The 63706-nt window shown below is 40.1% G+C and overlaps 2 protein-coding genes across 2 annotated transcripts; one reads left to right on the top strand and one right to left on the bottom strand.

Moving 5' to 3' along the window:
• Positions 1-3617: 3617 nt before the first annotated feature.
• ATP5PF (ATP synthase peripheral stalk subunit F6) lies at positions 3618-6844 on the top strand. Its single transcript, XM_053454280.1, has 4 exons — positions 3618-3728; positions 4594-4771; positions 6162-6286; positions 6672-6844. The coding sequence occupies exons 2-4, from the start codon at positions 4602-4604 to the stop codon at positions 6698-6700; spliced, it is 324 nt and encodes a 107-aa protein (XP_053310255.1). The 5' UTR covers positions 3618-3728; positions 4594-4601; the 3' UTR covers positions 6701-6844.
• Positions 6845-12229: 5385 nt separating this feature from the next.
• JAM2 (junctional adhesion molecule 2) lies at positions 12230-55624 on the bottom strand. Its single transcript, XM_053457004.1, has 10 exons — positions 55482-55624; positions 28426-28491; positions 26374-26490; positions 24814-24963; positions 21748-21947; positions 18960-19062; positions 17912-18019; positions 14185-14200; positions 13400-13439; positions 12230-12391 (listed from the first exon to the last, which is right to left on the bottom strand). Exons 1-10 carry the CDS (start codon positions 55540-55542, stop codon positions 12359-12361), a joined length of 894 nt encoding a protein of 297 aa, XP_053312979.1. The 5' UTR covers positions 55543-55624; the 3' UTR covers positions 12230-12358.
• Positions 55625-63706: the final 8082 nt, after the last annotated feature.

Below are 63706 nucleotides of genomic sequence, written 5' to 3' on the forward strand. Positions count from 1 at the left end.
GAACCTCTGTTTCTAATCTTCCGAGATTATTTTCTTTCGGGAATTCAAAAAGGGTTCAAACTCTTTGCCTTGAAATTATAAACCTGTGAGCTTAATTTCTGTGGCAATATACTAACCATTTTGTGGAAATCTATTCATAAACAGGACTATGCAGGACTATACACGTGGTCACGCGTTTAGACTGGAAGAAAGGAGATTTAGTCTAAGGCAAAGGAAAGGGTTTTTTACAGTTAGGACAATAAGGACATGGAATTCTCTGCCTGTAGAGATAGTTTTATCGGAGTCTGTACAGACATTTAAACAACAATTGGATAAATACTTGCAAAAACATAATGTTTAAATTATGGGGAAACAGCCTCTTGATCCAAGGAGAAATATGACTACCATTTTGGGGTCAAGAAGGAATCTCCCCCCTAGTTTGTGCAAAATTGGAAAGAGTCACAACTGGGTTTTTTTTGCCGCCTTTTGGATCAACAGCAAGAAATAAACAGATATGGGAAAGGCTGAACTTGATGGACTCATGTCTTTTTTCAGCCTATGTAACTATGATACATGTTATAAAGAACGCAAAGAGAAAAGGAGGACGGGTCGCCCTATATGCAAGAAATGGCTTAGAGGTTAATCTGATAGAAGGGAAAGTAGAAAACCAAGAGAGACAGTTTGGGTAACTCAACTATCTGCTGATTAAAGAAATGATGCTGACGATGTCAATGAAAGGTGAGGTTGTCATTATGGGGACTTTAATCTCCCTGATGTAGAGAGGAAAAAACATACAACTGGGTCATCCAGGACTAGAGACATCCTAAATTATCTATAGGGAAAGTGGAAGAGTCAACAAGGAAGGAGGCTGCGTTGAATTCAGTGTTCACAAATGAACACCATTTCGGATGCCACTTTGAGAGTGTTTGGACTTCAGTAATTATCAATCTGTGGCTTGCTGTGTTGTGGTTGCTTGATGGGTTGTGTTGTCACAATAAATGTAAGATTTTTTTCTAAAATAGTAAGATGTGTAAATAAGTATTTGTTGGTCTGGATATCTTTAAATGGGGTCCAGGAGAAGTGAATATAAAAGACAGAACCGTGTGGTACTCTGCAGATCTACACGATCTTGAAAGAGAAGAAGGTCGTGTTTAGGAACTATAACTATATAGCAGAACGAGGAAGACGGAAGCAAATATGAAGATAAGCTTAAGGAGGCAAAAACGCATTATTAGATGTACCAAAGTATACACAGAGGAGAAACTTTCTAGTTTAATCCCTTCATGGCTGTTATAACATTCCTGCAGTGCTCGCGTCATAATTTACTGTAAAAAATATTGTGAAAAAATGAGTTTTTTTGACTTTTACTTGAAAATCTTTTACTCATCTATAAAAGCTAATGAAAAAAAAACTGCTAAATCTACTATTTGTCCTGAGTTTAGAAATACCCAATGTTTTTATGTTGTTTTTCTGCACATTATGGGGCAATAAACACAAGTAGCTTTTTTCTATTTAAAAACCATATTTTTACAAATCCGGTAACTTTGCCCCCATGTTCCATTTCGGGTATCTTTGAAGCTGGCCAATGCAATTTACCCCATCAAACCATATATTGTTGAAAAATATTTCAAATATTGGTATTTTAACCCTTTCCAGGCACTAATTCTACTACCAAAGTCAAAGTTTATTTTGTGCCCCCCCCCCACACACACATTGTACTTCTGGTATGAATTTACCGCTCCTGGAATATGCCACAGTTGTACCAACCATGCATAGGTTGGAAGACGGTCAGTTTAATTTACCCCATCAAAATCATATATTTTTGAAAACTAGACACCCCAGGGTATTTCAGATAACGGTATTTTAACTCTTTTCATACACACATTCTACCACCACGCTTTAACAAAATGTGTCGTATTTTTTGTGTTTTTCCCTATGCACATCGTGTATACAACTCCCGGTGCCGGCACTCAGCGGAAGTGCCGGCACCGGAAGTTGTATACGCGTATTGCGTAGATGTCTTCCGCCTGCCGTGCAAGACACCCGGGAGTCTGCCCTGGTAAGTCGGGGGGGTTAGAATGCATCGTGCGCACGTTCACCGGCAACGGCGCATCGCCGCTGCCGGTGAACGTCCGTGTGATGCGCTTAGACAACCTCCCGTGCCGGTACTCCCCCCATGGGAAGTGCTGGCACGGGAGGCTGTCTGAGCGTATCAGAGAGTAGGATACAGGTCCCCTGCACCGCTGCGGGGGATCTGTATCCTAACCCCGCTGCCTGCCCGGCGCACGGGACTGCATGTCCCGGGCGTCGGGCGCTAGACCCCGAATATAGGCCGCACTTTTTTCCCCCACTTTAAGTCTTTAAAGTGGGGGAAAAAAGTGCGGCCTATATTCGGGCCAATACGGTATATATATATATATATATATATATATATATATATATACACACTCACTGGCCACTTTATTAGGTTGGACCCCATTTTGCCTTCATTCTTCACGGCATACTTTCTACAAGGTGCTGGAAACATTCCTCAGAGTGGAAAATGTCCCTACATCATTACACCACCACCACCACCACAAGCCTGAACCTTTAAAACAAGGCAGGATTGATCTATGTTTTCATGTTTATCCCAAAGTCTGACCCTGCCATCTGAATGTTGCAGCTGGAACGGAGACTCATCTGACCAGGCATCGTTGTTCCAACCTTTCATTGTCCAATTTTGGTAGCCTGTGCGAATTGTAGCCTCGGTTTCCTGTTCCTAGCTGACAGGAGTGGCACCCGGGGTGTGGTCTTCTGCTGCTGTAACCCATTTGCTTCAAGGTTCGACATATTGTGCGTTCAGAGATGGTATTCTGCATACCTTGGTTGTAACAAGTGGTTATTTGAGTTACCGTTGCCTTTCTGTCATCTCGAACCAGTCTGCTTATTCTCCTCTGACAAGGCATTTTCTTCCACACAACTGCTGCTCACTGGATAGTTTCTTTTTTGGATCGTTCTCTGTAAACGTCTCGCACCAACAGCCATGCCGCGTTCAAAGTCACTTAAATCCCCTTTCTTCCCCATTCTAATGCACCATTTGAACTTCAGCAAGTTGTCTTGACCATGTCTACATGCCCAAATGCATAGAGCTGCTGCCATGTGATTGATGATTAGCTATTTGTGTTAACAAGCAATTGAACAGATGTACTTAATAAAGTGGCCAGTGAGCGTGTGTTTATATGTATATTTAGCTAGTTATTTATGCAGCAGAGTAAGACATTTAGAAGAATGTATTTTATTTCCACCATTTCATTCACAAACACAATGTCTGCTGTTTCTATACACATTCTAGTAACTTCTCTGGATGCAGAACCCTGTGATACCCTTCATACCCTCAAAAGAGGGACTGTCCATCCTGAAGGACAATTGGGAGGTATGTAATTCTACACTATAAATGACCAATGGAAGGTGCAGAAGAAAGACTATTAAATGTATATTAAACACAATCTAGCCGATCCTCCTCTGTATCCAGTAGATGGGAGGTTTAAGAAGCAGACAATTAGTTAGTATAACCTACACATCCTTCCTCACACCTCAGGGAGCATTAAAGACAGAAGGATGCGACGTCTGCTTTATTTCGCTCGTCGCGTGCCGTAAGCCAGTGAGGGGCGGGGCTCTCCCGGCATCCTCCTCGTGTGTCGTCATCACAGCGAGACTGCAATCTGTGACACCAGAGCAAGGTGACCGCTTCGCTGTGTCCCGGGAAAGAGGTGAGCCCGCAGCTGAGCCGGTGCCGGAGCACGGGGAGTGCAAGGACCGATAGCGGTGGTCCAGTAGCGGGGAAACCGGGCAGGGTTATAGGGAGCTTCTACAATGAAGCGCTCAGGCCCGGCCGCCGTATAACGCGGGGAGATGACAGCTAGTCCGTCTTCGTCTCTGTGCAGCACCTTGAGGGGTCGTTTTTGGCGACTGCGGGCATATTTGTTTATCTGGCTGGTTTTGGGAAACGGATCACCCCATTACCAAGTTTTTAACTCATGTGTTACCAAAGAGTCAAATGTTCTTTATAAAACCGGCAGTTTTCTAAAATGTTTTTATTTATCCCAGGAGGGTTTGCAATTTCGGTTTAAACCCCTCGCTGTAAATGGGGAAATGTGTTTGTTCTTGGAGAGATGTACTCGGTCCTGTATGGTAGTCTTACACTATATAGTGTGTATACATGTATGTATATATGTATATATATATATATATGTGTGTGTATATATATATATATATATATATATATATATATATCAATTCTATACATAACTGAGTTCACCTCTCTGAGTAAGTGCACTACCCTATTTACAATAAAGGGCCAATATATATATACCTTTTAGTATTAGATGCTGAAGGTGGGATGGATGTAACTTTTTCCTGGCAAATATATGGACAATGCTGTTGCCTGAATAGGAGATCTTGTGACAGGAGTATGCGTTGTCCCTCACTAACTGTGACAGATGAAAGGCAATTGCTATATATGTATATGTGTGCATATATATATATATATATATATATATATATATATATATATATATATATATATAATGCGTGTGTGAAGGGCATTTAGAAAAGTCTTTTTTTTTTCCCCCCTAGATATAACCATGGTTGTCCAGCGTTTGTTCCGTTTGTCCTCTGTCCTCCGGTCTGCAGTCTCTGTCCATCTCCGTAGGAATATTGGGTTGACAGCGATTGCATTCAACAAAACCAAGGAGTTGGATCCCGTCCAAAAGATATTTGTGGAAAAGATAAGAGAATACAACACAAAGAGCCAGTAAGTAATTTCTCGGGCTAGACAGCAGTTATAGAAACATAGATGTTATAACCCCCTCGCTGTATGAGCCTCTCCCGCTACTGAAGGGAGGCTGGCCACACTTTCACCGGTCTGCAAGTTTTTCTCCTTATGTTGATATCTGCAGGAAAAAAACACATTTTCTGTACTGAATTCACAAATTGTATATAAAAGCAGGCCAGTCAAGAATAATGGGAGTCATAATTCATTAGCGGTTGAAAAAAACCTACTCCTGTCCTGATTTCATAGAAAGGTAATTTGATGGCAGTTATGAACCATTCTGCCCATCTAGTCTGCCCATTTATGCTGTAAGGAGTCATTCAAGGACTCAAACTTTACTCGGTCCTCTGTCTGGTCTTGGACTTAGGGTCACATCATGCCTACTCCATGCATGAAGTATAGGCCTCTACCGCTTCTGCTTGAAAGCTATTCTGTTTATCTACTACCTCTTTGGTAAAGTAAAACTTTCTTACGTGATCTAAGCTAACCTCATCAAAAGCTCTGTCTTTCACGAGGATTTCTCGATTACATTAATTTTATTGCATTGTTTGTTGTGTCCTAGTTGCTTCAGGATGAGTTAGAAGAACATAACTTGAAAATGCCAGCAATTTGAGTAATTGTTCCATGTTGCTCACGTTTGCTTAATTAATATAGTCCCTAACTAAATAGACAATCAAGTAGTGTTCCGGAGCTCTAAAAATAGTCTGGAAATCCCATATCCGAAATACCCCTATCATCAATTTATCAAACGTAAATAAAAAGCTCACCCAGTTAAGTAAATATAAAAATATATACTTAAAAATGCAGATCCTGTATATTAATATACAAACAGAAATAATTGTCCCAAAGTGTCTTTTAATAAGAAGAATCAAAAGAGAAGCTGTTTAATCACAATAAATGTTATTAAATGCCCGTGCTTGGAGATGTCGGAGAGGTACAGATCATCTCTAGAACAGGATGAATGGGCCTTTTATGATCTTGGTGCACCTTTGTGACGCCTGTGATTAATACATAATGAAGTATTAATGCGTTTCGTACGACATAAAACACCAGGACAGACTTGTACACGCGTGAGGATTTTCCACAGTAACTCACATGCAATTCAAAGAGTTATACTCCCCCCGCCAAAAGCAGATTTTAATGAGATACGCCACCTTCACTACCTACTGGTTACATAGTTATGATTAGGGTCAGATTGAAAGGTAAGATTCTTCACTTTATAGGAGGGGCAAGAGCAGTAATGAAACCTAGAAGAATTCTTCTGGATGCCTCTACCCATCCACATGTTTTTTTTAATTTTATTATATCTATGTCTGCCTCTCACAATATCACCTTGACGTTACCTAATTTATTCCGATGTTTGTTATTAAAGGAAAGCTGGTGGCCCTGTTGATGCCGGTACCGAGTATCAGAAAGATCTTAATGAAGACATTAGCAAACTTCAAAGGTTATACGGTGGAGGAGACCTGACTCAGTTCCCAAAATTTAAATTTGAAGGTAAGCGAGTCCATAGACTGATCATCAACCTTAAAAGGTGCTCTGAAAAGCTGGTTTCGTGTGGAATGTCCTTTCTTAGGTTTCCATGTGTGTCGAGGTCTATGTGTTCTATGACACAAAGCCCCACTGTGGATATTATTTGTTTTTTTCGTGTACATTTCAGTGCCAGCGGACCTCCCAGTGGAGAACCGTGATCTTTTAATATTTTTGCGGTTTTGTTGTGTCGTTATGTTGAAATAAAATATTTATAGTTAAAGTCTAAATGCCAGTTTATTTGTAAAAGTGCTTTGATTCTGGGAATTAATATGTTGATAAAGGCAAATTTACAGTGTTTAGATATGTTGAGATACAGACCAGTCACTGTATGTTATGCTTTTGCTTTCAGAACCTAAATTTGAAGACGCTCAAAAATAAGTTTCTATCTTGGCCAAGCGAGGAAATGTCACCAGGTTCCTGTGTTTATGTTGCGTTCCATTCACTGGTAACTTAATAAAGCATTTTGATCTACTTTACCAATGCGGTCACTTCATCTGTACAATAAAGTTCCTTCAGAAATGATTACATTTTAATCTGTGTTTATTGCAAAACTGTTCATGAAACGCTGCTATTTAAAAACTGTGTGCTTTATTTCTCGCGTTTTCTTTCTCCTTCTATTTTCATTGTAGCAACTGGTTAGGATATCTTCTTGTCTACGTTGCTCAAAAATAACCATCAGTTGGTTGAATTTGCTCCGGTGGGACTTCTTGTCCTGCTTTGTGGTATTGCATGGGCTGCTGGGTGCCAGCAGGGGGCATACTTTGGCAACACAAGGAAACAAATATCACTACAGCCTCGTAGGACTAAAATATGGTTAATAGAGATGAGTGTTCCATCTCTGCTAACCTCCAGCCTTGTGCCTCCTATTGGGTTCGGAGTTGAGTTGCCTCCTTATAAGAATACTTTACATATTTAGTATCACTTCCCCCATCCTCCTGACATGAGAATATAAGTACAACTCACGACTCTACACGCTATTTTATTAGGTATAATAGGAAGACTGTAAAAAGTTATTGTAGTTGGTTAAAGGCAAGAAAAAAGGATGCCTAAGTGCAAATGTTGTTCTCAAAGTTGATTCTTTTATCCAAAAGGGAAGCGTGTTCCTGATGGGCATGTGGTTATTAATGGTGCCTCATGGTGTGTGTGGTCTTCACCTCATTTATAGGGTCCAAACAAGGGTTGTATGTTGCAGTCTTAAAAAGTTTAAAACTAGTGCAATGCCGCAGCTCTATGGTAAGCAATACAACCAAGTCAGGATTAGATAGGGCTCGTCAAGTTTGGCGTACTTTGCTGTAGCGGCAGGTTCAGCGATATATGGTCAAATAATGTTACTGACTTTCTGAAATAAATTCTCAGGACGAGGGTGAAATATGAGCCTTTTATTTATTAGTATAAAATGTCTTAAATTTACTGAATGTTAATATTACGCAAGCACATGCAGCGCACACAGACACACGTGTATAATGTATAGTTTTAGACATTTGCTTGTAGTTTATGTATAAGGCACATTAAGGGAGGTTTGCCGTATTTAGGATTTTACATGATTGCATGGCAATGTATTGTTATATATGTAATATAAAGAGGTCTGCCCAGGCCCCATTATAGCGAAATACATAGGGGTTTGTAAATTTGTATACTTGTGGTAGATATAAATTACAAATGTATTTGATCTGCTTTCTTACATATAACTGTTTGTTTAGTTGCCGTCTGCTTTGGTTAAAATGCAGCAAACGTTGCATGTCAGAATCATAACAAGTATCCCGGAGCGCCAGGAAAGCCACAGTTTGTCAAAGTTGATTCTTGAAGACGGGTTATTTTTGTCCGTGAGGCTTTCCAAAAACTCTATATGATATTTAACGCAGTGTAATATGTTTCATTTTTCGAAGAGAAAGAAATAGAAGTCGGAGAACTCTGACCATCATTAAGTGCGCAGCTATCTCCAGCCCAGCGTGCTGCATTTAGACATTAGGATGCCATGTGTACTATAATCTTCACTTTGATGGGATTTAAACTTGAATTTTTACACCAACCAAAGCAGGGAGTAAATGCGATGCCAGAGCTTCGAGCTGTCAGATAGGAATAGTAAGCTATGTGTAGCATCAGCATTGTATAGTCTGCACTATGCTCGGCCTCTGCATATCTTCACCACGGGATAAATGCTAATCTCTGCTTTAGATTTACAGCTTCAACGCCTTGCACGGCCGTTCCATACCTAGGAAAGTGCATGGAGGGTGAAATTTGTGATACAAGAATACATAAACGAGTGTGTTTCAGGAAGAAGGGTGAGAGCCAGATATGCAATCCATTGCTGTTCTGCGATGAGTGCTACAGACGCAGAGCAGCGATATGGCTTGTATATAATAAAGATGTTCCATGCTGCACCACTAACAAAGAATGCATATGCAAAGTACTTAGTATTTTAATACAAAGTATTCACCTCCTAAAGTGCTGCATGTTGAAGCAGCCCCTGGCAGGAATGGCCTCCCATTGAGTTCCCTCCATGCACTTGCATAGGGGGGAAAATGATAATTTAATCGGCCACTCAGCTATTATATGTGTTAGTGTATGTGATGGCTAGAGGGTTAAGTAAATATGAATCCATGACAGCAAAGTTGCAGAGAGCCTCCCAGTAAAGTTGGGCCTTATCTATAAGTAGGTCATATGTCTTTTTTGATGATCCTTCATCCCTTGTGGCAGCACAACGCAACTTAAATGGTATTCTGTACCTGTAGCAAGAGTCCCTCCTCGCCCCTTCGGCCGTTTCTAAATATGGTTTTGATTGGGGCGTTGGGGGGGGGGATTACGGACTGGACCATTTGCAAATTCCCGTTTGTAGCACACGTGATTTAGTATAAGCGTTGGCTTTTGATATAAGGTATTATTGTTAGGGGGCAGTACTGTCCCTTTGTATTCAATATGTATCTGCTGATCCATTACTGAGGTTGTTCAGGAGATTTTATACGGTATCGGTCAACATTATGTAGCAACAGACAAATCAAGTTAGCTAGAGATAAAAGTCCCTTAGGCCCTAGGATCTTGGACCGGGGAAATAGTGTCAAACCTAAATTTAAACAGATTCCAGGAGCGGTCCTATCTTAAATCAATCGGTATTACTTTTTATCAAGAAATACAGGGAAATATTGAATTCTGAGTGCAAGAACTTTTAGCTAAATATGAATTCCCAAACCAGACTAGTAAAATTGTTACTAACAAGAAATAACCTTATATTTCTTTGAATATATATATATATATATATATATATATATATATATATATATATATATATATAAAACCCTATAAACGAAAACTTGTAAACGCATACCAACACAACACTGATTTTTCAAATATGTTTTATTATCCTACATACAAATGTTAAATACTATACATAGATCAAAAGTGCTATTTCTTAACTACTCAATGTACATTATTTTACAAGCGTGCACATTTTTAAAGGAATCATATTTAAAGCGAACCTGTCACCCAAAAGGTGATTTTTAGGGTTAAGGCTGCCCTTAGAGCATGTCCTATTATCTAGAGACCTATTTCAAGGATACATCACTGCTTTAGCACAGTTAAGTCGGGTATACACCTGCCTGTAGTTATGTATGCACATAGAAAGAAAAAAAAACACTATCTATCTTGTGTTAAAAGGATTATTATTCTAAAATAATTTGGTTTTGACATCATCAAGATGAAATTCTATTCAAATGAATTACTGTGAATGGCATCGGCTGGTAAGACAAGAATACACTTGTCAGGAAATCGATAGGACAGCGTTTGAAAGACAGGTTCGCTCTAAAAGATGCCATAATAGGGGAAGAGTGCAAGGATGTCTCATGCCACACTTGAGAGCAACACTAAAGCTTCTGCGAGACCGCTACTACAAAAACAGCTACTTGGCTCCAGCTTTTTCAATACGTATCGACAGCATTGCATCAAACCGGTCATTCGCAATGCTATGGATATAATGATGTAAACAAAAAAACAATTACATAATAAACGTTAAAAAATACATTCTCTGATATGGAAATTAAGGCACAATGACACAAATCAGGCACTGCGGATGTCAATGAGAAATTATGAGCTGCCTTAAAACAATAGTTTATTTTACTTGATTTACTTTGACAGTGTCGTAGTAAAATCTGGACTGCGTATCCCAGCCTACTGGCCGGCTGAGCCGGACTGCAACTCCAAAGAACCTCTACCAAATATTCATGAACTACAAAAAAATAATCAAACTATAAATACCATGACCCTCCCAATAAAAATATAACATTAAATTTAATTCTAAAGTGGAATTTGAAAGAACATTTCTAATCGATGTCTACACTGTATGACCAAATGTTATGTGGATATCCAACCATCGCAGCCATATAGTTTGTTGGACATCACATACTAAAGCCATGGGCATTAAAATGGAGTTCCCCCCTCCTGCTTGGCTATAACAGCTTTCACTGTTCTGGCTTTCCTGATTTTGGAGTGTTGAGGTCAGACACTGGTGTTAGATGACAAGGATTGGCTTGCAGTCTGGGATCCAATTCATCCCAAGGGTGTTCAATCTGGTCAAGGACAGGGTTCTGTGCGGGCCACTCGAGGTTCTCCACACTGAACTCGTCAAACTGTCTCTATGGACGGTCATGCTGGAACAGGAATGGGCCTTCTCCACATTGGTGCCACAAAGCTTGAAGCACACAGTTATCTACAATGTCTTCGTTTTGGCAAACTGACTTGTGGCAAACCTGGCCAATGTTTGTCTATGGAGATGGCCACTGACACACCTGAACTCAATAATTAGGAGGGGAGTCCACATACTTTTGGTCGTATAGCTTACCTCCTCTTGTTATTGACCATCGCTTTTTTTAAAACCTCTAATCCAAAACATAAATCAAAATTACTTCATAAAAGATGTGACATACAGTATTAAGGAAAAACTAAGTTCCAAGGACCACACCACAATCGAATAGTTGGCCACAGGGGCTTGTTAAATATCCACCTGCATTCAAGGACTACATGTGTAAATGTGGTGCAGCTTGCGAGACATATACACTAAAATACAAAAATATAACTTCTAACGCTTCTGCTTCTGTTGACTAGATGCCATGATGCTTACCAACGAATGGATGAGAATTGACAAGGGGGAATGGATCAAATGCTGCTGCCATGTGAATATTTTTATAGCGTTGATTACTTTACTAAAGTAAACTGTATATGAAGTGTTGTTTTTTTCTAGACAAGCATTGCTATTAAGATGTATGAGTGTTAACAAAATGGCTTCCTTGAAGTAACACTCTTCTTGGTGCTTGGTCTAGCTGAGGTTTAAAATGGTAGATCCTAACCCGGCCTTACCCGGTGATTGGCAGACATGGTACACCACATTGTATGTATGGATGAACCCAACAATAGGGGCCATGGTATGACAATTATCCTGTATGGCCATATTTTCTCATTTGAAGCCTTCTTCCCTTCCATCACTAACAAGGTTTCCATATGGCTAACCCCCCCCCTACACACTTTTGTGTCCATAACCATATACACCTCTATAAGTCTAATTGGACAAAGGCAGGCATATTGGTTTAGGAATTCGTAGAACTAGGAAATGTGTTTCAATGATTATAGCAAATAAAACATTCAACGGATTTCAAACATGCAAAGACTGATACTGAAAGCTGTACAAGGCCACTTAAGGTTGCGTTATGGATAACCGAGATAATCCACATTATTCAGAAGAGTTTCCCCTCAATGGCCGACATTAACCAGCACTGGAACGCTGTGTGTAGAAAACCTCTTGGCCTTTTCTTGGGCTCTTCCAGTAGACTGACCCAAGTCTTTGAATGCGAGTCAGATTCCTGACTCTATACAGAGCAGATATTTGGTGTTAAGAACACTGGGTTTTTTTTTTTCTTTGAACTAATTGATATTTTCTTCACGATATCATTGGTTTAATCTCATGTAAAAATAGACATCTGTTTTCAAGTCTGTTATTCATGAAAGCGAAATGCATAGGAAGTGGTTAAAATGGCCACCTCGCCTGTGTGTTCATATGACAAAAGACTTTGTGTGCTTGAAGTCCTGTAGAAGAAGAAACAAATGCTGTCATCACTTTCATAATACTATACAAAACAGTGTTTACAATAGAAGGATTTCACCTGTCTGTATAACCCATGGGGACATTATGACCCACCGGGCAAGCTTTTGCCTGCGTTCAGCTAAATGGAGGATCTTCATAGTAAACATTAAGTTCCTCTTAATACAGGGGGGTGGTTTGTGCCTAGATACACTAACATAACAAATGGTTTCTCCAGTGAATTGAATTGTACCGTTCCTGGTACTATTCTATGGGGATGCAGTAGAATTGTGCAGTAGAATTTTTGTTTTTGGACAATAAATTTTGTTTCTAGCCCTTTTAGTTTGGACAAAATAAGGAAACAAAGTTCATTGCCACTCACCCTCAGTCACTCTCCCCCAGCTTCTCCCAGCTATCTGCTCCGTTAACCAGGAGATAGAAAGGTGCGGAAACACTTATTTTTCTCTGCATTATTTTGGCCTGGTGGAGTACTTCCACAAAAGGGCAGAGCCACGGCACGGCCCACAGGGACAGCCTCTACCCCATTCCTTCAGTCGGGGGAAAGGGTGTGTGCAGAGGAGGCCAGGTTAATGGAGCCGATAGCGGGGAGAAGGGGACCAAGAAAGAAGAACAAGGAGTAGCAAGAGAAGAAGCTGAGCTGCGGAAACATAGACTGGGACACGGATGTGGTTGGCGGAAAAGGTAGGGAGACATTGAGAGAGAGCGTGAGAGAGTATGAGAGCGAGAGCGTGAGAGAGTATGAGAGCGAGAGCGTGAGAGAGTATGAGAGCGAGAGCGTGAGAGAGTATGAGAGAGCGTGAGAGACTATGAGAAAGAACTATGAATTAACAAAATTTGGTAAATTTAGTTAAAAGTCAGGTTTGTACGAATCTGAAAGCACTTTTAGTTACAAGAATAACATGGGGGAGAGATCCAAACCCTCAAGAACAAGCAAGCAACTACGTTTAAATACATAGAAAAAATATAACAATTTTAATGAATTCCACACTTACACTTTCACTTTTGGATGTATACTTATCGGATCTTTCTTTCCTGAGGATAAAAGAGAAAAACATTTTCTTAATACTATATTCCAGTACAATAGAAGAATATGCACGCACTTATAAATATATGCACATTTATGCTTAAAAGTGCCAATAAACTTAAAAATAATTTGGGCTTCTTAGTTTTTCAATGTCCCAAATTATTTGAGAAGGCGATTTGCATATTAGAAGTTAGAAGCTCTATTCTTAGGGTGCCTGGCATTGCCTGCTTGCAGAAATTGTCAGTCAGGAAATACATCTTCAACAGGAAACAAAAAAAAACAACAATTTTGGATTGTTTCAGAGAAAAAGTTTACATGTATTGGGTGTCATTCACTAGTGCTGCCAGCAGAGGGAGCCCCATTTTCATGGGTTTACAAATAAAAAGACTTTCAACGACTATGTGCACCCAATCAAGCCTTGCAAAGGGAAGTAAAAGCATATAAAACCAGAAAAATAAATATATAGCCAGAAAAATAAATATATAGCCTGCCTAAATTGCACGCTACTGCTCTGGATGATCATGGTTGTGCTAGGCGACAATGACTGGTGGTAATTATAGCTCCATTTGTCTGTCTTAAAGGAGGGGGGGGTCTGTCAGTGTCACAGTTCTTCTATTATCTTATAACTTGTGACTCTTGTTTGAAAATATCAGTCACTATATAACGTGAACATAACTTAATGAAGTTAGTTCTTCTTTGCCCCTTTAATGCAAGTTTGGGTTGTATTATTAGAGTGAATAAATGGTTACTTACTCTGATGGCTTTCCTCCTACAGAAGAAAAGAAAACAAAAACACAGGAATTATTACAAATTGGTGAACACGCTGGACACTTCAACACATTGAACACTTTACACTGTAGATACCAATGGCTACCAACTCGCCCAGCTCAATCCATCACAGATCCTCCTAAACCTAAACTGCTGTTGGGTTTTGTGAGCCAATGTCTATATCTAGACTGACAGGCTCTGGGCTACATCAGGTTAATTCTGGATTGTGTTATTGAGATTATAATTACCACCCAATCTAACAAGATCCGTAGGTAAAATGCAGTTTTATGTCCTAATGACACGGCGTGCCAGGTAGTGTTTAATGTAAATTTGAAATAATGTATAGATTATGGTAAAAGTTTAGTAGTTTCCAGGTATTTAGATTATTATTTTTAAAGATTGTGAAAATATTACCTTTGAAAAGCCTATGAATAACAATAAAAAAGGCAGTCCTGTTTATACAGAAAAAACACTTTTTTGAAACGAAGGCAGGCGTGAAGAGGTGTTTTCGGTTGGATTTCATAGATGTTTGCACGTCTGAACAAATAAATGATATTTTTACTAAATGTTTTTCTATTGCTTTGCAGCGTTCATTAGGTGGAAAGAGAATTGTTATCTGGCTTCCGCCATCCCATTGGTGACATAATAAAAACATTTGGTTAGACCAATAAGGGAAGAGGAAGGGGGCATCATAGATTATGTTGATGTAATATGTAACGATACATATTAGATTAAAAATGTTCTATTTGTTCTGCTGGTGATGTTTGGCTTGAAATCCCAATTGCACAAAGCAGCTGGTTTATACTGTGGTGTAAATTAAAAAGTTTCACAAAAGAAAGAGTAATGTTTTAAAATAAAAATAACATTTATCAATCTTTAAGATTACATATTCTTAAACAACATTAAACATATTTATTATTAATTATATATATTAAATATATATATATATTAAATATATAAATAAATTATATATATAATTACAAATAATAAAAAAATAAGTAATATTATTAATCCTATAATTGTAACCTGTAACAATACTGTATGCATAATATAGCAAATACTATATATACATTGGGTTCATATAAAAAGCAACAACTACCACTATTTATAAAAACGTGCTTTTTTGAAACACTTGTCCAAACTTACTATTAATAAGAGGGACAATCAGCCTTAAAAAGTGAGCGTTGAAAGATTTTGAAAGATTTTAACTACTGAATAACACAATAGAACAATCCTTCCATTCCATGTGGCCATTGTCTGCTTAGTGTTATCTACGTACAGATGGTGTTTCAGACAAAACAATTGAAAAAAGGGGCCAGGATAATGTGTGCCGCATACGGTGTCCACCAGCCCCCTATTTATAAGGTTTATGACGTCTAATAACGTGTTAATTTGGGACTGGGGGGTATTAAGTGGTAGTAAACGTCGGGCAATCACCAAAACAACCAATGCCATGCCCCTGCTAATTGCTCTTTATAAATAACACTAGACACGTATCCAGAACTTTAAAAGAAAACAGGATAATTTACTATCCTATTCACTAAAGTCCAAGTTGGGACTCAACTCAACTCAAAACTCCACTCGGGTCAGCTCGACAGCAGCAGGGTGTAAGCACGGGAAGGATGCGCAAGCACTCACTAAGCAACTTCTTAACTGACCCAATGAATTCACTTATCTTATAGCGTCAGACGCATGAGTATGACAGCTCTGCCATCACCTGTTGAGGAACCAGACGTCCAACGAGGCTGTGTGAAGTCCTAAAATGTGTTCCTTGCTAGTTCCTGATAGAATCTTAATTTTATTTCTGGTTTCTTTGGGACAACCCAGTGCTTTTAGGGTTTAAGATTATTAGCGCCCTTCCCCGGAGTCCAGCTAGAGATTCCCGGGTGATGCTTGGGACATCCGTAAGTGTGCAGGAAATTATCATCAACATAATGCTGAACTCCAGCCCCAAACCTTTCTCTTTGCTTTTAGAAAGGTGTTTTAGAGAGTTGGGGGGGGGCAGCAGGCATTTTCTTGCCCTGCAAAGTTTTGAGTGTCTTTCTCTCGAGTTGTCGCACACTGCGTAGCCTGGATAATACCCGCTGTGTCTGTGTACAGCCGTTTCCTCGAGCCTCGTCCTCCCCACACTAAACACGCCTAATGCCCATTGACTGCGGTTAGTACGACTACCCCCTGCTTTCCTGTCTTTGTGTGCAGCTTGGCACCGGCTCTGTTTCCTAGGGTGTTCACTTGTTATTTATGGAAAGCAGACCTAACTGTTAAACAAACCGATGACCCCCGTCATTTGTTTATACACGTATTTACTGTATTTTCCTGGTTTGGTCGGAAAAATATCAGTCGGGTTGCAAATTTCCGCCAGTCTCCATGCAGTTCTTCTATTAGACGAGGTGAAATACGAGAACCTAAGTCCTGTGTCTACTGGTTCTTCCTCAAATATCCTGAACTTGTTTGGTCTACCTTCCAAGATTCTGTGATCATTAATGTATCCCAAAACTTTCTATGCCTACTGGTTCCTCCTTCAAAGTCCTTATAGATGCAGAAACGGGCAGCTATGGAGATTTCACCGGTAAATGACCCAGTAGTTTTATTGCTTAAAGCAGATTTACAACTAAAGGCTAAATTATAACTATATGATTGCCGCAGTCATCAAACCTATCCAATGTCAGCCTACCAGCCCACAGCCATTGCGGACATAAGTACAATTTTTCAGTTCTATTACAAGGCAAGTCACATGGAAACAGAATCAGAGAAATGTTACTTGCCACTACTATTAATATTACTGGCCGCTCCCCATTCTCCGGGTAACGGTATCTGCAACTAAATTTAACTTTGGAACATTTCCACGATTAACAGTGCTCATCGCGCCTCCCTGGGACTATATTTTGTCCCTGTGAATTATGGACGAGACCCATTTTGATTAGACTCAACTTTGAATAGATGGCGATGACAGATGCGTTGCGGATATGTTCATGCGTCAATCAACCGAAAGAAATGAAAATAATTTCAAAATGCGATATGCATAGGGGGTGGCAATAAAAGAGAGAGGCCGAGAGGACTATGGTGGAGAACGGAGAGTGAAGCTCCATAAGACTTGGGTCATGGTGAATTTGGAGGCTTGCAACCCTTTATCTGTAGATCAAATGCTCCTCTAAAATATGTTTTTTTACATTGCTTTTCTATGGCTACTTAGTGTTCATGCAGCCGTGCTTTCTCCTTGCTGTTCTGTTAGTGTCTGCGCACATCGCTTGCTGGATTTTAGACCACTGTCCATTCGGATAAGAATATCACCTCCCTCTTCTGAGAGTAATAAAACGGCCTGTTGCCCAGTTGTTCATTTGAAGCTCTGCTGGAACGTGGGACTATGTCGTCGTGTCCTGCTGGTGTGTGGTGGACTCTCCATCGCAGGCGTTGGCTGATGCCGACAAAGGCTTCCCCCACATTGTCGCCGAAGTAACCTGAAGCTGAGTGTATGCTCTTTTGTTGTCTTTGATCTTGATGCAATAAACTATTGTTGTTCTTTAAGAGCGTGTTTTGGTTATTTTGGGATGTGAACTAGTTTACTGACGTAAGTTTTTTTTCCAAAAGTTTACAGCTGGTTACCCCCTATTCCAATTTCAAAGTTCTCACTCCTGATCTGCCCCATCTGATAAGTGCAAACAAAGCGGACAGCTCCGTGGCTTTATGAACGATATCACATTTCTTTACTTACTCGAAAAGTAGCCTCTCTTGTGTGCAAAGAACACCCCGCATCCACAAAGCAATATAACAAGAGCAACGATAACCGTGGCTGCAATGATCCCGGGGATGTTCAAGTCATCTGCGTTAAACAACAAAACAACATTGTAAGGAGGACATCTTGAAATACATACACAACGCCTGGGAACGTAACTTCCATGTAACACATTTACATTTTCATATAACACATTTAATTTCATTTATAAAAACATTCCTCATACCCAAGTGGCCCATGGAAGTCAGTGAGGCCAGTCCTAGACCAAATGGCACCCCAAGCAAGAATATTTGTCTCCTATTTTTTAAGACATTCTTACATAGCATTACATTTGTTTACATCATTTAATTCATAAACACAATGTCTCTTTGCCTTGCTGTTTTATCTAAATGTAATTCAGGCCTGTAGAACACCGTGAAAGCACTCGTATGTGCAAAACATTCTGAACTTTTAGAAAGGATGGACACCTGTGGAGGAAAGAAGGGCGCAGGGACTCTGGTCCTAATGGGACAATCTGCCCCTAGGGAAAAATTGTTGAAAAACACATATTATTGATTATGATGTGATTATACATCCCACGTACTGCAGGGGGCAGCACTTTACATGGGCTGACATGAAACGTGAATTAATGGAACATGTGATTCCTCGCGACACACGGTTGCTCCTTTAGGCACAGACCCTATATGTCACTGTCAGGAAATTCCCCAGGTATGTTAGGTTGTCCATCCTAACTTTTGATTAAAATAGGCAGAAACCTATGAATATCGCATGATGCGTGGCAGTAAGTGAACACAATAACTGTACATTTATGTTTTTTCTTAAAGAAACAGGAGGCACCTGCATCAGCACTTTACAGAATAGCTTGGCTGAGGACGATGTGAGTTTTAATCTCCAGCATGTGGAATGTCAGGCGGTTACTGTCTCTTTACAGACTGCCAACGGCGCATGTTGTTACTGCCTATCCACCTCTGTCATTGCCATCCATAGAAGCTGCACGTGCTTCATTTAACCCGCTCAGATCACTCACCCACTTGCATTTTCTTGGCAATGCACCTCTGTGCCTTTCCGATGCTGTTGTTGGCTTCGCAGTAGTACTCTCCGGAGTCGTCTTTTGTGACGGTATTGAATTGCTGGCAAAAGAAACAGGCATTGTTATGCACGCCGGCTGCAGTTAGCACAGTCTGAACAATACTGGATCAATATGTCCTTATGTTAATTAAATCCGCAGCTCTCTGAATGCATGGAGTCAGTTATCTGTAATTTACTGGCTGATACAGACAAACAGTATATTTAGTAAGTCATTCGGAACTCACAGTCTGGCATTAAATCTCTATTAACGTTCCTACTTGGGTTTACCTTACATTTAAAATAGGTTTACCATACACTGATCAGCACGACCACCTGCCTAATATTGTGTGGGCCCTCCTTTTGCCCCCAAAACAGCCCTGACCCGTCAAGGCATGGACTTCACTAGACCTCTGAAGGTGTGCTGTGGTATCCGGCACCAAGATGTTAGCAGCAGATCCTTTAACTCCTGTAAATTGTGAGGTGCGGCCTCCATGGATGCATCCTGGTGCCATGTAAACAACGTACTCAGCCATCCACGTGATGTAAAAGAAAACGGGATTCACCAGACCAGCCACCTTCTTCCATTGCTTCGTGGTCCAGTTCTTACGCTCACTTGCCCATTGTAGGTGGAAAGGGGTCAGCATGGGTACCCTGGAGGCTCTGTGGCTACGCAGCCCCATACACAAAAAAACTGCGATGCTCTGTGTGTTCTGACACCTTTCTATCGGGACCAGCATTAACTTTTTCAAAAAATTTGAGCTACTGTTGGATGTGGGCCAAATGGGCCAGCATTCGCCCCCCCATGTGCATCAATGAGCCTTGGCCGCCTACGACCCTGTCGCTGGTTCACCGCGCTTCCTTCCTTCAACTACTTTTGATAGGTACTGAACGCTGCACACCGGGAACACCCCACAAGAGATGCAGTTTTGGAGATGCTCTGACCCACCCGTCTTGCCATCACAATTTGGCCATTGTCAAAGTCACCGCGATCAGGATTCAAATCCTAGATGTCAATTTTTTTTATTTGTCCCTCTGTCCCTTTTATCACCTGCTTTCTATAAAATGCATTTTGCTTTACAGCTTTAAAAACAATAAAATTCGGTTTTTGCACACAAAGTTCTCTATGTGTGTGAGTTTTTTTTTAAACTCCCTGTGTCGTGGGCATAACGTACTCCAGATTTTTTGAACAAATACTGGAGCCAGTCACAAAGCTTTTAAAAATGGAACACATCCAACGCTAAATAATTATTAATTTTCAACACTTTTTTTGGTTTAGTTGTTCCAATAACAAACATAATCTTACATTTATTCCTCCCCTCCACGCTATTCACAATGCTGCCTGTGTATATCCCGTGCTAACACTGCTGTGTATTACTGTAGATCTTGGTGAACCATAAAAGGTTTGCAGCACAGAACAGCCGTAATATACCACACACTGTGTGCTTTCCTGCGTGTAAGCAGACAAAATCCACAGGAATCGCTGGTTGCCGAGCAAGTAAAAATGTAAGTAAAAAGAAGAAAAATGACTGTAAAACTACAAAGTATCGAACTGTTCCGCTGTCAGGACACAATAAACAGTTCTTTTGTATTGAAAGATAAAAGTGCAAAAGCTTACAAGGCTTTACGGTGTCCGTTTCTCAGCATTCAGCATGGGAGACCCCGTTAATTAACTCTATAGGCTTTGCTGCTTGCATTATTATCACTGCAACGCCGCATGATGCACTTTTTTTGTGTGTCGAACGTTTCAACCAGTAAGCCTATTTTAAAGTATCATGCGCAAAGCTAACTCAGCTCTTCCAAACAAAACACTACTGGCGCCTACTCAAGGGAGGGTTGGCAGCATTGAGCCCAGGGGGGCAATTCCAGCCAGGTGGGGAGTAATAAAGCAGCTTAAAGCATATTTGTAAGCAACATGCTCAATGTGTACCATCCAGTCTCACCCATACTAGTTTAACAAAAAAGGAAAGAATACAAACACATGAAGAAAACACTGAAGTCCTTCCCACAGCCGTTTACTCTAGATCCTGGTGGCTATATATGGAATTGCAAGTAAAAGACACAAAGCTTCAGGGCCCAGAATTATAATATCAGGACATTCTATCTTGTAGTGAAAGTGACCCTAGGGCTCCTTTTTTTGAAGTTGGGTTTATATTGGTTGAATCGAGATGAATCGAGTCATTCTTCCTTAAAAGATTAGTATGGATATGAATTTCTCCTCTGAACATTCTACAAAAATTCAGAAGATTCTGTCTGAACATGTCACTCAACTTCCAAAAATAGGGCATGATTATAAATAACCTAGGTCTTTCCTTGTAGGGTCATCCAGCCAGAATATTAAGCATTCTGATTCCTCCATTAAACAGCTTAATCTAGAAGGGAGATCTTTAAAGCTCTAGACCTTCCCTCCTGAAGAACATCTTGCCCAAATGTGGCAATCTCTGATGGCTTTAGCCAGGCTCTTAGAACAGATAAAGGACTATCCAGATCCCTCCTCCTAGGAACACCCTACTGGAACGAGGAACACTTTAATCCCTTCTCTCAGCGGCTCAGAATAGAGTTGGGGACGGTTCAATCCATGACCAGGCAAGACGCCAAAGATTGCCCATTCTCAGCTCAGAACCAATGCCTGACATTCATGAACCTTCCCAGTATAGCTTGTGAATTCTATCATGGTTCAGACAAATGACACATGCCTCATACGTTCCTCTAGTAATGGAAACACATTCTGTAACTACCAGACCACTTACCAGAGTTCCAGTCTTTTCGTTCACTCTATAGGATATATTTGCAGCCTTGGAATTCGGGCCTGGATGATCCAAGAGCACTCCGTTCTTATACCACTTGTATTGTGAAGCTGGGTAGCCTTCGCTTTCTTTACATTTTAGTTCCACCACAGTGCCGCTCATTGCTGAGCTGGGAATATCACACACGGGTACGCTTGGTGCCACTGATTAAAAAGAAAACATTCGCATTATTCACATATTTTCTTCCCCAGATTTCACAGGAATATCATAAAAGCGTGTTATGAATAACAGCAAGGGTCTCAGGGAGCACAATATCAAAATATAGAGTTGTTTTAATTAAAAGTAAAGGGGGCCATATATGTTAAAATATTATTATATCTTTAATAGGATGTTTCTTCTTTCAAGCCATCAGCCATGCGAAAGCAGTCATTTGGAATTCTGGCACAGAAAGCTATAAACATATTATTAAAACCTTGTGTTTCCCTCTTGGGAATGACGCCCGGAGAAAATATCTGAGATAAAACATTGCTACACTCTTTAAAACCCACAACAGGTGAAAACGTTGAATTTTTTAAATCCTGGTTGCACAACCCACAGTTTAGTAAATACACTTTTTTTCTAATTCCGTTGCCCTGCTGGGCCTAGGTCAGTATATACCGTGTATATATATATATATATATATATATATATATATATACACACATCCAAACTTGTAAGAGGGGGTATTTTCTAGACAAAAAGTGCATTAGGTAAAAAGATGGTAGATTTGGGTTTCCCATTGGCTTACTGTGTGATGTACTAAGGTCTGATGCATGCTGAGGAGCAGACATAAAGCGTCAGATATGCCTTAGGAAAAACCCTGATGACCTTCAAAAGTATTCCTTCTAAGCTTGTGTTAAAAGGACCCCGGTTAGCAACCTGGAGTGACCCTGAAAATCAGCACTGCCTGTAAGCTCTTCCTGCGGCTAACGTGGACACGCTTACATTTCAACACGCCTGTCTGTGTTCCCATACAAACTAACGTGACAATTACATGGAACCGCTCACGTGCCTGAGATGCAGACAATAACTTTATTCAGATCAGCATTTCTATTTTTTTTAACTTGGCTGATCTGGGCAACCTGCCTGTCTTCATTAAGTTACTTTGATACACAGGAAGCTGCTAAACTCGAGCGTAGAAGGAAGGAAGCTACCACGTCAAGAACATAACGTGCTGGATTAGGGACAGAACTCTGGATGTTCTTAAAACTTCTTTTAGACCATAAAACCTCCAGCTTTTGTTTGTGTTTGTCTTTATTTTTATCTGTATATTTCTTTTTTTTTTATATAAAGAACTCTATAAAATTTATATACGACTAGCTGAAATTCTTGTAAGTATAGTGAACATTTTGAAATTTTAGTAAGTGTGAAAATTATAAGAAATGAAACAGGCTGTAATTCTAGAACTTCGTCCAAATTATAGAAAACGAGGCAAACTGGAACTGTGTGTGAATTCTATAAAGCGTGACAAGCTAGACTTCTGGAATTCATGTACAAATTCTAGGAAATGATATGAGCTAAAATTGTAGAATGCGTGTATAAAATCAATTAAATGCATTGAGCTAGAATTCTAGAATATTAGTTGAGCTAGAATTCTGGAATGCATGTAAAAAAATCAATGAAATGAGGTGAGCTAGAATTCTAGAATGTATGAAAATTGTAGGGAGTGAGGGGGGCAGGAAATTTAGAATGTAAATAAAATGATTTAAAATGATAGAAGAATTCTGGATATAGTTCTAGACAGAAGACGTGTGATAGACACTAGAATTCTAGAAATGCACGTGGAAATTCTAAAAGTGAGACAAACTGACATTCTAGAACACGTCAACATTCTGGGAATTACGACAAGATGGAATTCTAGAACAGGTGTAAAGTGAAAATTCTGGGAAGTGTGGGTTATAGAGGGCTCAATGCTATCTGGACAACAAGAAGTCCCACCGAAAACCAACATGATTACAAAATCAGCATTTTTTTCCTTTCAACAATGTTTTTTTTTAATCAATCATATTGGATATAAACACAGAAAGCAGCATTCATCACTTGGCCATAGTAAGCCGAACAGAATCATATGTCTGGAGGAGGTAACTGCTGCTTATTGTACAAACAGAATCTCTAGGTTTGTGCGTTAATCCTCTGACAAAGGTATTTTCTTTACATGTTACCCTTCTGAAGAGGATTTTCATTTAGAGCCTGAACCTAGAAATGTCTGGATATTCTCCTTGGATGAAAAACAAGGGAAAACCTGCCAGCGGGAGGAATATAAACAGACGCGCTTCCAAATATTTTTGTGGGATTATAAATCCTGTCATATAAAACAGACGCTAGCGTGCCATTATCTACAAATGGGATGATTCAATAAACACCTGCAAGGGTTAACCCGAGCGTTTGCCAGGGACACCTACTGTCATAATCCACACTTCTGAGGATCACTCCTGATAGTTTTATCGCACCAGCGGGCCCCGAGGATTGTGTAACAGGCTTGTGGCGCTAGTTTTAAAGTTTAATTAGAAATCTATTTCACAAATTGGCCCTGGCAGACCCTGGCGCAGCTATCATATGCAATAAAATGAATGGTTTCTTTAACTTTCCTCAAATGAGAGGATTTATTGGCGGTATTTAAAAACTACCAGGGAGTATCAGAGAGGGACCGGTGAATAAGATTCTATAAGAGGCATTGGCATCTGGGTGAAATGCTGCTTCTCCGGGTCTCGGGGTCACTGTGCAGAATCCCCGGGTCACCCACTTCCCCTCCAAAAATGTTGTGTGTCCCACCACGACACCGAGACCACCCACCAATGTCAGCGGGACCTCATACTCCATCCTGCAAGGAGATCTCCCGGGTATGGGCATAGAGGTTGGCGATGAAGAAGAGGCGATGCAGCATTTGTGTTTAATAAAATGTTTGGGGGGGTCAATGTTTTCAAATCGTCTCCACTAATTTTACAAATGATGGAGCACAATAAAAGTCAATTATTGGCACAACGAGGAAAGACAATCAAAGTAATATGACTTGTGAGAACCTTCACTTACCTAAAATATTTAACTCTATTAAAATTTCCTGAAAGTTTTTCTTGTCTTGAGGAGCGCTAACTTCACAGCGATACTTTCCAGAATCGGATCTGGTTACGTTTCTAATCCTGATACTGGAATCCATCATCTCTGCTCGCGTCTGCAAATTACCTGGAGACCCAAATAATACAGACAACGACGTTACACGCACCACCTGCACAGCGCAAGGAAATAAACACCGGGGCATATGTATATAAAAAGGGGATTCTGGTACAAAGGTTCAAAAGCAGTCTAATCACCATAGCAACTAATATTGCTACTGACAGCACCATTCCACTGGTCTCCGTGGTGACAAAAGCACATTATATAAGTGGGGTGTTACATAACCCCCTAACATGGACGACATTTTAATTCCAATTTTGTAATAAAGGTTATATAAATTTTTTTTCTCATATTTGTGTCCCACAGATTGATTGATTCTGATAAAAATGGCTCTTTATATGTCAAATAAATCTCTATGCACTTCATGAACGTAGTAACACGTGGAGCTTTGCTTTATTTTTGATGTGAAACCCTTCAAAACGCAAAGATTTGTTAAATGACGGGTCGTATTTATATAGGGAAATTCTAGTGCAAAGTTCTATATTTGGAGCAACTGCCATGGAAACCAACAGAATGCTCTCGCTCCACATTCAGAAATTTGCACCAGAGCTTACTTTTTCCAAATGGGGCAATATGACAAATATTGGTTCCTCGGATTATGCCCTAGGGCTCATCTCTTCGGGATGATTAGATTTAGTTTTTATTAACTTCCCGCTAACATTAAGACAGCATGTATGTGATCCTGGATTCACATGCCCCCTAGGTAATTTGCATCATGTAAAAATGCTTGTAAACAAATATTATACGGCAAATTTCAAACAAATGCTTTATTGATCAGCCTAAAGCCCTTTGTGAATGTTGAGCTACAACTCTCATCAGCCACAGTCAACAGGCTGCTAGGTGCTTGAGCCAAACACCCACAATGGGGCCACAGATTGACTAATGCAGCTTTAGACATGTGGTTCTGGACTCTGTATTTACGTCTATGTCTGTAGGTTCTCATTCCCTTCAGATATTTGTAGTTATTTTTACCGCTGCTTTAAAAAGCCTTGTACTTGAATAGCAGTCCGCAACCGACATGCTTCACATACCGATAAACATCGCTAAGCCTTTCAGCCCAAGAGGGCACAGAACCCCCCGTGGGTGGACACGGGGGGTCCGAAGATAGAAAGGAGGAGTGAAAACTTTGTATTTAGGAAAAAGACACAAATCTGCAACATTTTACATTAGTTTTGTGGCTCTGTAAAGGTGGACATACTGCCAGAAATTACCAATAAGGTCGATTACAGGTGGATTTCGCATTTTAGCTACGGAAACTGCAAGCGGATGCAGGAGACAACAGTCTACTTACACAGAGCAGCTACTTAAAATGTAAAGAGGCAAACAAACGTATTATATCATATTATATAATATATTATAATTATATAATATATTATATAATAATATATTTATATAGATAAAGAACAATAACAAAATTACCAGCCAGTGATTTATTAAAGTAGACGAAGGAGATATCGCCATTATAGCTCACTTTCTTCCATTCCAACCTCACAGTTTGCTCCTTTTCCAGTCTGTATTTACAAGAGAGAATCACCTCTGTCAAGAAGAAAACAAACATTCCATCAGGGCAGTCATATTGTAAGAATCAAATAAACATCAAACATTTGTCTCTATAGTTTATAACTCTTAGTTATTAATAAATGTGTGTGCGCCGTATTTACTCTTTGCTATCACTTTAATTACAGGTTCTCCTCCATATTATTGCACTTCCCAACAACTGTTTGTCAGTCTCTGGGAACCTCAGGGGTGTAGCTTTCAGAGGGGTGTGGCTTTGAGAGGGGTCTGTCTGCAGAGATGTGAAAATGAGTGGACAATCCATGTTTTGATCACTTGCACCATGCAATAAAAGAGCACTAGGGATTATCCACTAAATAGTTTGAGTAAAGGTAAATATTTCTTCTCACCGCATTAAATAAGCATTATGTAGATACAACTATTCATGCAGAGGAAACTCCGGAGTTTGCCCTTCATAGAGAATAGTTGGTGAGCTAAAATATTTCAGCTCACCAAAACTCACCAAAAGTAAATAGTGAATATGCTCATTGTCACACTTGGAAAGGCATCTGTTATTGCAGAGGGAGGAATATGTCCAGTGACATCCTAGTCAGTTAGTCAACTCATGAAGCCGTGACATCTACGGTAAACTCCACCTGATCCTATCTTTCCCTACTATTCACTATGTTCCAAGCTCAGCTGCTTTTGAGCATAAGCGAGCCTCCAAACAGGTTCCCGAAAAACCACCCAGAGAGCAGCTGGATAGTTTGGGAGTTGGACAATTTGGTAATATCTATATAAAATATCCAAGGCAAAATCCAAATGCACAAGTCAATATGGACCTTGGTGAATAGACCATTTATGGTTAAATGTTCCAGCTAGAAGCAATAAAAAGTAGCAATACATCAACGCCAACGCCATCCTCCACAAAGCCTTTGTCTTTTCTATAACGTAAAACAGTGGAGATCAGCTGAACTAAACCGCTCTATTGTCAGCTCCAAGTTCCTAGGACTGTTTACACTTAAAACCAGGGTTACGGACAGAAAGTTTTAATACAATGTCTCAGCAGTGAAAGGCTGACCTGGCCATTATATCATCACTGACAGCAGAATTATACAGTAGGAATAAAACAGAGTATCTTTAGAGTTAGAGTTTAAAGTGAATCTATCACTTTTCCAAACCCTGCATTTTATCATTGAGAACACACAACCCCTTGGTGACCTCAGGACATACTATTACATCATAAAAATAAGTGGCCAAAACAACCATTAAGACATATTAGTATGTCCTTGGCTATTTCACATGAGCAGAGAGATATGCATCTGTTGATGCATGGAATATGAAGCTGCCTGCAGATATCCCGGTTTCCCGTTTGTTAGCATCTCAGACTGTTCCAGTGCCGAGTGCCGTTAAACTGAATAAGCCGGTGTCAACTTGATGATCCCAAGTAAGAAACCGACAGTGTGTTATGGATACTGCCGGCAACCAGCTCACCGGGAAAACACACCACATGGTGCAGGAAGTGAGCATCTCAAAGCGTAACCGCTTCTTAAAAGAAAACTTTTTATGATTGTACTAAATGCTTTGCGTTTCATTTTCACTTCTTGAAGAATTTTGTCCCAGTACTCAGTGGCGTATTTACCTACAGTGGCCCTCTGTATTGTTAATGGGCCAGTTGGGGAGATCAGTAATGTCCACTTTAACGGGCCCATACAGTAGTGACGTTATAGGGAGCCTCGTCACCCAAAAGGGTGATCAGGCTCCCTGTTATGTGGCAGAGGGGCTGCTGCCCCCTGTACCTGCCGCCCTAGGCTTGGTCGAGTTCACCTAGGCCAGGATACCCCAGTGCCAGTAGCATGATCTCAGTCATTGACCTATAGAAATGCCTATTCATTGTGTTTCTAGAACGTCTCCTAATTTATAAAAGTAACACCCACATCTTTAAGACGTCTAAGTGTAAGATGAACATATCAATACCTCCAAACTCAATGACCTTTACATCAGTATTGTCCGATGTCACCGTCACTCCAAAGGCATTCTTACCTGTGAAAACACAAACATATATCTCATTAGATTCATTATTTTACTTTACATTGAAAAACATGTTCTAGGACAAATAGCACATGTGAAAAGAGAATTACTTTTATAGGCAGCTATTATTCTGAGTAGCATATAACAGAATATTAGGGTAGGCAGATAAACCCAAGTGTATTTAAGTCACCTGATTGCAAGCATCGCTTGCGATATATTAGTGAGATGTATACCAATGGGATGCTCGAATCACACTATATTAGATATTATATTAAGTAGAAAAAGATGTCCTTTTTATTACTAGGTGAGCACAAGAATCTAGAATGAGATTAACGTGATTTTTGGAGTAAAAAGCCCAGAATTCAGAATGATGGTAGTTATATCAAAGTTAGCTAATAAGCACAGGGGGAAGCCCAAGCTAAAGGCCTGACAATAGTGTCCCATTCACACACTTATCAATGGTGACATCAATGCTCAATGTGCACAATCCAGTCCCATCCGATACAACAGCTAACAAAATGGACCATATAAAAGGACCACAGAAAGGATACAGCCAGGGTGCAAATTCTGCTACTCCACACACCCCAGTGGCTATATATGGAACTGCAATTAAAACACAAAGTACTTCTGGCAATGGACCAACAGATCAATGTTAAGGAAATAGACTGTCCAAGGCAGAGCCGGCCTTAGGTGTTCCGGCGCCCTGTGCAAACTACTCCTCTGGCGCCCCCCCTCACTACCCCCCCTCTGCCCCTTCAAACTACCCCCCGTCTGCCCCTTCAAACTACCCCCCCCTCTGCCCCTTCAAACTATCCCCCCTCTGCCCCTTCAAACTACCCCCCCTCTGCCCCTTCAAACTACCCCCCCCTCTGCCCCTTCAAACTACCCCCCCTCTGCCCCTTCAAACTACCCCCCCCTCTGCCCCTTCAAACTACCCCCCCCTCTGCCCCTTCAAACTACCCCCCCTGCCCCTTCAAACTACCCCCCCTCTGCCCCTTCAAACTACCCCCCCCTCTGCCCCTTCAAACTACCCCCCCCTCTGCCCCTTCAAACTACCCCCCCCCCTCTGCCCCTTCAAACTACCCCCCCTCTGCCCCTTCAAACTACCCCCCCCTCTGCCCCTTCAAACTACCCCCCCCCTCTGCCCCTTCAAACTACCCCCCCCCCTCTGCCCCTTCAAACTACCCCCCCTCTGCCCCTTCAAACCGCACAGGGCGCCACACTCCAGGGGGCGCCGCCGCCGCCGCCGGGTCCTCCCCCGCCGCCACGGGGTCCTCCTCCGCCGCCGCCGCCGCCGCGGGGTCCTCCTCCGCTGCCGCGGGGTCCTCCCCCTCCGCCGCCCCCTCTGCACCTAAATGAAAACGTTGTTTTTTTTGTTGTTGGTTTTTTTAACTTTATTTAACATCCTCCATGTTAAATAAAGTTAAAAAAACCAACAACAAAAAAAACAACGTTTTCATTTAGGTGCAGAGGGGGCGGCGGAGGAGGAGGACCCCGCGGCGGCGGCAGCGGGGGAGGACCCGGCGGCGGCGGCGGCGCCCCCTGGAGTGTGGCGCCCTGTGCGGTTGCACAGGTCGCACACCCCAAAGGCCGGCCCTGGTCCAAGGTGTTTGGAATATTGACTGCTCTAAACTGTTATTACATTAGAACCCATTTAGACATTTTCTCCTCTATATCACAAAATTCTCGACAAAAACAACACAATGATTGTGGTTAATATATGTTAAGACCTCTGGAAGGCAGAGCCATGGGTCCGGGGCTGTTTACTGTGTACTGTAATTGTCTTGTCCAACTACCCTGATCTAGAATAAGCAGGCATTACAAGGAATATTCTTCGGTTTATTTTTACCACCTCTAATGTAATCACAGTTTTGGCAGTAAAGCCTAGATAAATTTTCTAATCCAAAGTAAAAATGTTTATGTTGACCCAGTCTGTGTGTAAGGAAGGGTGATATAATGCATTCCTGATTCGTTATACTTTACTGAGAGGATGGGAGATAAGTGAAACTGCCTCCCAGCAGAGGAGGTAGAGGCTAATACAGTGAGGAAATGTGATAGGCCAAATAGTTCTTATCTGCCGTCAAATTCTATGTTTCTGTGTTTTGGCATTTAAATGTTTAATTTGTTAAATCTGTATTTAAAGACTATAAAAATTGTTCAGTGCAGGGTTTAATTACTGGTCACTGTGTAGGAATAAAGCGCTGAGAATAATCCCATTTGGAATGGGGGTCTAACTGGGCGAAGTGGAACTAGCGTTATTCTGTGCATGGGATGCTGTTGGTTTCTCTGGCACAATGAGGAACGTGCGGTAAATCAAACAAGAAAAACTTCAATACAAAAGTATTCCAAGTTGAGATTGAGTAGCAGCATATCAAATTTGTCAAGCTCCCTAAAGTTTCAGATACAGTTGGCGAATTGACTCCTAGACATGAGCGTGGGGGGTAATTAAAATTTAAAAATGAAGTGGTGACCATCATGACAGTGGACATCTGTCCACCTATTGGCTGCCCTACCAATGTCCCATCAGTTGCCATTACGCATGATTACATCAACAAGAACAAACAATGCATACCTGGGAACTTTCCCTCTTGAAATACTAATTTTAATAGCTCATCGTGAAGACTTTATGTAGTGACTCGCCAAACGTAGCAGTCCTCACCTGTTGAAAGTCTTATATATGATCACAGCAGCGTAGAATAGGAAGGAATCAGGTCCTGACTGTGTGTGGGACAGTCCCAGTTTGGGACTCCTGCGTCTCCTATGTCTCTGGTCACTTGGTACTTGGTTAATTACAGGTTGATAACCGTTTATTGGGTCTATGTCATTCAAATCATTATTTTCTATATCTTTATGGAACACGGAGCAGGGAATGTTACTTAAAAGCTGTCTGCGTATGTTGGTATTTGGAGCCCTAGAACAGCCGTAATATTCCTGTTGACCAGCCATGAATCACAAGCAGCTGCCAACTCCGAAGCTTCATCAGATCACCGGGCCAAATCAGATGCAGAAAGATGCAGATAATTGATTCAAAACGGAGTCCAAAGAAAATCTTCATGCTTCATAAGCCACCAAGCATGCATGTGATCGAATTAAAAAGACCCAGCTTTTACAAACTCCGCCACGAAACTTAACCCTGAATGGGCACTTTGGGACCCCCTATAAAATGTAATTACCGTCACACAAAGATAATGAGCGCCAGCTTTTCATTAACTTGTTACCAGAAAACATATTTTGAGACAAACCTCTTTATTATTTATGGGGTTTCCCAAGGATAACCAAAATCAAAATGGATTTTTTCTTTAATATAAATGTGATTGCGTATCTTTTTACTAATGTCAGCAAATTCTGCAAAAAAAAAAAACCTTTGCTATTTGAAATATTTGATACCTGGGTACTATCAGGGTTTGGCCTTGAGTCTCAGGGTTTTTTTTTTGCTCCATTCCCAAGGTCTCAGGGTGAAGAAGCAGATTGTCAGGGTCACACAGTCTGGAATTCACTCCTTCTTATTCTACACCGCTGTCATCACATAAGACTCCCAATTTGTGTTTTTGCTCCCAGTATGTTATAGTTGATATCACTGGTTGAGTGCATGCAGAGCCGGCCTTAGGTGTTCTGGCGCCCTGTGCGGACTACTCGTCTGGCGCCCCCCCCATCCCAAAAAAAGAAAGGAATCAAAACTTGTAACAAAACCCCAATCACTATATACTACGCCAAACATTGATGTGGTGTAGGCCTACCACTTCATTGTCTGGCTTAGTAGTAGGGATGCACCGAAACGAATTCTGGACTGAAACCAAAAGTGCAGCATTTACCTGGCCGAAACCGAATATGACCCCCCCCCACACCATAACACATAACAAAACAATTAAATAACAATATATATATATATATATATATATATATATATATATATATGATTAACAGCAATCACATTCTTATCATGCCCGCAGATTCCAGGATGTACTCGTAGACTACTTGGCATGATAGGAGTATGATTGCCCTATGTACCCCGTCTCACTCCATTCTCCCTATCTACCCCCTCCTAACTATCTACCCTCTCCCTCTTTGAAGTTCACTTACCTTTCAGAAATCCTGCGGTGAGGGTGCAAGGCCTCTGCCTCCCAGCTCTGCCACTGTATGGAACAGTATAGAGTGATGGGAGTTATGATGTACTTTAGAGCATAATTATATAATGAAAAATACATTGGAAATGGTACAGCATAACACCCATCACTCTCACACACTTACCAATCCACACACATACACCAATCCACACATATACACCAATCCACACATATATACCAATCCACACACATACACCAATCCACACACATACACCAATCCACTCCACACATATACACCAATCCACACATATACACCAATCCACTCCACACATATACACCAATCCACTCCACACATATACACCAATCCACATATATACACCAATCCACACACACATACCAATCCACACATATATACCAATCCACACGCATACCAATCCACACACGTATACACCACTCCACACACGTATACACCAATCCACACATATACAGCAATCCACACATATATACCAATCCACACGCATACCAATCCACACATTTACCAATCCTCACATATATACCAATCCACACATATACACCAATCCACACATATACACCAATCCACACATATACACCAATCCACACATATACACCAAACCACACATATATACTAATCCACACATATATACCAATCCACACATATATACCAAACCACACATATATACCAAACCACACATATATACCAAACCACACATATATACCAAACCACACACATACACCAATCCACACACATACACCAATCCACTCCACACATATACACCAATCCACACATATACACCAATCCACTCCACACATATACACCAATCCACTCCACACATATACACCAATCCACATATATACACCAATCCACACACACATACCAATCCACACATATATACCAATCCACACGCATACCAATCCACACACGTATACACCAATCCACACACGTATACACCAATCCACACATATACAGCAATCCACACATATATACCAATCCACACGCATACCAATCCACACATTTACCAATCCTCACATATATACCAATCCACACATATACACCAATCCACACATATACACCAATCCACACATATACACCAAACCACACATATATACTAATCCACACATATATACCAATCCACACATATATACCAATCCACACATATATACCAAACCACACATATATACCAAACCACACATATATACCAAACCACACATATACACCAATCCACTCTCACTGTCACTCTATGCTTTCCTACCTTTCCTCTTTCAGTTTCTTTGCCTCCTCTTCGCTCTTCTTCTTAGTTCTTCTGTCTTCTCTTCTTCCGGGTCAGAGGGCACGGAGACCGGTGGGCGCGGCTTCAGTGCTGTGCGTCGGGATCTGACAGCAAACCCCGGCGCACAGCAGCTGTTGCCGCGGGGATCACAAGGGAGCGGTATCGGAGGTCTGTTAAAGACCTCCGATACCGCTCCCTTGCGAGCCTGCTCCTCCAGCGGCGGACATTACTGTCCGTCTCTGGAGGGGTGCCGGGTGCCCCCATACTGGCGGCAGCGGACCCCGCGGCGGCAGGGGCGTCGGACCGCGCTGCAGCGGACCCCGCGGCGGCAGTGGCGTCGTACCCCGCGGCGGCAGTGGCGTCGGACCCCGCGGCGGCAGTGGCGTCGGACCGCGCGGCGGCGCCCCCTGGAGTGTGGCGCCCTGTGCGGTCGCACAGGTCGCACACCCCAAAGGCCGGCCCTGAGTGCATGTGACTCCTTTAAGTGTATCTCATGACAAGCCAAGGTTTCCCTGAGGTCCCCTATTAGAGCCATTACGCAGAACCTTCATGACGGGCTATTACACGGTTAATATTTCAAGATTCTCAGGGTCTGCTTATTTAGAAAGCTCCCAGGTATGTTAACTATGCATTATGAAGGGTTAACCCTTCTCCTACAAGAAGAGCTTGGCTGGCCCTTTATAATGGCACCTCGCCCAGCTCAGATAACCTTGTGGAAGAAACTGCCCGAGGTTGGCCCTTCATGAGTATAATGAGGGTGTTAAAAGTAAAAATGTCTGCTTATGTGAATTAAACACCACTGTATAGGCGTCTGTGAATATGGAAGCGATTTATATAATGTTGGGATTTCCGGGTGAGATGACAGGGAGTGCTGCGACTGTCATGCATTATACACACCCATACCGTGGAGAAGTGGATGCGATAATGGATGCTGATAACTGGTCCTCTCCTCCCATATTTAATTGAATTTACAACTGAAAAACTATGATGTGTTTAATTACATTTTTCTGGAATACAATTTAGATTCCCCACTCACATCCCTGCCTCATTGCCATAACAATCAAGACATGGCCGACAACGTTCAAGCCCAGGCAAGTGGCCTTTTAATATAGAATACCATTGGCAGTGCACCCCTAAAATCTAACATAGATGTTCCAAAAGGAACGACGTGTAGAGCTCACAACAGGAGCACAGAAAGGATCCCACCTTGGTGCAAATGCTATTCCGATCAGAGCAATCCAGAGCACAACTGAACCCCTGTCTGACCTCCTTACACATAATTTCCATGATCCTCTGCATTTTATTAGATAAATAAATATCAGGACTGGGTTGGACCTGGAATGTGACTTGATGTTAACCGATGACTGATGGTTACTTTGTTTACCTCCCAAGATCACAGACGACCCGAGGAACTTGCAGGAATATCACTGCTGGATACATTTAAGTTCCAGCTATGCAATTTCATTTTTCTTTTTAAAAAAATGCCGTTGTGCATTATTTTTACCATCCCTGAAGCTGAAGGAATCTAGGAGTGTCTTGTTTTCTTGAGCACGATCCCAAAAAGCTCTTCCTAAATGATCTGAAACGTTCTGCCACATGCGATGCGTGCTTCGGATTTTTTATGCAGCCCTATAACCTTCCGTCCAAATAAAGTTAATGTATGGATACATCCTAATAAATCGACATTTCTAATAGAACAGAACCTATGGGTGTTCGGCCTTATAAGAACCCTCAAGGGCAGCAACTGGCCCTAGACATTTATTATTTATTATTAAAACAGTAAGGGCAGTAAAGATATGGAATTCACTGCCAAGACAGGTGGTTCTATAAAATACAATGGGTACCTTCAAAAAGGGTCTGGATATATATTTTTTTAGAAAAGCAGAACATACAGGGCTCTAAAGAATAGGATAAACAAATATTTTAGAGCTTCTTGAGATTGCCTTTTGGAGTCAGGAAGGAATTCGAAAAATTGCTTAATTGGGGTTTTTTTGTGCCTTCTTTTGGATTAAAAGCGAGAAGGGTAGGTAGATAAGTTGAACTTGATGGACTTAGGTCTTTTTTTCCAACCTAAAGTACTATGTTACTGTGATCAAAGGTGGATTAAATCCCCCACCCCCATAAGCCCTGCAAGGGTTAAGTGTCAAAGATCACTTTGAAGTTCTTCCTTGGGTTCCTGGTCTTGTCCTTGATAACTTTATGCCTGTCCCATTACGTGATTGATCAATTATAATATTTATATTCATTCTTTACATAATTCTTCAAATATTCTCAAATCGTACCTTTTAATTTTACCATTTCACCTCCCTGCCCTTAAACGAACGTCATGTGATAACACGCGTTTTACAAAAGAATAGTTAAATACATTAATGCTGAATACTGTAAAGTTTATTCTGGCCCACTTTCTAATAATATTACGCGCTAAATCGTCAGCGTCAGATCGTATCTTAGCGTAACACATTGTCAAATTACACTTTTTTCCATGTAAACAGCCACCAAAACACAACAGCAGATGTTTTATCAGCTGGCACATGCTAAGAATTAAGAGTGAGTGGAAAAATGATCCAGAAACATACTTCCTCCACGCATGATAGGTTTATCTCGCCGAGTAATACATCGTTTAAATGTAAATCATAGCCGGCAGTAAAACTAGACTATTATTTTCTTTCTGGGAGCCCCGGAAATAAATGAAGAATATGAATAAATGAAGAATAAAGAGCGGGCCCATATATCGCAGTGGGTGTATGTTAAATATTGTACGGGTTGCTATCACGCAGATCATTAAAGGGACGCTTCAGCCATCATATAGATGCACTAGATATATAATATATGCATATGATCGCTGCGTGGTCCCTTTAAGTTTTTTTTGCTATTTATTTTTACATAGGTTTTTGGCCCCTTTTCCCCAGATATTTTCCATGTAGGAGATATTTTGAATACATCTCCCTGCACGTGATTTACTCGCCTCCGGTGCTGGCTCGGGGAATGCTGCGGGCAGGGGGTCTGTTCAGACTCCAGTGTGCATGTGTAGAATGCGCTCGCATTTATCTCAATGGCAACACTTTCCTGCCACTTACTGGCTGCTTAAAGCCACCAATGGCAAGAATAGGAGACATTGCAGGAGGAAGACAACTGCAGCAGCAGGGCTGCATCTTCTGATGGAAACTGTATAACTTACCGTATTTGCTCGATTATAAGACGAGGTTTTTTCCAGAGCAAATGCTCTGAAAAATACCCCTCGTCTTATAATCGGGGTCGTCTTCTAATCAGACCCCAAAAAAATGGCTGGGGCCATGCTGCTTACCGGTCGCGAGCAGCGTCTCTTCCGTTAGAAGCAGGAGGACAGGAAGCTTGTAGCTTCCTCACAGAACTCTATCTCCCCCTCCCTCCTCTGGGGGCGGGGCCAGAGAAGTTGCTGGTACAGCCGGTCCCCTGCAGAAGTCTTCGAGTGAGAGATCTGCAGTTCAGGTAAGGGGGTGGGGGAGGGTTTTTGGGTAAGTATGTGTGATTAATGTGTGAAGTATGTGTGATTAATGGAATGAATGAGTATTTAAATGTTTGTGAATGTGTGTTTGTGTGTGATAGCATGGATGTGTAAGGGGGGTGGGGGTTGTAGCATGGCATAGGGAGGCTGTAATCCCACTACTATCATCCCCAGGTTCCAGCATGTACTGGCTGCCTTGGCTTGATAGGAGTGTGATTGCTGTTAGCAGCAATCACACTCCTATCAAGCCAAGGCAGCCAGTACATGCTGGGTTAAAAGGCATATCATGGGGCTGAGTGGCATATAGGGGGTTAAAATGCATTTCTGGACCTCCAGAAATGCATTTTAACCCCCTATATGCCACTCAGCCCCATGATATGCATATATACCTCCAGAAATGCATTTTAACCCCCTATATGCCACTCAGCCCCATGATATGCCTTTTAACCCCCTATATGCCAGAGTGGCATATAGGGGTATAAGGCATATCATGGGGCAGAGTGGCAAATAGGGGGGGGGTATAAAGCATTTCTGGGGGCAGAGTGGCATAACTGGGGGGGGGCAGGTTGGCAAATAAAAGGAAATTTAAAAAATATATTTACATGAATTAATATTTACTGGTAAAACTTTTTTTCCTGTAGGGTCGTCTTATATTCAGGCTTTTTGTTTTTTTCCTAAATTAATATTTTGATTTTGGGGGGTCGTCTTATAATCGGGGTCGTCTTATAATCGAGCAAATACGGTATATCCTGATGCAACCTTATGTCTGTGCCCCACCCCCCTTCTGTTACAGTTTCTACCTTCCCGGGAACTAAATACTCTAAGCTAGTTATTTTGCCAACCAGGGTTAAATCCACCCAGGTACTTCTGGACTATGAGTTAGCTTGTCCTATTGCTTGGTTGGGAACAAATGGAGCTCAATGAGACATACTGATGTGGGGTGGGTACGTAATGATAGTTGTCAACTGTCCCAATTTAGTGAGACTCATACCTGCATCTTAATTTGCTTTGTACAACATTTGCTTTGTACGTACGCAATGTGTGCAGAGCATACTGTAGGTGGGGGTACGATATAAAATCATACCACCATTTAGTAATGTGGCCAAACTTTCATGTGATGTCAAAGCTCCGACCACTAATTACATCATAATGTATTCCAACAGCGAGGCCAGAGCACTAAATGAATATAAACATATACTATTAACATATAATATTATATTAACAAGGGCAATTATACGCTGTGAGAAAGTATTCGTGGAGAGAAGGGGTTCAAAATAAATCAATTAGGATTTTTTTTTATGAAATGTAACTATAATCCATGTTTACTATGTACACGTTCCACACCGAGTCTCCACGACTTGGAATGTGAAGCGCGTTACTCATTCTCAGTGACGAGTCTCTAAAGAAAGAAGACTCACCACTTTCTTAATCTGGGGCCAGGTGGAAACTCAAACCATGACTGTGTGAAATGTATTCTGGGACTGCGTGGAATGCAGCGCCATGCTGCTTTCTGCACAGTTATGTGGAATTTCGACAAGCCAAGGAATTCTGGGAACAGAGAAAACAAAAGGCATAGAGGACAACCTGTTTGCAGGAATATTGTCCCCTTTACCCTACAGATGCCACCCTATCCGACCTCTTTGACCCTGGAGCTACAGAATAGAAATCGTCACGCCGTGTTGTGATCGGTAGTAGGGAGATTCGCCGGTGGTTCTTGGCTGTCGGGACCTGCTGTTACAAATTCACACATTCCAAATATTTCCTCCCCTTTTACTTCTGAGACACAAGGAATGGAACAGCTGGTCACAGCGTCTTTCAAATGTTTTCCTTTCCTTTTGTTTTGTGTTTAAAATTAGAGTGTGCGTGTCATCGCCGGATCTACAATAAACCGCCGGTCAGTCCTATATACACGGCCCTCAGTCAACGGCCGGGAAGGGTTATGGAAACAAAATAAAAGCTTGAAAAAATTGCAACTATGTTGAAGAAGTTTGATTAACAAAAACGATATTATACAATGATGTCACAACCGCAAAGAATTTTAGAATTTTGAAGTCTGACTGGACGCGGTATATTTGGTTTACACTTTAATTTTTTGTCACATTATTTATAAAAGCAGGAAGACCATTAGCCAAATGACTTTATCGGTCTATCACCTAAACATCAATGTTGAAAGCCCATCCGAGCACACAACTCTCCTCGTACATTCTCCTTCATGTCTACTAGAAATCTACTTCAAGCCATCAAAAAACTTTAAAAAAGAAACCGCTGACATTCTGCAGCTGATAACATTAAAACAATTAATATCCCATTATTAGATTTTTTTTCCATGGACCAACAATATTTGCCGAATGCCGTGTACCGTGTGCCATATCCATCAGTCCAGAGGATCTAACACGTTCGAAATATCCCCAAAGCGTCACGCAGTGGACACGCGATCGCAGGAGATGCTCAATTATTCTCTAGATACGGAACACAGCAAGTTCTGCATCACCCTCGATGTGCAGCGAATTGGACCTATCCGGCTGGGTTTGGATCCCACAAATTAACTTGTGGACATGTCAGCAAAAAAAAATGGCTGAGGGTGATATGCGTAGTTTTACAATATTAATGGCAAAGTACTGCTTGCCATTAACTGAACTTAATCTTTATATTGGCAAAGATGATTAAAGCCTATACGGCTCCTTCAAACAAGCCTGAAAAATGTGAACACGCGCGGGGGGAATTCATTCACTAATAACATTTTCTCGCATCTGTGCCATTTGGCCAGTAAATATGCACAGTTGCTGTTACATGCATTGTAGCTCCTCGGAACATCAGTTATGACTGTCTTGAACAATTCATGAGTGTTGGCAGCTATGCAGAGTCGGAAGGGTTACATGGATTTGGTGGGAAAATTATTTTACCAATGTGCCTAAAATATTCCTAGGAATGGACACACATGGGGGGCAGGTGCAAGGCAGGTGCGCTTCCGAGTCTTCCTGAAGTATTTAACCCTGCGTGCCCTGCCCAATTGTGAACTGGTGATGTGTGATCTGGTATAACCAGCATTCTGGAGAATTTGTGATCATCGCAATTCTTGCTCCATGCATTTTACAAGTTATTCAACACAGTGATTCCATGTGTTCTGTTCTATCACAGTTTATTGTATATATATATATATATATATATATATACATACCTCCAACTGTATTGTTGCTGATTGGTTCAGGTATATATATATATATATATATATATATATATTTATATATATATAAGATTTTTTTTATTGCCAACCACAAACATTTCTCAATACAGAAAGCATGAAAAGGTAGTTTTTTTTTAATCCAATAGGGAACAAAGGAAGGATACAGATTTACTAGCTATGCATTAGTCGGTTTGGCACAATTCCCAGCTCAGTTACAGTGCAAAAATGATAATGCAACATTGCAATGTGTCAGAAGACGTTATACTGTATTGTCCCGAATATAAGATCCATCCCCAAGGTTTGATCTCAGTTTAATGAAAAAGTAATTCAAAAACAACATTGATAGAAAACTAAAACAGTATTTTTCACTCTCTCACTCACTCATGCTCTCTCTCACTCTCTTTCTCTTCTCCGCTGTCTTTTACTTGTCCCCATGTAGGAACAAGGTAGGGGGACATTGAAAATATCTAAACTCGGATTATAATCGGGACAATACGGTTATTTAAAACTAGAGTGTCAGTGGCAAGGAAGTTGACGTATCCTGACGAGACGAGACCAAGGACTAAGATCTGAGGCTAAATGAGCCAAATGGTTCTTATCTGCCGCCAGATTCTATGTTAGTATTCCAGTACAGTAGCAGAATGAGAAAAAAGGCTAAAGGGCGTATTCACTAAATTGGGAGTCTGTAGTTTAGTGGTTTTCATGAGTGAAAATCTTTCTGCATTAACTGTGCATGAGGAAAGTCCAACCCTGGCAGAGTTCTCCTTTGTGAAAGGCAGAGATAACCCCAATAAACACACAGATTATTAAAAGATATATCTCATTGTCTCTTACATACAAGCCTTCATTTAGTGAATAAATCATATTGTATTCTTGGCAAATATTTGAACATTATCTGTAATAAGACGTCCGACTGTTCACTCTTTCCTATATTTGGACTCACGCTGGAAGATAAATCACTGTCCCCAAAGCTGAAAAATGTGAGGACGCAGACAACCCACACAACATGCGGAACATGGATTATCTCGGATCAAAGGGAAGTCTAGGTCCTAGTTTTATGTTATATGCTATAGGTGAAGTTTACAAAATAAACCCTCGATCGGGTCTTCATTTTACGGATTTTCTGATTTGCGGAGTGTCATTTTCTTTTAAATACAGCAATGGAAAGTGACAATTAAATACAAATCTTAATGTCCCCTTTAAGTCTTCATTAAGATCTGTGTGTGAATGTGGCCAACATTGTCTGATTAATTTCCGGTTCTGAAGTTCTCTTCCTTCTCCTCACCCTTATAAAGGCTGCCTGAACCAATCAGCAACCATCAGCAACTTCAGCCACAGGTGAGAGATAACTTAACGGGGAGATAAAATCATCCAGCTCATGAGAAGAATAAAGGTACCTTCTACAGGGGGGTTTTTCATACATATACATATATATATATATATATATATATATATATATATATATATATATAAATACATTACACTGGTTTCTTTAGTGTCCCTTTAATTACTGAAGCCTTTCTTCGTACTGGGGTAATCGGAGGGTTAAGTCACCAATGTAAACCAATGAAATGTAACATAGGAAGGACACTATTCCAAATATAACATTTTACCATCTAGCGAATAGTTTCAATTTCCTCTGGCAAAGCATGGTCAAGGTCAATATACTCAACCCTCGAACATAAACATCCTCTTGATTTACTGTCATTATTCACAGGTAAAGTGTTTACGGGAAGGTGTAATGAGATGAGGAGAGGAAAAAAAAAAAAGCTCTCGGCAGAATCTAAACAGAGGATCTGGCAGCAAATGTAATGTGTGAAACACGTAGCGCATTCCGCCATACCTCCCAAGTGTCCCTCTTTAGGAGACAGTCCTACTCCCTTTCCCTGATGGCCCTCTTTTGTAGGCGCTCAGAATATTTGCTGGGTACGATCGTATCTACAGCTCTAAAAAGTCACCTTTAGATGCATTTAAGCCTCGTGTTTTAAAATTAAAATTATCAATGGATTAATTAAGTGCATTCTTCTAGATCAGTAGGTTGCAAAGCCACATGAATGTTATTTTTCCTCTTTATTCTATATTAATATTATATACTTTTTCACAAACTGATCATATGACCGTTCCCTCTTTATGATATATGACTACGCTACGTAATGTCTAGGCACAGTAGTGAGATCATTCTCTGTTTTCCCTGCTTTATCATGGCAATAAATTGGTGTTACGCTGCAGCCTAACCTAATGTGTTCCAGAAACAGTATAAATATAGAAGCTTCATGTACAATTTTCCATATTTTTGTATATGTGCCTTAAAGGGACAACCCAGCCAACATATGAACTTTAGTGGATAAGATAGCTGAGCGATCCCTGCGTGGCACCCGTTGTGAATTCACGAGCAGTTCTGCAGAATACCCTCATATGGATTTTTGGCTTTCCCTCACCCCCCCCAGCTATTGGTTGTGCAGGAGATGTATTCAAAACACCCCCTGCTATGTGATATACTTACTTACCGCCAGTCAGCTCCAGTGCTGGCTCGGCGATCATTCTTGGGGAGGTGATCTAACAAGACTCAACATGCGCATGCGAGAAAGCACTTTTAATGGAAGTGGTTCCCTGGCAGTGATTAGCCAATCAGTGGCATAGAACATTGAGAGGAGGTGTTCCATTGCAGATCTGGAGCTGCAACTTCTCCTAAAAATAACCGATTTAGCTTACTTTCAAAGTTCTTTAGTATACATTCTGGTTGAAGATCCTACCTGGGACACTGGAGACGTTTGGATGTAGAGCATGTCCTCCTCTTCTGTGACAGTATACTCCTACACTTCCAGTACATGTCTAGCATTTTAAGGCCCAGCCATGAAATTAAGCAGGATTTGAGAAACGACTCTATTGATTTTGGGATTTGTTATGGGGTGGGCTAGGGGACTGGAGCGTGAGGAAGGGTTTTTTCAATACCCCCGGGCCATGTCGAGATTGTATTGTGCAGCAGAAGGGTTAAACCCTTTAGTGGGAGTTTCCATTAACATCCTCATTAATCAAGAGATGGGATTTGTGCCACGTGCATGGGATTTACAATATATTAAGGCTCACATGTCAAACATCTCTAAGTTTGTTATGACAAGCCAATGTAAGCATTTACTTAGTGAGTGTCTCTATGCATCATGCCGATATATAGTGTAGAGCTTCCACTGAAGAGGCAATAACAATTAAGAGTGGGAAGCCAGTGAAACGCGACTCCCTTTGCGATGCCATTTGGATCATTTCAACAGTAGTGGCTCATTGTAGGCTCTATAATGACCTTTTATACAGCACTACTAAATACCGCTTTAAACAAAGTCGTGTTTCTGTCATTTAAAACAAGACGTGGCGGGTGATCAGAGCCACAGTGAAGAGTAGAACGGAAACCGCAAATTTTATTCTTTTCAGATTTTTGATTTAAAATAAATTAACTCTGAACTTCCCAGTAAACTAAAAGACTTTACTGGGACCGAATTTAAAATCATCCATAGAGCATATGAGTCGTTTCAGGAGTGAACAGATGCCCGTACGTATTTAGTATAGTATTACTTAGCATGATTAACACCTTTTTCCAGACCTCCAAAGAACATGACGGTCCTCATAGGACCCTAGAAGCCCTTTGATTTGAATATAAAGAGTCTATTTGACATGGCAGATAGGGGCGCTGTATCAAATGTTATATATATAATAAAAAGTTGACTCCCCATAGAAACACGTGATATATTAATAATTAAAAAAATATTATTTAATATCGAACAGAATTTTGGTCTTTATCAACAACATTGACTGTTGTAATGTTGGAGTATGTCCAACTATGCTATTTTTGATGTTTTAAATAAAACATTATTTCTATTTATTTTTTTAATCAATTTTATTTAAAAAATGTTCTGCAGTTCAAAGTTGACATTCATTGGAGCCTTGTTTCCAATTTCTCCAAAGCCCACAACACATCTTGGGGCAATCACTGCTCCCATGGGTTGGGGGTGGCCCACTCATGGTATGACCCAGATCCACCACAATTTCCAGGTATCCTGGAACATCATTTATCCCATGTTGACCTCAGCACAGGTTGACCATGTGCGTTATGGCCCATGAATTCTATCCACATTGGGCATTAAATCTGTAACACCATGTCTGACACAGTATATGCTTTGTCTATGTTTACATCTATATGTAATGCGGATATATATTTTATCTGATTATCTACAGTTTGTGTCCACTAATGGTTTTATCACTAATATTGATAAGCTTTTCATGGGACGCTTGCTTTTGATCACATCTAACAGAAACACACCACTGGAAAACATGGGCTCAGGCTGAGTCGGCACATATACTTCAAATAAAATCAATGTGATAATATTTGTGTTCCGATTAGCAAGAATAATTCTTTTTAAGCAAGCGATGATGAACAATGAAGTGCAATAAGTACTAATCACAGGATGATATCGCCATCTTATCTGAATCATCAATGCATAAAACAAAATATTTATTTATTTTGATCTATACATTGCAAGACTGCTACACGAGGTATAGGTTGCCTTGTACTACCCTGAAATGTGCAATGCTCCCTCCCTGGAACGGAAAGGGTTAAAGGCAGCCATCAGACCTCTCTGTAATCCTCTGCAGGCAGATTACTCATGAATAGCTGGGTTTTCCCTTTTGCTGCCAGGCATTTAACTGCAAAACCTTCAACACTTCTTGTTTGTGGTTCAATGGAACAAGGAGTGCCACCTAATGAGCCCTTGAGCTGGGCGATAAGAAAGTCAAAATATTTTTCATCTGACTCAACCAAAATATGCTTTCTCATCTAATGCATTAATCAAGAGTGTGCGGTACTGGAGCACACGACTGCGTTGGCATGTAGGTTCTGTAAATCGCAGCAACCATATATCAACCATATCGAGCATTCGTATGGGTTCTGCATATCTTCCTATACTGGCATCGCTACGTAGGATATGAGCCAGAATGGAAAATGCGGTGATATATCACTCAACTTCACACAGTCAGCAAAGTGTTAACCTCAGAACGGTGCTGAATGTCAAGGATATTTAAAGTGAATGTTTTTCATTTTCCCTGATATTGGTTACTCAACAGCTCAGTGCATTAAATAAATCGATTTTATTACAGAATAAAATTGACCTTGTAGTTTTTTTTTAACTTTGAAGAATAAACGTTCTATTTACTTAGATTTTAGGACTGCGTTGTGTAACAACCATAAAGGGCAGCACCCGGGGCCAAACACCATGGGGTTTTAGCCGGTCTGGGGTCAAAAATAAATACAGGAGTTCCAAATCCAACCAGTTGGCCACCGGAACTCTTTAAAAGTCTTGATTTATAAAGTTGTTTTACTTTCTCCACTTTCTCCCCATTTTAATATTAATGAACATTAGGTATGCGTAATGTCGGAGAAAAAGTAGCCGTCGATATGACTTTACAAAATACGGTATTTAAAGGAAAACTGTCAACGAATATTAACCGCATTCCTACATTTTCTGCCTCTATATATTATATACGCCTCTATATTTACTTTATAAATCACGTTTTTCTAATATTTCCACTTATATATTAATCTAAGTTCGAAAATATATGTAATTGGAGCAGTTAGTAGATCATTAGATAGCGGGTGCTGTTTCATTGGATCATTTATATTTAGACATTAGGCATTACATCCATTGGTGATGGCCAGTATTTTAGTGAAGGTCATCTGATAACCCTAGTTAAACTAATTTCATTTCTAGAATGTTATTTTATGTAGCATTTCGTATTATCTTAAAATTTGGTTAAAGGTATGAAAAAAAACCTCAACGAACAAACACTAAAATGTAAACTAAATACCATTGTAATAAATAATGCATAACTCCTTTACACAGAGAATTTCATCAGCTCTACAGTCTAAGCCTTTAAATCAGGCATAAAAAAAAGATTCTCTGCCCTAGGATAGGTGCTAAATTAGCATACATTATGGAAATGTCATTGTAATCAACCTAAAAATATTTCCGGTGTCATTCATTTACATATTTATTGCTTATTATATAACTAACACAAAAAACGTGTAAGCAAACAGCTGCCAAGCTCCGATACAATGACAGTAAAGGTGCCCTCGGACCACACGCCGCCCCTGTCCCTCCACGTATAGGAAGAGTATATAGGTTATTAGAAAGGGGGACTTCACTAGGTCACCCCTTCTTCTGTATCCTGGAAAGTAAGCATGTGTGCTAGGCTTCTAACAAGTCATTGGACAGGTAGACCCTGATGATGCTTATACATATCCGTGTAACCTAACATTAATAAACGGCGATGATTGTGGTACCAAGCTTCAAGGTAAAAAAGTCCAATACATTAGACGCTTATTGGTTTATCAACCACTGATCTATGCAGTTTCTATAAAGGTCCTCCAGTCATCTTGGATGGAACATTACTTTGTGCTCTCCACGACTATGTTCTGATGTACAGCCATACAGTACAAGTTCTAGTGACTACAGGAAAAGAATTGTAACGAGTTTATAAGGTTGTGCGCTGATGTCCATACCTGGAAACTCTCAGGCTTTCATAATCTGGAACTAACTCCTTCTTATACTACACATATGTAATACTATAAGAGATTCCCAATTGGTGCTTCTGCTACCAGTATGTCATGGTTGGTGTGCCTGCTTGAATGCAGGTGACTCATTCAAGAATGTATTTAAATAATGACAAGTCAAGTTTTCACGAGGACCAATATGAGAGCCAGTTGTCGCTAAATAGAGTCTTTATGATACACTAGTTAAGGTTTAATATTTCATGAGTCTCAGGTTCAACTCATTTAGATGACAAAAGTAGAAGACAAAACTCTAAAATCAAGAAGTGGTCCCGTGTCAATACAGCTTAACGGTGTTAATATGACAAAAAACATTGTATATTGTAAGAAAGCTGAATATAGTTTGTATTTTTTTTTTGTACTGGAGATAAAAAAAAAACTGAGGACAAACTCATCATAGTAGAGCTGAGTGTTATGTGGTGGAAAAACCAATGGCCCAATGTGAACTTGCCGCCATTTTGTAATACGGCAATGCCCTACTTGCCAAGAAGTCTGATACAAAGTGTTGGGGAAAGCCCCGCTCCTAACAACATCCCTAAAATATGGTGTTCCATCTAAAATGTTTTTAGATTATATATATTGTTGAAGAAGCAGACAGGGAAACATACTTTCAAATCTTAACGCTTTTTGCATTTTTGTTTTTGGTTCAAAACATCCCTGCGGTTTGTTGGGGCATCAATTAGACTTGGTGATTTTTCCCTCAGACCATAAAATATAAGAAAGAAAAATCACACAATTAAAATTTCATTTAAAACCATACTTAAAAGTGCTTATTAATACAAATCCGTGGCTTGTGACATAAGGAGATTACCCTGTCTGGATCGAATAAAGGAAAGAAAGAAGTTATTTCTCTACGAATTCGTATTGTCAAGTTGCTGATTGTTGTTGACTGAGTCAGGCGGATTTTTTAAGTGTTAATTACTATGCATTGCGCTTTTATACACTAAATAAACCCTAATAAATAACAATAAGCAATATATAGTATTACAAAAGTGAGAAAACATGAAATTACCAATAGTAATGAAGAAGAAAAAGAAGAAAGAAGAAGGAAGAAGAAAAAGAAGAAGAAAAGGAAGGAAGATTTTTTTTATTCCATGAATTTAGTTGGGTCTAGAGAATATATTGAAAAATTAAGTTAGAAAACATACACACCTTTAATATTAGAGCTAATGAAAGTTTACTATCCTTTTAAGTCGAAATGTTCAGTTCGCACTTTGACTCATATTAGCTTTTTAATCTATTCATTCTATATATTTTTCTTATATTTCTTTGAAATACAGAACACTTTTGTTAAAAAATGTTGAAATTCAGGAAAAAAAACTACAGGTTTTCATCTATGACGAAAATTACAAATAATGGAGTTAGAACTTAACTGCGGTTTTATGAGAGAGAACGTTAACTCTTTAACCAAATGTTTTTCCTTCTGATGACTTCTAGCGGTCAGAATTCTCATCTCATGGGGTAGGATCAATGCTATGAATGAATGCTTATTTCAAATACTAGGAAAAATTGTAATTATGTCATGACCAAGACAATTATTATACAGTACATTTAAGCCTGATATCTAGTATGTTAATCAGCTTTACCAGTCACATTTGTGACCTAACAGAGTGGTCAGACTGGCTGTCCTGTGATACTTAGACAAGGTGTGTGTTTAAAACAATGGCACTGTGTTCACAAGTACTGGAGACTTTAAGTACCATGAACTTATATGATTTGTATACTGAAGATACAACCTCTCATATGTTTTAACTTTTTTTTATTAAATGTATTACTTTAAGTGATTTGACATATTAAAGTCTGAAACCTCACAAGACATATGTATGTAAACCCAAGAGCAATTCACTTCTGGATGCCTATAAAGCAGTGGTTCTCAACCTGTGGGTCGCGACCCCCTTTGGGGGTCGAATGACCCTTTCACAGGGGTCGCCTAAGACCATTGGAAAACACATATTTCACAATATAGAATTAAATAATTTTATGGTTGGGGGTCGCCACAACATAAAGAACTGTATTAAAGGGTCGCGGCATTAGGAAGGTTGAGAACCACTGCTATAAAGGGTAAACATCCAGTAGTTACTATGCCAGCAGTCATTCGGATAGATGTCAAAGAGCTGTCACACATAGCGTTGTATGTAATTATTATTTTTTTCTTTTTTTTGGGTTACAAAGCCCCAAGTAAGCGAAAATCAATGGATAATTCACCTGCAAACCTTAATTCTAAAAGTGCTTTTTTCCCTTATTATTCATTTATATGTTAATATCTTTCAAATTCAAAAAAAAAATCTAGCAAATTCAGCTAAGTTATCTCCTGGCTCTCCAGCTCCAAATGTATTAATTAAAATCTTGAAATTCAAACTAAAATTGCTGACCCAGAAGAATACTATTACCGTTCTTGATTGATTTACTGGCACTCTACTTAATTACTGCAGTGGTGGGTGTGCGGTGTGTATATGGAGTTACGGGACAAAGCCGGGGGCAGGGGGAATGATCAGCTTCTATGCTCTGTGCCAGGGATGTGCTAACCGTACACACTCCTGGCGGTGGGGACTACAAGTCTCAACATCCTCACTCAAAAATGGTACGTTGAGCATGAAGTGACTTGTAGTTCATAATGCGTAAAATATTTGTATGGTCAGTACTGAACAAATTATAATGTGGAAGTAAATACACAATATGTTGTATTTAAATATTTCTTACAGAGACTCTAATTGATGCTGTTGGCTTTTACACCGCCATGTAGTGAGTAGACTTTGTTCCAAAGCAGATGTGGATCTATGAGGATCTGGGAGCAATTAGAGAGGCAAAAATACCATTTTTTTAAGGGTCTGTGCTTGTGATACCGAACAACCAAATAACCTAAGAACAAAATACCCATATATATATATATATATATTATACAGGTTGATAACTACTAAAGCTACATCATAGAGCATGTCAAAGGTAATATTCTTCATTGTATACAATGTATACAGTATCATTAATACACTAAAAACGAAGTATTCTTCACCTCTCCAGATTGACTTAGCTTGAATCTGATGATGTGTGCAGAACACTTACTTCCCTACTTACTTCATTAGTATATGCCACATGTTTAAAATGCTTTAGCTATTACACAAAGCTTTTTTGTATATACAAAGTAGATATATATATATATATATATATATATATATATATATATATATATATTTATATATTGACATTGGTGGAAAGGAAACTAAATATAAAATCAGTAAACCAATATATCAGCAAGCCACAGCATGGAATTCATGCTCGGACAAGCTTGGCGTGTTCAAAATGCTTACGGACTTGAAGAATACTCAAGCTGCAACTAAAATTATAGACTGAAAATGGCAGCCACGTTATTGGTTACAAAATCATAACTTGTTATATAGTAGACTGGCTCACAGGACATCTATGACAATAGAAACCCCGGAGATTATTTTATTTAAACAGAGAGCCAACAATTTCCTCAGAGCTTCTTACAGTCCCTACATTCAATGGGTCTGTCAGAACTAGAACTGACAGACCAAGAAGTTTAATAACGGAGATCCAACATATTCTTCAGAAGAGAAGATTTAAAGTCATAATAATACTTTAAGTGGTAAATTCAGCTTATGTGCAAGATATATATATATATATAAAAGATGTGGGGCTTGAGGACATTTAATTATATTAAGAAAAAACCCAAGTAGCAATCTGGAATTTCCATTCCACTTAAAATATATTATTTTATTAATTATTCATTAATTATTATTTATTCTTTGTTTCGCATTACCTGATTTGCTAAAAGGCAGATGGAATTTTAGAATCAGCATTTTAATCTTCAAACTTTGTACCTAACTTGTTCTTACAGACGTGTTTCCATGGATAGATACACGTGGATAATATTTTGATGATCATACATGGTGTCTGTTTTGTAAGGTATGCCTCAAACACCGGAGAACCCGGTTGCAGCTTTGGAGGATCTGGACCCCTGAAGTTGTCCCCTGGCTAGCCCCTAGGCAGCGGCGGGTTTTCTGTGCAGTTCCAAATATGAATTTCACATAAAACCTTTTAATTGTTGCCCATCCATCTTAACCGTGACTGCCAATATACAAGAGGGACACTTTTCACCCTTGACTTCCATGTTTGCACCAGAAAGCACAGCTCTTCTAGAATGAGGTAGATATGATTTTAACCACCGCGGATGTGCACAATGCATCAAGAAGAAACGCAATGCCTACGCTGAGGATGCTTAAGGGCAAGGAAACAGAGGGATAAACAAATGGTTTATTATTCAAAGAAAAGTCTCAGTGGGTACTCTGTGGGAAAACCCTGAACTGTGATTCACTGGCATGTCTAAAATATCATCCTGGATATATTCAGAGACCTCAGGAACTCATTTCCCAGAATGTGGCGTCCTTCAGAAGCTTATCAAGAGCTAGCAAACAATACAGGCCCAGACACTCAACTTAACAGAACTCTGGCTTCAAATGATTCATTTATAATCCTATTCATGGCCATGACTGGGGGATCTGGGGCTTCAGTGAAACTAGGCCAAAGACAAAACCTGACATTTACAAAGACTGTGACAAAAAGTGTAGAAAGATCCACTTGGGATGTAAAAACCCAAAGGCAGAATATAGTATCTCCACCAACAGAGGAAAGGGATCCAGGACTAAATTATTTCTGAGGATTTATAGGTAGGTGACGGGGAATATAAGTACAGGTTTTATAGATAGAGGCATTAGTGGCAGAAACAGATCTATGGTCACCTAGGGTTTTCTGTAAAGTCCTGGAGGTCCCCAAACTTCTCCAGAAGGATGTAGACATTCTAGAGAAGAGCCACTAAAATTATGAATGGTTTGCGGAAAGAAAAACTTCAAGAAAAGATTATAGGATCTCAGTGTATATTGCATACAGGAGGAGAACAATAAGAGGAAGACATACAAAATGAATACATAAAGGCATAGTTGGTCCTAAACCAAATAGTACCCCAGTGTTTGGTGACCCCCCCATTTTTTCATTTCAACACGTAATATGTTTTTACACAATTATCACAATTTAACTTATAAACATTTCTGACTCCTGGAAAGAAATCAGGGAAATCTGCCTGAATACAATAGCCCGGGGGATGCCACTACTTTGGACCTGTTTCCCTAGGAAGAATATACAGCTTCCTTGATATATCGCGACACTACTCGAGTCCTACTGTTAAGAGGGTATGGCAAATGAATGAGCTCGGTTATAAAGGTCAATCAGAACACAAGGTCAGTCACCATAAAAGATGCAAAAGAAAACATGATCCAAAAAAGAAAGAGATGCAAAAAAAAATCTGATTACAATTAACAACACATAAAAAACATGAATCATCATTATAGTGAAAAAGAAATAGTGAAAGGACTGAACTGATGCAACAAAGCCTCTGATCAATAAGTATACGCGAAATTAAAGGTACACTCTTGCCCTATTTTCATGTTCAATGTGTGTTGTTGTCCATTTTGCATGGACCCCATCTTATGAAATTAGGGAAGCGCGAAAAATGGGCTCTAAACTGCTCCTTTAAGAGGTTGTCGCCCAGGAAAAATACCAGAAAATCCAGGTTCATCAGCTCAACTTTTACTGTTTGGCAGTTATTGGTTACACTTGATTTTATTAATTCTAAGGGTAAACGTACGAGTTAACCTAATGGGAAATAATAAATCCAGAAGAAGTCAGAGCACTCCAAGTCATCAAGAATGCCAATATTGGGACACTTACCTTCCAATCTACCGTACACATATTTCAATGGAAGGCATGGAAGGAAAACTGAACATGTTTGGACTTCAAATCAGGTTTGAATTAAGTAAATTATCTTTAGACAGGTTAATATGATCATCAAAATGCAGAAAATAATATATATTACAAATTATCCATTATATATATATATATATATATATATATATATATATATATATATATATTTCACATCTAGTCATCAAAGTTTGAAGCAAGCCCTGTCAATGCACATTCCTCACGTTATAAATAATTCCAAGATATTTTACTACGTTTGGATCCTTAACTGATGTCTAAAAGTTCACCGCATGCATTCCTCCTCCCCAACGGTATGTCCCTAAAACAATCCAGACCACATGCTAAAAATTTAGAGGTCCAAATTCCTTGAATAATTAAAATACAAAAGGTGAGAATGGAATTCCGCTGAAACCACAGACCAGTTGTTTCGTTTTAAATCAGTGGTTATTTTTTTTTTCGGAACCTAAGTGCTGACCATCTGTGATGTGTCTAGGATGATGTATGTCTAATTATTTAGGAAGCTTCAGTCTTCTGCTCGGAATCCTGTAGACAGTTAGAGGTCATATTTCCAAACAGCATATTTAGGGTAAGAGATAAGAGAGTGAGGAATTTTAGGTAAGTGAACTATGGCATAGGATCTAGAATTAGACTAGACAATGGTAGGAGATTGTGAAATCCAACATCCATAACATTCTTGAGTCTCATGAGCTGAAGAAGGAATCCCCATATCAAATATTTAATCTTTCAAAGAGGGGAAGTCAAATACCAATCTTCAACTGTTTCGTGGCTAGGAATCCCATGCCCCCCCATAAAAAAGTGGTTTATGGACATTTATACCAAACTGAAGAGAAAAAATGCATCAATACTAATTTAATTTAACAAATGAGTAATTTATTTTCTGAAAATTCAAAATGGCTAAACTATAGAACTATCCGCTTCCCCGATAAAATAAAATCATATTGTGTTGTACGATAAAGGGAATCACCAGTTCCCAATTTTTTCACTTGGGGAGGTCCAAATGTTGTGGTCAAGGCTAATTTGAAATATTTGGAATAAAGTCAAATTTCCTTTTATTCCTGGGGTCTCTCTATGGCTTTTCTTAGTCTTAAACGAGCCGGACCCTCTTTACCGTTTGTCTAAGTCTGTCAGTTCTAGTTTTGAATGTATGGACTGCAAGGAGCGCTATATAAATAAAAGATAATAATAATAATACAATAATAAAAGTATAAAATCAGCATGGACAGGGGGCTGATGGGTTCTCAGGCAAAGTGTAAAGACAGATTTTACCCTTATGCCAATATGGACATGTTTATGGCATGCATATAAGGACACAAGGTACGTCGCTTCTTGCCCATGTGCGTATGCCTGCTGTTTTAGACACAGCTTTTGTGCATAGCATAACATCAGAACTTTTAATAAGTGATGCATAGTTTGCTTCTCTTATTCTCTCAGAAAGAGAAAAATTGTGCCTTATTCAATTTGTGAATACCCCGGTATATTCTAGATTCTAAGCTTGTTTCTTACTTTACTGAAAGGCTGGTAGATAAATGGATCAGCTTCCTATCAGGAGCAGGCAGAGGCTAATATAGTGAGGGAATTAAACACGCATAAGATAAGGCATGCCGCTCCTGAATCTAAGACGAGACCAACCACTGATTAAGGTCTGAGTTTCCACATCAGGAGAAAATAACTAGATGGGCTGAATGGTTCTAATTATAAAAATCATATCATATAAAAATCTATGTTTCTATGTTTCTATGTGCATAAATAGTTTGTGCAGTTTACCCATTGTACAGCGCTGTGGAATATGATGGTGCTATACAAAACAATAAATAATAATACTGATAATAATAATAATAATACTGATAATAATAATAATACTAATAATAATAATACATATAATAATAAAATATTAATACAGCCCACAGATACATCTGAACAGCCGTTTTTCACCCCAGAATAAATGAAGAGCTACAAAAACTATACACCCCACACACCATGCCGACTTAATGTGCGTTACCATGGGGGTTTGGAGTGGGGAAGAGATTATGGAGGGTGCAAGAAATCTTTGTTTTTCTTCCCAATCTTTTGTCCTTTTAGGTATTTGGTGTAAATATTTTGCCCCAACATGTGATGGTGCTAAACTTTAGGGCCATAAATCTAACAAAGTTGGATGCAAAGTATCAAAGTAAGTAAAGCTACAAATCACAGTAACACATTAACTAAATGATTTATTGCTGCTGTCCCACTAGGAGTGTTTAAAGTTTGTATTACTTTTTAACCCCTTGTTTGCTTTTAAATCACACCATTTCATTGCCATTAACACAAATCACCTCCAAAAGTAATCAAAATATAAGGGATGGGAAGTTTGGGGAACAAACAGCAAGGAGCTGCAGTAAACAGGACTTTGTCTGACAATCACATATCACATGCAGCCCCAGGGAGGCTGGGATGGGGGTCCCAAAAGTGTAATAAAGGGACTAATGTTGTTGAGACCCCCCACCACCACCCCACTGAGACAAAGCGATTTCACCCAAGGCTGGGAAAACAAAGTGAAAGAAGTAAAGACCCTCAGCCACAGAGATCAGACAGAAAAGGAATCCCAGAAACTTACAGCAAAGAGCCACAAAGTATCCCAGAGCAAGAATCACCCAAGCCGGAGGCGACATCTTCATGGCAGAAGGAGGAGAGATGGAGGAGAGAGCAGTGCGATTCCTGCACAACACAATGAGGACTGCCGAGAGTTCCACGGATCCGACTGCTCTGCAGCCTCGAGAGGGGAGGTCTGGCTGCGCTCGGAATGCACGGCCTGGAGGCTGGCTCTAGGGCGCCCTCTACAGGCAGACCTGTGAATAAACCCAGTCCGTTTTGTAACTGGTCTGAAGTCACTTGTCCCAGCCAGCAGTCTATGAACTCACATAAACCTAAGCCGTCCACCCAGGCAGCACTACTACAACTGCCAATAATATACTTCATTTAATATAATAATATAATATATATAATACAATATAATAATATACTTATTTAAAAGTGATATTCAATAAAAATACATAGGTAGAATGTTAAGAAAAAAAAAGTGATTTTTTTAAATATACTTAGCATTCCTCCCTCTGTATGTCCCTGTTTAGGTTGGACAGTCCCTATTTTTGTCCCCATCCCTCTCCCCTCCCCCGATGACAGTCTTTACAATGAGCTCTAAATCTTTGCTGGGTATGAGGGTATCGCAGGGTTCTGCATCCCAAGAAGTTACTAGAATGTGTATAGAAACAGCAGACATTGTGTTTGTGAATGAAATAAAATATATTCTTCTTCTAAATGTCTTACTCTGCTACATAAAAGTCACATAAGTAGTCATGTAAAGCCCCACCCCTTACCACACCCCCTAAAACAAAGGTGCCGCCCCTTTTCGCCAATTGAAATGTTGGGGGCTATGCGGTTTCTTGTTTAACTACAATTCTCATCACATTCAACCAGCCAGAGGCTTATGCTGAGTGGTCCAGCCCTTGGAGCCCACCTAATGTCTGACTGCCAAGTCAGGATTAGATCATTCTACCTGAAGACTACAACAGCCATCACCCTCAGCCAGCTAAATGCGTGAGCTACTTCTGTTACCGCTGTGAAACGGTAGCTCTCAAGTCGCTGTCATCACTCACGGTTAATCCGTGTCATTAGCATTGCCTTGATCCATATGATTCTCCTGGTTCGTTCAGTGCTTGTATTTTCCTCTAAACAAGTGTGATAGTACGTTTATTTTTAAACCCGCACAGGAGGGTGACGTTTCAGCGCCGACCGCTTTGCTGTTTTAACTTGTGAGTTTTCTTAACTTCTACACAGATACACAAACTGATTTGACTTGTTATAATCAAATAAACCATGTAACGGGCTTCTGCGCATGTCCTCTGACATCAAAAGGATGAGCGTAGTAGTTTGTGTAAATGACAATTGTGCTCATTCTTTATCCCAACGGAACCCGTCGATACATATGTTCTGTACATACGTGATTGAATTTTTAGCATATTTATGCCATCCATACATGTACCTGGCCTGATCACTGTGTCTGGGCACCACCCAGTATTGGAACCGGTAGTCATCCGCCAGTAGTCATCCACTAGGAAAGTAAATGAGCCAAATGAAAGTTAAATTGTTATGTCCTGTTTACCCATTGTACAGAGCTGTGGACAGAGCCGGCCTTAAGTGTTCTGGCGCCCTGTGCGCCCCCCCCCCCTCTGCTCCTTCTAACTAATCTTGTTGCCGGAGTCCTGTGGTGGGAGCGGGAGGCATCCGTCTTACCGCTCTGCCGCGGTGCTAGCATTTGATGTTGAGCGCCGGAATATGATGTCATATTCCGGCGCTCAACATGAAATGCCAGCACCAGGACGGAGTCACGGAGAGTGAGGGGTGCCGAGTGGTCGCTGAAAACTTCACAAGCAACCGCTCGGCGCCGCTTGAATTAAAGCATCGTTTTTTTAAAACTTTATTTAACATGAATGATGTTAAATAAAGTTTAACCCCCCTCCCAAAAAAAACCAATGTTTTAATGAAGTCCCGGGCAGGCGCCCCTGCTGCCATGGCGGGTATCTAGTAATCTTATTCTGGGGCCACATTCCCCAAGGGGTTAATTAGCCTCTTCCTTACCTCCCGATCTTCTTGGACAACCTCCAAAGAATGGAAACCACTGAAGAAGAAAGTGGGATTCCCAGATGTGATGTTACCTAGAAGCCATAGCGTTACGAACTGTGCAGGGCCAAGTTGGCCATGTAGATGTTTCCTTAAAATGTAGTGGATAAACCAAAGGATCTTTTTTAGGGAATGTGGTCACCCTCTCTAGCGTTATTATTTATTGTTTTATATAGCGCCATCAAATTCCGCTGTGGTTACAGAAGGTATTGCTGTTACTGACAAACAGATGAAGAGGGAAGCAGCAGATCTATACCCCGACCCAGAAATCCAACGGGGAAGAAGCATATGCTGGTTCTTTAAGTCCTTAATGTGGATTAGCCACACGACACAGGCATTATGTTATTTGCTTTGGTAATTAATAGTCGTAGCTCTAGATTGTGACATACCATCTTTATTTTCAGATCCCTGTCAAACGTGGACATTTTCTGCTTTGTTCTTCAAACAAAAACTCCTTTTAAATAAAAAAAGAATAAGTACCAATACTGATATCCTCTTTTGAAGTGTGGCACAGTTCTTAGAATAATACATTAATGAAGTGGAATTTTGTATATGTTTTAAAAACTCACATTAGGCCACAATTTATCATGAACAAACATAATGCCACCGGCGTTAGTCCTTTGGAGCATGTACCTATGGGCCTGCCGTATGGATTAAGTCCAAGAAGTGTTTACATTTTTGGCTGCGACATTTTTCCTATAGTTGGAATGAGCAGCTGCAGATGCTGGACGGAACAACCTTTCACAAAAGACGATTTATGGACGATCGCTGTATAAAAAGTGTAACAAGTCACACTGCTACTGCAACACTGAACGCCGCTTTAGCGAAAAGCATTGGGGGGGATCTCTAACTCAAGCAATAGACTAAGGGATACAAAAGGGTTAAAATAGGTCTTAGGTCATTTAACAAATACAGTATAGTGAATTAATTAACATACAGCATCCTCCTGCATGGATAAATCTCTGCTTAATTTTATGGAGGGGGTCTGCTGGTCATCATTTAGATAGAATCTTCTGAAAGTGTAGCTATCATTTCAAAATAACAAGTTTGTATTTTGTAGGACCCCTATACATTAAACTGGCCAAGTTGCTAATCAATGGAAAAAAGGGAAACTTAAGACCTACAAGCTACAGATATGGCTGTTTATGCAGTGTCGGAGGATCCTGTGCCAGATGCTTTACCTCTAGGCTGTTTGGAGGCATGACATCATTCCATACACCATTCAAAATCCCAAAGTTCAATGACATCAGATGCATAATTTAATTATACTGTTTTAATTCAAGATTAATATATATATAATGTATTCTCTGGAAGCAGAATGTGCAATTGTGGTTAAAGACCAAAAAATAAGTAGCTAATGTTCTAAGATGACCTAAACATGTTTTCAGAAGGAAAAAAGGAGACAAATGATAATCATTACCATTAATCACAGGTGGTTGTTACTATTCGCTTGTAGTCAACTACGACACCAATGATCCACAACCAGCCATGGATCAGAGATTCCATAAGCATCTAAAGAAGCCTAACCACGTTTGACCAGAGAAGTAACTATGTTTCGGAAAGTCACAACTGTAACCTACTGGGTTGTAAATACTGCCACCCTGAACCATTCATTATCGAGAAGAATCCTTAATTTCCTGTAATTTACAGACATGGAAGTCAGATGTCATTCCTATAAGTTCTCCAAAACCAAAACAAACCTTGTTATGTTCCAAAAGAACAGAGGTAGGGGAACAACCATTAAGATTAATCAGGGCAAGTTCATATTTTTAGCTAGTATTTAAGCAACATATATAAACATGGGGTGATTGTAACCGTATACAAGATGACAAAGAACAGACATCTAGCGCTTGTGTTTAAACAATATCTCAAAATGAGACAGAATATTTAACATATTAAAGCAAACATCACAGGGTCGGACTCTGAAAGCCACCTATTGGATTTTCCTATAGCTGTTGAACTCAACACAGGTCATGTAAAAAAAAAATAAACTAAAAATGTACATTACCCCAAATTATCCCAATATTCATAGAAACCAGAAAGATCTAAAAATGTACAGAATCCAGAATGAGACTTTAGGGGTTGAATTTATTAAGGATGGAACAAATGATCCAACGTGAATAATTGTTTCTTAGTATGGTCCAGTTGATCATCATCATCAAGTTCTTCTTTGAGTTTCCCAGGTTCCTTAGGTTTCCTCCAGATTGAGTCCCAAATGAAATGAATTTCCAGACAACTGGGAAGTAGGCATTTCACTTCGGACCTGATTGCCTTGGCTTTGTTCTGCTGCTTCCAGGAAGTCCATTTTCATGCAGGATTATCGTACGATCCTTGATGAAACCTCTTTGCTTATGTTGTACACTTGGGTTCCCCCACTGAGTAGACAAATATCAATATACGGGGGTCCTGTAATGTAGCTACACGGACATTATGGGTAAGTGTTCCATACAGAATTCTGCAAGGCCATCTCTAAAGATGTCTGTCAGTGCCTTACAACACTATGGTCCATGGTCATGGTGCAAATTACATGATATAATGTCTAATATGAATGCAGAAAAACAGAATGTTGCAGAATCTTGTAATACCTTTTTTATTGGACTAACAGTATTAAAAATAATGATTATTTTTAATACTGTTAGTCCAATAAAAAAGGTATTACAAGATTCTGCAACATTCTGTTTTTCTGCATTCGTATACACTGGACTAATACGGCTACCCCAAACTACAATGTCTAATATTAAAGTCAACACGTGACTTATTTTATGTTATTTATGTTAATTGGAAAATCCAGTTCCCGCTACTTGGTTATTAATAAAGGAAACAAACTATGATCAGAACACTTTATTGCATGAATATCCTAAGGTTAAAGATATCCCACCTCATCAAGTCAGAAGGACCAACTGTTTCTGGGGACACATGTGACTTGCCCTTGCTGTTTAACTGCCCCTTTTCCTATGTAAATCCTTCTACAGCGGGATGTCATCTATTTCTTGTTAATTTGCTTACATTATTTTGTATCATCTACATATGTCAAGATGTTGCTGTCCTTACCCTACTCCAAACCCTTGGGGTACACCACTTAAAACGCCTGTCTGACTGCAAAATCTTCCATTAACAGCAATCTGTATTTTGTCTTCCAATCGATTCTCACTCCCAGTCCTATATGTTTCAGTTTGTATCTATTGTAATTGATGTTAGCATTCACCAATGTGGTCGGGTGGTCCTGGCAATTAAGTATGGCGGCCGCCTGATGACGTCATTGGGGCCGACAGATGGATTTGTCTTGCCATATGTTGCCTTTTCCTGCTCTCATTTCCAGCCACCGGCCGCATGCTGTAGCTGCTGACCTGCCGCTGGAGATCGGGGGAGTACGAGGTGATTTGGGCATTAGCCTGGTATGTCAAATGGCCAGTCTGGGCTTGGACATACCTATTATCAAGTAACTTTGCATAACAAGCAACCAAGTTAGTTTGCCATTACTTATTGCTTAAACAACCATGCTGACTCCTAATAATAATATTGATGCATAGAAAAGATTATGTGATAGCATCTCTTAGCCATCTTTCAAATAGGTTACTTGCAATGGATTTTAGGCTTACTGGTTTATAATTTCCAAGCACATAACATTTTCCTTTTTTAAACATCATATGATTTCCTCCATTCTAGTGTAAATTTTCGAGAGGCAAAGGTATCCTTAAAAATTTATTTAAAGGACAGTCAATTACTGAACTAACCTACTGAGGTATGAGCGAGAGAGACAGAGAGAGGGAGAGAGAGAGAGAGAGAGAGAGAGAGAGAGAATCAGCAACACAATGCACATGGCAGCAACACAATGCATTTAGGCATGTAGATGTGGTCAAGACAACTTGCTGCAGTGACTTTGAACATGGCATGATTGTTGATGCCAGACGAGCTGGTCTGAGTGTTTCAGAAACTGCTGATCTACTGGGATTTTCACGCACAACCATCTCTAGGGTTTACAGAGAATGGACGAAAAAGAGAAAATATCCAGTGAGCGGCAGTTATGTGGACGAAAATGCCTTGTTGATGTCAGAGGTCAGAGGAGAATGGGCAGACTGGTTTGAGATGACAGAAAGGCAACAGTAAGTCAAATAACCACTCATTACAACCAAGGTGTGCAGAATACCATCTCTGAATGCACAGTATGCTGAACCTTGAAGCAGATGGGCTACAGCAGCAGAAGACCACACCGGGTGCCACTCCTGTCAGCTAAGAACAGGAAACTGAGGCTACAATTCGGACAGGCTCACCAAAATTGGACAATGGAAGACTGGAAGAACAATGCCTGGACTTTGGCATAGATAACATGATAGCATGGATCCATCCTGCCTTGTAATGGTGTGGGGGACATTTTCTTGGCACACTTTGGGCCCCTTAGTACCAATTGAGCATCGTTTAAAAGCTATATATACATGGGAACTTTCTAAATGAGTTACTCTAGATCATCATGAAGATTCTATGTAGTGTCAACAAATGTGTAACCAAATGGATCTAATACAGGTCTTCATGGCACCCTTGACTTGCCATTATTTAAAGATAAAACTTAATTTTACTCTCATTTGTCATTTGTGAAGTTATATTTCACCTAAATTAAAATAATTAAAAGAAAATCATCCATTGCCCAAATAATGATCATGTCCTGCATTCTGATGCTTAAATTGGGTCTCCAGGATGACTCTGACCGCAATAAGGTTGTTGGAAACTGCTTTTGAAAGGGAAACTATTCCCACAATCAAATAACATTTTCACCCTTAAGAGATGGTATTCTGCATTCTTTGTAAAGAAAATTAATGTTAACAAAGCTCCGAGGCCTGATGGTATTCACCCACGAGTACTTAAGGAGCTGAGTCAGGAAATAAGTGAACCTCAGTTTCTAATCTTTCGGGATTCTTTTCTTTCAGGAATTGTACCAGAGGATTGGAGGAAGGCAGATGTGGTTCCTATTTTCAAAAAGGGTTCCAACTCTGTGCCCGGAAATTTTAGACCTGTGAGATTAACTTCCGTGGCTAGGAAAGTATTTGAAGGGCTGTTTAGGGATAATATTCAAGAATTCCTTGGGAAGAACAGTATTATTAGCAAAAATCAGCATGGTTTTATGAAACATAGGTCCTGTCAAACTAATTTAATTGCATTCTATGAAGAAGTAAGTAGAAGTGTCGATCAGGGCGTTGCAGTGGATGTAATCTACTTGGATTTTGCCAAGGCGTTTGACACGGTTCCACAAAATTCTTGTTCTTGGGTAGAACATTGGCTTAGAGATAGAGAACAGAGAGTTGTTATAAATGGTAAATTTTCAAGCTGGTCAAAAGTGGTAAGTGGTGTCCCTCAGGGTTCTGTTCTGGGACCAATTTTATTCAACGTATTTATAAATGACCTGGCAGTAGGCGTTGAAAGTCATGTTTCTGTGTTTGCAGATGACACCAAACTAGGTAAAGTTATACAGGGCGAGCAGGATATTACTGTGCTGCAGAGGTCTAGATAGACTGGGGGACTGGGCACACAAATGGCAGATGAAATTCAATGTAGATAAATGTAAAGTAATGCACTTCGGGGTAGCGAATGCACAAGCAACCTACACCCTAAACGGTAGTGAATTAGGGGTAACGACAAATGAGAAGGATTTGGGAATTGTTATAGAAAACAAACTAGGCAACAATGTGCAGTGTCAGTCTGCGGTTGCTAAGGCCAGTAAGGTATTGTCGTGTATAAAAAGGGGCATCAAGCCGTGGGATAAAGATATAATGTTGCCTCTGTATAAATCAATGGTAAGGCCGCACCTTGAATATGCTGTGCAATTTTGGGCACCTATTCAAAAGAAGGATATCATAGCACTAGAAAGGGTGCAGAGGCGGGCTACAAAATTAATAAAAGGAATGGAGCACTATAGTTATGAAGAAAGGTTAACTAATTTAAATCTGTTAAGTTTAGAGAAACGTCGCCTCAGAGGGGATATGATAGCATTATATAAATATATTCTGGGCCAATACAAACCATTGTGTGGAAATCTGTTCATAAACAGGACTATGCATAGGACACGTGGTCATGCGTTCAGACTGGAAGAAAGGAGATTTAGTCTGAGGCAGAGGAAAGAGTTTTTTACAGTAAGGACAATAAGGATGTGGAATTCTCTGCCTGCAGAGG

Source organism: Spea bombifrons, chromosome 2 (genome assembly GCF_027358695.1).
Source record: "Spea bombifrons isolate aSpeBom1 chromosome 2, aSpeBom1.2.pri, whole genome shotgun sequence".
In the NCBI taxonomy this organism is placed as follows: domain Eukaryota; kingdom Metazoa; phylum Chordata; class Amphibia; order Anura; family Pelobatidae; genus Spea; species Spea bombifrons.

Excerpts from the sequence above, each read along its gene's own strand:
- JAM2 (XM_053457004.1), bottom strand. The coding sequence starts at position 55,542 with ATGAAGATGTCGCCTCCGGCTTGGGTGATTCTTGCTCTGGGATACTTT. Across the intron at positions 18,020-18,959 it reads TGCCAAGAAAATGCAAGTGG|ATGACTTGAACATCCCCGGG; the intron begins GTGAGTGATCTG and ends TGTTTAACGCAG. Across the intron at positions 12,392-13,399 it reads ATACATCCAAAAGTGAAAGT|GACTTCAAGCACACAAAGTC; the intron begins GTAAGTGTGGAA and ends CTTCTTCTACAG.
- ATP5PF (XM_053454280.1), top strand. The coding sequence starts at position 4,602 with ATGGTTGTCCAGCGTTTGTTCCGTTTGTCCTCTGTCCTCCGGTCTGCA. Across the intron at positions 4,772-6,161 it reads GAATACAACACAAAGAGCCA|GAAAGCTGGTGGCCCTGTTG; the intron begins GTAAGTAATTTC and ends TTGTTATTAAAG. Across the intron at positions 6,287-6,671 it reads CCCAAAATTTAAATTTGAAG|AACCTAAATTTGAAGACGCT; the intron begins GTAAGCGAGTCC and ends TTTTGCTTTCAG.